Here is a 72,089-nt window from a genome sequence, read left to right as displayed (position 1 = left end):
TATTTGAAATTTAAAAAAAAGTAGGAACCACAACTGACTAAATATTTAGATGAATTTTTCATAGTTAGTTTCAAAATGTAAAACAAACCTTAAATACTCAGTATTTTAAATTTTTTAGTAAAAATTGTTCTGTTTGTAATAATTTTTACTTTATGATTTAATAGAAGTAACTACCAAGAATATTTAAGAGAGCATATAATAATAGATATTTCAGAGAAAATATTGTGAAGCCTGAATTATAATATTATCATTATGATGCATAATCAAAGCAACCAATCTTTTTTGCTCATTGAATAAGTTTGCCACTGTTTGACACAAAAAAAACCTGAGTGACCTCTAACAGTTTTTTTTAATTTACTTTTCAAAATCAATAAAAATCATTCACTTCCACAAAAATGGTTTTAAAACAATGAAGCTAAGTCTCATTCAAAATCTAGAAAAAAACTGGTCTGAGATTTTCTGAAATCTTAAAGCTATCCTAAACATATTACAAAAAAAAAACTAGCTTGAGTCACCCTGAGTTTTTTTAAATTAAAAATTTTTTTTTTAGTTACTACCCTTTTTTGGTAGATATACACACAATAAAAAAATCTAACCATATTCAGATGGACTTAAACATTTCTGGTCTTCATAAAAGTCAGTAGCTTTTACTTCAAGTGGCGATGAAGTATACTCATTAGATAAGTTGTTTGTATTGTTTTCCATGTTTATCTTATTAACCTGTTTAAATTTTTTTGAATTATATCTTGTTTAAATATAACAAACCAAACTATTATTTTTAACATATATTTAGTTGTACCAACTTTGTATCACTAACTCTAATTAAACTGATTGCATTATCTTAATGTTAGTACTCAAGAAAAAGTCTTAAAAAAATTTCGAGACTAGCAGCAAAGCTAAATACAAAGTTTTCTGATTTTGTACAGGATTTTTAAAGTACTAGTTTTCCTACCCATTGAAAAAAATATCAAAAAAAATGTTATTGACAGTTTTTAAAAAGAAACAATAAATTATTGTTTCAAATGTGTCTTATTCTATTAAAATGGAACTGCTCTCCACTATGTACTTTTTAGCTAAAAATATAATTATTTATAAAGAAAAAAAAATTGTGGTGTAATCTTACAACTAGGATCTTGATTTAATTACTATAAATTACCAGTTTTTTGTTATTGATCACATTCTTTGCTTGAATGGTTTTTTTACTGTAAATGTTTTAGACAACTTAAAAACTTTTTCTATAAAGTGCTGCCTGCAAGCAACTTTTCTTATAAAATTGGCTTACTACTTAAAAAAGGCCACCATCTTCTGTTCTATGGAAATTTTTTTAAGTTGTTGTTATATAGATATTTGTCTTAAATAAAAATATTGTTCAATTTACTAAAGTCTAAAGAGCTTATTTAAACATTAATATTAGTGAAAATTGAATATTTTATTTACTACAAGGTTTTGGTGAGAAAAAAATCCCACTTAGTCAAGTATAATAAAATTATTAACTGCAACATTAACTTAGTATTATTATTTTAAGGACTTGTTAGATAACTTTTTGAAGATTTTTTAAATTTAATAGTAAAATATAAACTATTATGGTGGACATTTGTTTTTTGTAAATTTCTTCTAGGATTGTTAATGTAAAAGTTTTCTTCTCCCTTTTTAGTTAAAAAAGTTTAAATCAATTTTAATTGCACAAAATAACTAAAAAGATACTATAATGCTATTTGTAATGTTTTTTTTAACATATAATAGAATAAAATATAAATTACTCATTGTGTATATTGGTTATTTCTTATCTAAGCTAAACTTCAATTTTTTACCTTGAAAAAATGACAAAATTTTAGGTTTTTTCTGATACTTTATGTTTATTGAATGACAAAAACAAGCCCTCATAATAGTTAGTCAAAAACCTAGTGTACAAAGAAACCATTTAGCAGGGTTGCCAATCTTTGAGTCAAAAAAATGTATTGAGTCATCTCAAGTTGTGTAAAATCTTTGAAAATTATATTTTTCTTTTTAGAAATAACAAAAATTAAGTCTTAAAACAAATTTGATATAAAATATCAAAACATTGCAACAAAGCTCATGCAAATTCTGTAAAAACTGATCTGGTATTTTTTAAAATCTTGAAACTATCTTGAATTTTTAATAAAAAAACAAAATTATCCTGACTCAGTCTGACTTAAAAAAATCAAAATTTACATCAACAATTGCTTGTGTATGCTTAAATATTAGATGCTTACTAAACTTATGTAAAAAACTGTTTTCAAAAATTCTATGTCAAAAGGTAAACTTGTTGAACTATTAGCCCCACCATAGTATGAAGTGATTGCATTATTTTTGCACTTAAAGAGTCTTTCTTTCAACTTAAGTTTTTTTGATACACTGTGAGACTTCAATGCTCTGATACTTATGATTTATAATGCAATTGCTGTATTACCACCAAACCTTTAAATTTTTCTTTATCAACATCCTCTAGTAACCAATCCTTAAAATCTTTATGGTGCAGCCAACTTAAAAAAAAAAAATTTTCAATTGTTTTTTATTCATAATTTAGAGGTTTTAAACTAAATCTACAAAAAAAAAACTGTAAAATAAACTTAAATATTCAAACTAAAATTATAGCTACTTTTGTATTTAATTAAAAATAAATAATTTAACCTCTAATGTAAAAGTAAGACAACACTAATCTATATTTTTGATTGTTTTTACTGAAAACAAGTAGTTGTAAACAAATAACTTTATTTAAAATATAGGACTTACAGTAGAACATAGTTTTATTAAACTACATAAGTAACTAAAAATATAAAGTTTATTAAAACCTTTAAATGCATAGTAAACTGTTATTGTTTAACTTTAGTCATGATAAATATAAATTTAAAACTAAAAAAAAAACAATGTTAATTTTAAGAATACTGAAGAATTAGCCACAAGGCTAAAAAATTTCTAAATAATCACTTAAATATAAATAAAATTAATTTTTTTGAACAAAATATTGAATCTGGATTAACTATATCTCATTCTAGATCTAGAAAAAAATTCCCTGAGATTTTTAAAAAAATCTTAAAACTTCCCTGATTTTCTGTGAGTTGAAAAAAAATCAAATTACCAGAGTTTCCATGAGGTTTTATATAATTTGAAAATTCCCTGAGTGTTTGGCAACCTTATATAATTAGCTACTAATTTTTATTTCATTTGAAAACCTGATGTTGTAGGAGTGCTAATGACAGCTTTAAAAACTCTGAGTTCAACATTACAAGGCTGGACCCAGTGTTCAACATAATTACAAAAGAACAATATAGGCAGAAACTAACAATTAAGTTAACAGTAGTACTTATTTTTTTTTGTGCCCAGTAGTGTGATAAACACATAGTCTAGGAATAAAGCTAAACAGTCAAAGTGTCTTTTTAGTTGGTATATATTTTTTAAGTAACTTAAAGCTTTTCATTAAAAATAAATATTTTTGTTTCTATCTATTTCTGAATAATTTAACTGCAAGACATAGTTTACAGTCAAAAACTTATAAGTATTGATTTTTCTTTACTCAAAAATACAATTATTATATTTCCATAAGCTGTTTTCTTATTCTTAGTTCTTATTAAGTGCTATTTATATATATATATAATGTATTATATATGCTATGTAACTATTCAAAATATAAATTTAATTGTTTATAATTTGTTATTATTATATGATATGTATATATTTAAAGATGAGATATATGTTTTCATTTTCACAGTATTTTTACCACTTCTCCCTTTTTATGTCATTATAGAGCTTTATATTGCATTTTACGTTGTTGTTCTTGCAAAGTAGCAACAAGAATAATGTGAACTTACATATTTGTAAAAATTGAAATCTAAGGAAGGAGACGGTGTGGTGCCCATGGTAGACTATGGTTTCTATAGTCAATATTGGCAGAAATGGGTATTAAAAATGGTGCACATCTATTTTTTTCTTTAAATTTTATTTTTTTGGTAATTTAAAAAATAATATTAAAAAAAACTACTAATTAATAATAATATCAATTTTTCACTGACCTTATTTTAAAATTCTTTTTTATTGTTTAAATTAAAACTGCTCAAAATATGTTATAAAACAAATAGTATGAGGCTCGATAACCAAAAGATCTTTCTCCACACTAATCTATTGACCATAGTTGTGAGCGTTCACATTTTTTTTTTTTCTAATATATAGTATACAGAAACCACAATTTAATTATTATAGTAGTTATTTGTATGAAACAGTAAAACACTTGATAATATACAGGGTTCCCATTATTGTAATATTGAGTCAAAAAATCTTCCCTGAGTAACCTTAAACTTTCCTGAGTTTTTTTCAAATCCTTAAATTTTTTTTTGCACAAATTACTAATACCTCATGCTCAATTTTCTTCTTTAATAATAAAAGTAAGGTTGTATGTGTATGCTTCTGTGTTAGATGCTTACTAATAATAATAATGTTTTCAAAAATTTAATGTTAAAAGGTAAAATAAATTGAGATTAAAAAACAGAATTTGTGCACAATTTTGTGTAAACATGTTAGTTAACTTTATAGTGAAATATTTTAATTTTATTTTGACTTTTTATTATTTTTTTACTGAAAACAAGTAGTTTTATTAAACTACATAATAAGTGACTAAAAATATAAAGTTTATTAGAACTTTTCAATGCATAGTTAAGCACAACTTTTATACCTCTAATGTTTGTTTTTGTTTAACTTTAGTCATGATAAATATAAATTTAAACCTTAAAAAAAAACAATGTTAATTCTAAGAATATTGAAGAACTAGACGCAAGGCTAAAAGATTTCTAAATAAGCACTTAAAAATAAATAAAACTTTTATTTTGAACAAAATGTTGAAGTTGGATTAACTAAATCTCATTCTAGATCTAGAAAAAATTTTCAATAAGATTTTTTTCTATTTTATCAAAACTGCCCTATGGATCTCATATCAAGAAATAGTTGACCATAAATTTCCTTGAGTTTAAAAAAATAATCAAAATTCCTTGAGTTTCCCTGATATTTTTTATAATTTGAAAATTTCCTGAGTTTCCCTGAGAATGTGGCAACCCTGATTTGAGTACTTACAACTTTTGGAAAGTTTAAAACCCTTATCTTAATGCAAGCTTTGAAAATATAATGATGTTGTTGTAACTATTCATACTCATACAGTTACGGTCATACTTTCTAAATTACAAGAGTTAATTTGGCTCATATAGGATTTTTTGTAATTTATATTATAACCAAGCTTAAAAACCTATTATTTTTAAATTTGTTGATTTTGACTTAGAATTTTTTTATTTATTCTAAAAAACATTCTTCTGCTTTGCTATTAACAACAATTACCATCAAATGGGGGTTTGACTTTTGTAGTGAGTGGGGTCCCTTTATAAATTTAACATTTTTTTGCAATTTTTTACTTTGCCAATTTTTTCTTTAAAAATAATACTTTTTATTAATAAACTTATTCAAATAATTTTTATGCCAACATTTTTTTTTTCAACTAAGTATTTTTTTAATGAGATATGCCCAAATCAAGTTTTGAAAAGAATACAAAGTTTACATGGTTTTTTTCCTGGTTTTACTGCAAAAATAAAACACTTTTAGAATTATATTTTCTTTTTTTCTTTTAATATACATATTTAACTAATTAAAATGACAAAAATATATTTCTTTCTTATTTATAATTATTTTTTTAAATATCTGACCCATCCAAGTATCAAATAAAATCATAGCACTTGAGCAAGAAATCCCTCTAACAACTTAAACAAAAAAAATATTAGCTTAGGGAATTTCCCATTGAAAACTGGATCAAATGCTTAGATCAGAGTATAAAAAAATCTTTATACTATCCGACTTCTAAGGTGAATTCTGAACCTACTAAGTTATATCCAATCCAAAATAAAACATTCTATCACTGTTTGCACAATGACTAAAACTATTTTAAAAACTTTTTACAACCTTGATAAAGAAACTATTAATAATAGTAATAGTGTCAAAATAAACTATTTCAGTAATAGCAACAGACCAAAGTATCAAAAGACTGCAAGATTTCAGATGGCTTGATGATGATGTTATGAAGTTATATTTCCAGTTAATGGCAGATAGTAGGGGTTAAAATTTTTTGTTAATTCTTTAAATTATCAGATTTTTAAAGGTAAACACATTTAAACCAGTTTTGTAGTCTAAAACGAAGCAAAGTATCGTTTGAAGGAATAGAATTTTCTTTTTTTGCCATACACTCTTAAAAAAAAAAAGACCACTGGGCCATATGTTAAGGATAGAGTAAAAAAAAAAACTAAGACTCTATCAAAACTTTGGTCTTAATCTTAATGGTCATTGTGTTTGTGATGATGTTAGATCAACAAAATTACGTCAATTAAATTAACTAAATACAGTTCTTCGTATTCAGTAGTGAGAGGGAGAGCTATCAATACTAGCAAAAAAGTTAAAAGATAGATGCTGCATTTAGCATAATACTACATTTACCTTGAAAAAAAAAAGTCAATAATACAAAAAATTTAATTGTTTTTATTTTTTGGGTTTAAATTACATCACTAAAGAACTTAGTTTCATTATTTAACTTTGCCAATTGCAGTAGTACTGTTCTTATTTTATTGGCTAAGTCTTTACTTATGTTTTTTAAAAGTTTAACTAATTTTTCAGTCTTATTTAATTGATCAAAAGTACTATTAGATGGGCTAAATGTTTAGGTAAGTCAGGTAGAACGTTACGTTTTAAATTTTAAATTTTGGAGAATAGGAGTTAGGAATTCAAATATTTTTACGGAATTGTTACTGTTACTCGTTTGCATAAATAAAATTAATGAAAAAGTTCTTACACAATACTACTTTAGTCTAGTCTAAGGGTGGGCAACGTACGGCCCGCAGAGTGAAAATGACCGGTCCCCAACCTTTTTTAAACTTTAATTGGATCCGGCCCGCAAGCGAAGTGACAGGCCCGCGAAGAGTCTATATTACAAAGTCTTTATAAAACTTTGCATAATATTTTTACAAACCAAAACTGTAAGAATTTGACTTTTAAAACATGCTAAAAAATGACTTTGTAAATTAATGTGTACTAAAAAATATACCATTTTGTCTTAATATTTTGTGTTGTTCTAACTTAGTTGGAATATCGTTTTGTCAAATTACCCCAAGCAAAGTGTTTTTCAAATACGATATTTTACTTATGTCAATTACAATGTCAATTATATTTATAGACATTGTTTTAACATCTGACATGTCTCAATATATATCTTAAGTTGTCAGACTTAAGAAAGATTTGTGAATTTTAAGGATTCAAAAAAGTGATTCACTGTGTTAATATAACTAGATTCCGGCTGAATCCAAAACTTATATTTTAATTAGAATCCGATCGGATCCGGATCTCGACTTAAAATTAGTCGAGATTAGTCTAAAATTAGTCGAATTACTTTAAATCCAGTCGAATTCGGATCAAAAAAGTCATTATTCGACTAGATCCTGACACTGCATCCGGTAAATAACTAATTCAAAATGCTCCGGCCCGCAAAAGACTAAATATTTCCGGATCCGGCCCGATGATTGAAAAACGTTGCCCACCCCTAGTCTAGTCGAACACATTAAAAATATTTTAACAGAATTGTAATCAAAAAATCTTTTTATATCAAAAAGCAATAACCTAGATTTTAATAATTTCAATGAAAAAAATATATCTTATGCATCTTTATTCATTAAAAGTATTAATTTTTGCTGAAATTTTTAACAATAAGATATTTACCAATAAGTAAATTTATAGAAACAAAAAGTGTTTAAAAAATAGTATAAGTAGTTTAAGATAAATGTGTTTCTAGAGCGAAAAACATGTATTATATCAAATATCAATTGTTTAGTAACATGATATAAATTTTTTTTTTTTCATTTACTTTATTAGAAGATTACTAAAATGCTTTAAAAAAAAACAGCTTATTATTTTGGTTATCTGAAAGTTCGAACTCGGACAATTTAAATTCCGTAAACTCAAATTATTTAGAAATATTTAAGATATCATATCTCAAAAAGTAATATATACTTGAACAAAACTAGAAAATACGTGTTTAGGTATTAAAAGTTCAAAGTTTTAAAATAATCGATTCTTAACAAATATCCTAGCGAAACACGCTTACCAAAGTATATATTAAAATTAAATTTTAACTGTTCTCTTTCTAAGTTAAGTTAACGTATTTTTTGTGTCAAGCGAGATAACACTGTTTAACGAAGTTCTGTAAAAGTATAAATAATCTAAGGAAACAGTAGAAGATAAAACAGTTGACTGTGTGTATTTATAAAACAGTTCATACTTATAGATTAACAGTTAGTACTAGTTAACATATGATTAATTAAAAAAAATTAAACTTTACCCACAAATGATTGCTCTAGTACTTTGTACTTAAGCTTGCTGGGTAAGACCTCAATAGTAGTTTCTCGCGACTATGCCTGCCTGATGAGTCCTAATAAGGACGAAACCGGTCGTAGGTTGTCTCGGATGTTGTAGTTCAGGGTTTCCCAACCAGTGGTGCTCGCAGCGCTAAGGGGTGCAAGATGGCTTTTAAATTTTATTTGATAGATAAGGACATTTTTCTTTAACTTGGGTGACTGTAAGCTAAAACTTCGTTCACTAAACACAACTATCAATTAAAGCTAATAAGCAATTCTATTCATTAAAAAACAAAGATAATTACGCCATTGTATGATTAAATAATTTTAACTTAAGCTTTCAAATTTAATACTAATTTAGTAATAAAGAATAACATTTATTTGTAATTTAATAATAAATAGGAAAAATGGTCATTAAATTTAAAGTGGAATATTTTTTAAATTCTAAATTTTTTCCGGAAATTCTAGCATAAATAAAAACTTAATTTTCCGTTAAATACGTTGTGAGTATTTGCCAAACAACGTGTCAATAGGAGTTTAGTTTTATTGAAGAAATAGGGTTAGTTTTTTGTTTTTATTTTCGTTAGTTGAAAATAAAAGTTTTTTTTTTTGTTTTGAAACATAGATTCATTTTTATTTCGTTTGATTAAAAGTTAGTTGGTTTTTAACTTATTTAAAGATAGGGCAGGTAGAATAACGAGTGATGAGCTTAAAACTTACTTGCTTGACCTTCAGAAAACGTTTATCGTTGCAGAAGGATTGTGAGTACCTTAGAAAAAAAGCTTATGCAGTTTTTCGTACTTTTAATATCCATATATTTATTTCTTGTTAATGTAGACCACTTTGAAAAATTGATAAAAAAATCTTTATCGTTTTCTATAAAATTGTTCTTAAATAAATCATTACATGTACTTCAAGGGGTGCGAGAGCAAATAAAAATATTTTAGGGGTGCGGAGCATCGAAAAGTTTGGAAACCACTGTTTTAGTTGTTGTTCTGTGGTGAAGTTCATTATTTATAGTTAATATTAGGTATAACATATGTTATTTAATCCGACTGCTATAAATTAATAAAAAAGAAGTAAAACAACAACATTTATTTAGTGTAGTTTTATGGTATCATAAAATTTATATCGTTTTAGATATTTTAAACTACTATAAGTTTACAAATATTTAGCATTTCGTAGTAATTTAATTCAAATATATTAATTAGCTTCGTAAATTCGTTAAATAATGTTAGTTGTTTTACTTCTTACTTAATAATTTATAACAGTCGGATTTAATACCACAAATTTTAAATACTTATCTATAATTATGACTTTTTTAGTAAATACACACATTTATCTATTTTGTCTTTTACTCTTTCCTTAAATTATTTAATTTTTTACAGAAGTCTGTTGAAGAGTGTTAACTCGCTTTACACACAAAATCATATGTTAATTAAGTTAAGAAAAATTAGCATGAAAATTTGTTTTTGTTACATGTAGGTCATATTGATATCTGCAAGCCACTTAATTTTTTCCAAAATTTTTCAGATCTAAAAAAAACTACTATACTTTAAAACTTATTTAAGCTATATCTCAAAAAATGTTTAAAGCTATGTAAAAAAATGGTTTACCCATATTAATAAGACCTAAATAGTACATAATTATTACTTTTTAAATCTAAAATTTAGGGGGCCATGAGTAGTAAATGAGCCACAGGGGGCCATAAGGTCATAAATTGAAACTACACTAGATATTCTTAAATTGATGATGAAGAGCAAAAATAAATCCAAAGGTGGTTTTAATGGTAGTTTTCTGAGAATTTGTTTTTGAAATAACTTCCTGTCTAACCGATGTAAGTTTCATCTTTATTTTTATCATCACTAAAACTACGTTTAACACGCACCTTAAACACAACATTTTTAATTAAGCATTTACCTTGTAACGGACAACTTACTTTATTCGACTTACGACAGCTCCTATTTTTATTTTCATTGTTCTTTGTTTTAAAACCAGGTTTAATTACTTTAATGTTATTGCTATTATTCTTATGAATAATATTATTGTTATTATTATTAAACCGTTACAAGGAAGCTGCTAATTAAAAATTTTGTGTTTAAGGTGCGTGTTAAATGTAGTTTCAGTGCTGATAACGATAAAAATATTAATAAAAATAATAAAGATAAAACTTACGTCGATTCGACAGGAGGTCATTTCAAAGATAGGTATACTGGACATAAGTATACTTTTAAGCAATTTAAAAGAACAACCGGGATTGTCAGATTTCGTTTGGCAGTATTTTGAAGGGTATGGTACCAAACCAGAAATGGAATGGAGCATCTTTTACCCGTCAACAACAACATCGGTGGCGCGAGTAAGATCTGCTAAATGTACAACTTTGAACAAATGGCAACTGTAGCAGAAGATAGTAAACAATTACTTTACAAAAGACGTGATTTTCAAAACAATTGTGTACACAACCGACGGTCCTTCTTCAAATAATATCCTAGCTCTTTCTCATTCATCACTTTTCTTTCACTTAAACACACTCACTTTATATATATTAATACAATTGTATATCCTCAGTTAATGCATATTTTTTTTTATAAATTTATTTTTACATATTTAATTTTTTATTCTCAAACATGACTTTGTCTTTTACTCAACTGTATGTTTTTGTTTTCCTTTATGTGTTAAGTTCCAAGTTTAATTTGAAGCCCGTATCCAATATAAGTTAAACCGTGCTTTTTTTTACCTACTATGCCCATTAAATAGGTAAGATGATTTTCTACTGCAGTTTTATACTTAGCCCATAAGTATCTTGTTATTTTAATTTTTTTTTTGTTCTTACTTATCATATATCCGTAATTACTTATATATTTAAAACATTTGTATAATATCTATTTAATTTTAATACCCGACTGCTCTTTTCTAAAGTAATAATTAATTACCTTACTTAATATCTAATGTATATGCAGTTGAAGTTGTGGTGTTTTTATGTACGGTGCTCCAAGTTTAAGTTATAGTGCTTTATGTACACATTTCGTAGCACTTTAATCTAAATTCATTAATTAATGTTTTACTTCATTTTATTTACAAGAGATTACTTATTTAAAATAATTGTTAAAAAAATATAATTTAAGTACCTGACTGCTTTTTTCCGAACATAAAGAATATCTTATCTATCTTGCAAGGTTTTCGTGCACCAGGACCAAATACTTTAAGCGTCTTTTTTATCTTTCAATAAACTATAATTACAGTATTTACTTTTTACAGAACTCCGTACAGTGTGTTAACTTATTAGCACACAGAAAAATGTGTTAGTTTAATAAAGAGTGTAGTTTAAATTTATTATTATGAAATAAAAGTATATTAATTAAACTTCAATAAACACAAATATTTGTTAAATTTTTAGAAATTGGAAAGACTTCGCTTACATGTTAAAGCAAAAAAATTAATCATTAGAATAAAACTTATCAGAAATATTTTTTTGTACTAAGCAATTGATTACATAGTGTTTAAGTTTAACTAACTTATACTTTGAGCTTAATCAAGAAATTCCATATTTCGTAAGTCTAGACTCTAGAGCAGGGTTTCCAAAACTTTTTAAAATAGGTCACCTTTAACGATATTAAAAAAGCTATGGCCCCCTTCGACAAGATTTCTTAAAAAACTACTATTATAACTGTCGAAACCCTTTTTTTTTGCTCTTCATCATCAACTCCAGAATATCTAATGTAAATTTCAAATTATGGCCTTGCGGCTTCCCCTTTACGTTTTGTGAACACTAAACGTTTTTCCATAATATATAGATAAGTTTCAAAACTACCATTAAAAACTTTTTGCTCTTTATCATCAACACCAGAATATCTAGTGTAAGTTTCAAATTATGACCTCATGGCCCCCTAAATTAGCCCAGTTTGGGAAACTCTATAGCTTGTAAATGTTAAAACTCAGTTTTTAATTTCATTATTTGTCTAGTTTTGACGAATTAGTAGCAAAAACATAAGTTTTAAAATCGTTAGTAAGAATTGAGATGGTGACATACATTTAGGGTGTCCTACTACATTTAGGGTGTGGTTCCAATTAATTGAAAACAGAAATATTTTTTAAACCCTTCAGCTCTTATCTATTAATGTCTTATCTATAAACAACTACATACAAACACCGATCTTTAATGTATAATTTCTAACCCAAACCGCTGTGTCAAGATAATGTGTGTAAAATGAACCGTGTTATTTAGCATATTATTAATGGACTTTATCAAAGTTTACACGATTTTTGTCTCTAACTTTTATTTGTGTTATTTTCTTAAGTTTTCTTGTTCTTAACGAGTTTAAATTAATTATTGGTGTTTGAAAATGTAATAAAAACATATTAAGATTAGTGTTTTTTTAAAACGTATATGCTCCATAAAGTTAATTGAAGATACTTTTTTCTTGAGATAAATTATGAAGTTTTTCAAAACCTAAATGATTTATATAAATTTTTATTGTGAAACACAAATTAACTGTTCATAGTACATATTTTGAGTATAGATTACCAGCATAAAAAAAATTACTTTTTACTAACAAAAAATTAGAGACATCTGTCATAGAAAACCAAATAGTACAACAGAACATAAACGCAAAGTTAAAGTTTTACAAAATACAAACTTATACTTTATCACCAAGAAGAAAAAACTTTAAAAGGACTCAACGAAGAAAAATTATAGTTTTTAGACTACTAAGATATTTAAAATAAGTTTTTGTAAAACACTATTTTGCTTATTACAAAGTTCATACTTGTCACATTTAAAATAAAAATTTTCTACAACACAAAAAATACAATATCAGCACAAAAAATAATCATAAACTTCATTATCATTTACAAAGTTGTAATTAAGGCAAAAAATTAAGGTTTATTTAAAAAATTTAAATATCCATATACTTTAAATGTATAGAAGCATATACAAATATTAATATGAACTACAAGTTATAAATTTATACTAAATCTTTATATATTTTTCACCTTTAACAATAAATTTATTCTTTAATTACATTTATTAGTAATAAAATAGCATTTAATATTATAAAAGGCTATAACAAAATTGAATAAATATTTGACTGCAAACCGGTAGCTTATAAACACTAGTATAACTAGAAGACAGATGCATCAACATGCAACATAAAAAGATTTATTACTAAATCCTCCAACTTGAGAAAACCAAATCACAATCCCCTAGCTTTAAATATCCCCAGCACAATTTTCTACATAGAAAACAGTTTTTATTTGGTAGCATCAAGAACGCTCATCAGATTGTGGTTGGTCATATTTCCTTCCTCGCCAATCCTCACCATTTTTTCCATGATTATGTTGGATATACGCTCACACTCGGTGTTTCTATCCTTCACATGCTTGTTCACTTGCGGGAAGTCGTTGAGTATGAGGAGAGTCTTCAATTCGGAAATGAGCTTCATCAGAGACTCGCCAGCTCGCACAATGTTGGCTGCACGCACCTGTGTTGTTGCGCTTGAACAAATTGGAACTTTAATTATTGTTTTTTTTGTACGTTGAATGTATTAATTAAATCAAAAAGTCGTAAATGGGTACAGAACTATGGTAATATGGCTTAGGGTATATTCATACTTTAACTTATAGCAAAACTTTGCTAATAGTTCACTAAAAACCAAGTCCATTGTATATCTAGAGTAGATTTTACTACTAACAAAATGATGCCGGAATATACAGGGAGTTCGTAAATGAACTTAAATTATGAGCTTGTTAAAGAAACATAATACAATTTAAAAAAAGCCGACCCACAGTTTAAAAATATGAAATTAATCCCTTGTTTTACATAGTTCTTACAGTGACTATAAAAATTCACAGGCCTTTCATATAAGGGTTAAAAAATCTAAGTTTGAAAAAGGTTCTAATACTATAATCTAGTTCCGACTTTTAATTGTTTAGTTCACCACTCAAGTTAACAATTTTAGTTGGGCTATGTAACATAAAAAAAAATTTTGCATCAAAAAGATTATTTTTCGTAGCAATTTAAAGCATTCACAAGTAACTTATTGAAAGAAAATCTTATTAAAAATAATTAAATAATTACTTTTTATTCAACTAACTTGCATCTCAAGTTTTCAATTTAAACTTATAAATCAAACTTTATCTTTTTAAAGCTATTCAGAAAATGTGATTAATAATGGTTGCTATATATAAGGTCAAAAAAAAAACATAACAAGTAAATATTTTGTGATTTTTATAAAATATTATTAATTTTTATTATTTTTCAGTTTTATGTAGAAATATTGTGTAAGGAATTTAAGTGTAGCAAAGATCATTTTTGTCGTATTTACTCAGAATAAATAACTATAACTAACTAACTGAGTATTTTAAATTAAGAAAAAAAAATAACTTAATTTTTAGAAATATGTGAATACACTAAAAAGGTATTTATTTATAGTTTAGTTGAGTTGACAATTTTCTTATCAAAATAAATGTTATACTAAATCTTATACATAGCTTTGCATTTAAACTTTTGGTATCTTTGATGATTTAATAAATTTTTAATAAAAAAATTGTCAACAAAACTAATCTAGAAACTTAAATGATGTCAAAAGTTTAAATTCAAACATACTTATAAGATTTAATAAAGAAACTTATAACTAAATTATTCAGGTTATTACAGGTATATATGTCTTTGAACTTTTGTTGGAAACAAACGTTTCTCTTTAAAAAGTATAAAAATATGATAACCTGGCTAAAGTTATAACCATAAATCTAAGCAATTAGATATTATAAAACAACGTTAAATAAAACTGTGGAGATAATGTAGACTACCTTTTTTTGTTAATAGTTTTATCTTAAACAGTTTTTGTTAGAATTTATTTAGTAAATAATTGAAAAAAGTTCACAGATTGACAAAAATCATAATTAAAAACTTGTAAGTAGTTATAAACTTAACTAATAAGAATTAAACCAAGTTATATGATTATTGACACTTATGGATAAAAAAACAGACAATACAAGTTTTACTAAAACTGCAACTACTAGAAAACACATTAAAATTTTGATAAAATCTTAAAAAATATTAAGTTAAAAAACGTTACGCAAAAATAAAAAATATCAGTTTTAAAGAATTTAGTTTTTTCAACAAAAACATATGTCACACAAGTATTAAAAACACTAACTTATCTTATATACTAAACTTACTTAAGTAAAATTCTTAACAACTTAGATTTTACTGACTATGTGGCAACAATTTACAAGACTTTAAGTTATGGTAATATTAGTAAAAATATAAATTAATAAATCTAAAAAACTTAAAAAACAAACTGTCATTTGGTAGTTGTCAATATGATGTGCAGATGAAGCACTAATTTTGCTATAACTTTTTATCTCAGAATCTTTGATAATGTTAGAGAAGTTTACTTGCATATCAGTTACATTTTCCTGCAGCTGTCTGTACAAAGTTAATAAAGATAAAATTTTAAATATTAGATTATTTGCTTAAAAAACTTGAGTATGAGAATAAATTATAACAAATTTTAGGAAAAATATTACTAACGCAAACACCTTTACTAACTAGTACAAAAAACTAGCTAAGAAATTTAAAACCGAAAAAAATTATTATTACCTATTGAATGACTGTAAAAGCTGTTTTGTATTTTCAGAAAGTTGATGTTGTTGAGCCTTTTTGTTTTGACTCATCACTCACTTTCATAAAGTTAAGATTTAAAAAAAAATTATCTCTGGAAAAATATAAATACTTATAACAGCAATAAAAATATTTCAAGGTTTAAAGAATATAAAACACAGCAAACCTATAGATATAGTTTTCAAATTTATATAAGGTACTAGGATAGAAATATACTCACTATTATCTGGAATTAAAATATAATTAAATTTTTATGTGTTATTATGAACACTAATATTTAGAAAAATTAATATTAAATAATATTTTAACAAGTTAGATAAAATAACTTTACCGAGAAAACAATAAAAAAAAAAGACCGTTTGAGTTTGTTAGTTGTAAGTTTTATTTACTTTTGTAAACTATAAAAGCATAAGTCTTAAAATGTTGTATCTTAACAACTTTATACTAAAAACCTTTTGATAAAGCACCATATATTTACTTAGTAAGTTAGATAAACTAAACTTTTATCTATGGAGTAATTTTGTAGACATTTTAGTCAATATTTTATTCCTCTAGTTTTTAAGTACATGTTATATAACATACACCTTACCGTTGATATATACTTGTTGATTCTTAACACCTTATATATGGAATAAATTGTTGTATGGCTTGATAAAAAGGAATAACTAGTTGTTAGCCTGTGTTACAATTTCATGTTCTATTAAAAACTTTTTTTTCTGTTAAGAGTTTAGTGATTATAAAGTAACTTGACACATAACTTTACACGTGCATAACTTTACACGTGCATAACTTTACACGTGCATAACTTTGCACTACTTTAAATATCTTGGATTTAAGGGCATAGGGGGGTAAAACACTTTTTTCACAATTTAGTCTTATTTTATTGAGTTTTAATTAAGCTACATGTTGCTTTTTACAGATTTTAAAAATTCAAAATAGTTCATGAGATATAGCAGGTCAAAGTCAGAGACTACAATAGATTCCTTATTGGGAGCGCAAACTAAAATGACAAATAACTAGAAATCACTAAAAATCTACCTTCTCCTACGTTTTTTGAGATAACTATCTCAAATTTTCAGGAAGCGTTTCTTGCAATATTTAGAAAAATTCTCATTAACAAAATTTACAAAATTAAAAGATAAAAAAAAATATGACCAAAAAAAAAAATTTTTTTTGTTAAATTTCTTTATAAAATTTTTATTTTTTAATTTTTGTTCCAAAAGAATTTTCTTTATATTGCAAGGAACATTTCCTGCAAGTTTAAGGTAGTTATATCAAAAAACGTAGAAGGTAGATTTTTAGTGAAACAGTTTTTTTTGCCGTTTTTAGTTTGCTCCCCCCATAAGGAACCTATTGTTGCCTCAGACTTTGACCTGCTATATCTCAAAAACTATTTTGAACTTTTAAAATCTGTAAAAGGCATCTTGTAGCTTAGTTAGTTATTTTTTAGACCTTCTACAGTTCTTTGCACCTGTTGTATAGTATATCTTCACACTTTCGACTTATGATAAAACAAACTTCATAAGCAGGTTTTATAGTGAACACCAGGGTTCCCTAAACTTATCTTTATATAAAATTGTTTTTATATAAAGATAAGATATATTTTAACTCTTTGAATCAAAAAAGTGTCCTGAGTGACCTTAAACTTTCCTTAATCATCATTAGTTTTCAAATCATTATTTTTTTAACTTTTTAAATTTAGTAAAAATCAAGTTTGCCTACAAAATTGGTTGTTAAATAACAAAATTTACAACTAGTTTAACTAAATCACATTCAAAATCTATAAAAAAGCTTTTTAAAGATTTTAAAAATATACAACTATTCCGAGTTTTTTATTAAAATAATAAATTTATCCTGATACAGTCTGAGTTTAAATAAAAACCAAAATATCCTTAGCTATTCTGAGCTGTCCTGCGTCATCCTGAGATTTTCAAAAAACTTAAAATATTCTGTGTTATCCTGAATGTGTGGCCACCTTTATTATTTCTTTGTTTATCTAAAGCCAACTACTTTATTGTATACTTCAAAATATTGAGAAAATAAATTATATAAAGAAGAAATAATTATAATTAAAAAAAATATATGTTTAATGGTTATAAAAACTAACCCAAATTTAGTAAAACATCCAAACTTTCTTGCGTTTTGAAAACAATTTAAAAAACCTGAGTGCCTGTGTTTTCCTAAACATCTCTAAAAACATTAAAATAACCTTAGTGTGTGGCAACCCTCAAAAAGCTTTACAAGAATTTAGGTAAAACTTGTATGGGTTATATATTTAAAAAACAATAATTAATTGGGAAAAAAATATAATTAAATCATGAAACTTAACTATACAAGTCTGTTAAAAATAAAAATTATTAAAAAAAAATTATGTTTGCATAAAATTCTGTAAACCTAAAATTCAAAAATTGTGCAATATTGGAATTTTTCTGAAACATTTATTTAGGCTTATGGTAAAAAAAAAATTGAAAAAAAAATAATTACAAGTTAAACTTAGTTTATAAGTATGTCAAAAAAAAAAATTGTTAATAAAATTATTTTTTTTGGAGAAAAACTTAAAAAATTAAAAAAAAAAAAATAACTCTTTTAAAGGGGTCCCACTACAAAATTCAAATCCCAATTTGACAAAAATTATTATGAAAAGAAAAGCAAAAGAACGTTCTTTAGAATAAAAAAAAAAGTTCCAAGTTAGCATTAAAGAATTTGAAAATAATTGGTTTTAAAGTTTGGTTAAAAAACTATTACAAAAAAAGCCATTCAAGCCAAGTTCACTCTCTGCTACAATAGCTTAAACATAGCTTGACAGCGTTTTTTAGGAATTTTATAAAAATGTCCAAACTTTAGACCCAATTATTTACCTTATCTTAATAGCTAATTGAATTTTTTTTATTCTAGAGAACGGTCCTTTGTCTTTAATTAGAAAAAAATCCATTGGATTGGGTTTGACTTTTTGAGTGGGACCCCTTTAAATTTTTTTTATTTTTACAAGCTTTTCACCAAGAATAACATTTTTTTTTCAATTTTCTTTATTTAAAAACACTTATTGAAATGAGTTTAATGACGTTGTAATTTTTTTTTTTAATTTTTTTTTATATACTATAAGCCTAAATAAATTTTTCAGAACAATTCTAATTTGGCATGATTTTTGTTTATTAGATATACATCTTTTTATGCAAAATAAAATATGATTTAATAATTTTAATTTTTAAAAGACTTGTTCAGTTATGTTTTATGTTGTGATATTTTTTTGCAGTTTGTTAATGTTTTTAAAATATATGACCCATACAAGTTTTACATAAACTCTTAGCAAAGCTATTTGAGGGATTTCTTACTCAAGTGCTAAGAGTTTAGGTAAATGTATGAGTTATATATTTTAAAAACAATAATAAACTTAGAAAAAATGTCACAACATAATAAAACATAACTATACAATTCTATAAAAATATTATACTTTTGCATAAAAATCTGTATCTCAAAAAAACAAAAATTGTTCAGATTGGAATTTTTCTGAAAAATTTATTTAGGCTTATGGTATAAAAAAAAAATTAAAAAAAAAATTAAAAATAGAATTTAGAACATCATTAAACTCATTTCAATAAGTATATTTAAATAAAAAAAATTGAAAAAAAATTATTATTTTTGGAGAAAAGCTTGTATAAATAAAAAAAATAAAAATACTCAAAATTTTCTATGGGGTCCCACTCAAAAAGTCAAGCCGAACCCAATGGATTTTTTTTTAATTAAAGACAAAGGACCGTTCTCTACAATAGAAAATAAAAATTAGCTATTAAGATAAGGAAAATAATTGGGTCTAAAGTTTGGACATTTTTATAAAATTCCTAAAAAAGCTGTCAAGTTAAGTTCATACTTTTTGTGTTACATACATATAAAATCTTTCATATGCTTCTGTGGAATTCCCTAACTTAAAAACTTATTATACATCTCTGAATCTGATAGTAAAAACAACGAGCATAAAGTTAATTTTATAGGCAAATTTATTAATTTTTCAAAAAACATAAAAATTTAATGTCAATTATTTTCCTTATCTTAAAAGCTATCTAAAATTTTTATTTTTTATTTTAGAGAACGCACCTTTGTCTTAAATTAAAAAAAAATTTTTTGGTTTGGGGTTTGAATAATTTCATGGGGTCCCTCCAAAAATAAAGGTTTTTTTTTGGTTTTTTTAATTATTATTGTTTAGAACCAAAAATAAATATTTTTTTTTTATTTATTTTTTTTTTCTCTTATTTTGCATGTTATTTAAACTCTTTAATGTTTGTTTTATAAATAATGTTAATATCTTTTACGATTTGGCCCCAAATAAAAATGATGTATATTACACTATCATTTGCCTTGGCCATTTCCTAGATAAAAAATTGATAAAAGGAAAAAAACAAATTAATAATAATGTGAATTACAACAAACTTAATTAAACTAAAGTAATTTAATTAAATTCGTTGTAATGCACATTCTTATTATTTTGCAAAGATCAAAGAAGAAAAAATACTTTGCATATACGTAAACAACTATTATTAAAAAACTTTTAAATATGTTTAAAACTAAGTTGAAGTTATTCTGTAAACAAAAAAGTAGGAAAAATCTAAAACTTTATTTAATCAAATGCATTATAAGAAAAAAGCAATATAATAGGTATATTTGCTACTAGCTACGTTCTCTCATTTAGTTACGCCTTTTTTCTGTGAACACAATGTGCGTAGATTCGTGAGAGGTGGTGTACTTAATTTAATTAATGCTGTCTAGTGTAAAGATTAGTAAAAATATTAAGTGTTACATAATAGAGATTCGAGAAGTTTTAAATTTGTTTTTATAGTTAACAACTATATTTTTACTACAAAATATTTTCTGTTCAATCATCGTTAATATCCATGCTTATAATTTTCAAAAATGCTTTCAAATAAATGTTTGCTTGTAAAATAAAACATCAAAGTGTTATTCTAATATTAATTGTTTAATAAATTCCTTACTTCAAGCTTTAATCTTTTTTTCGTCAACTGAACTACTATTTATTGAATTAATAGTTTTACTTTTTAGAACTCTAACAGTACTATTGACAATGTGTATACTGTATACTACAAATTTTTTAAGCTGTGTCAGTTATAAACCAAAGTCCACACTGGTGTCGCAACTTTAAAACTTGAGAATTATAAATTTTCTAAACAATAGTTTTCACATGTTACATATAGAGTAAATAATTTTCGAAAAGCTACATTATACTTTTTTCAAATTTTGTTAGCCTTTGCTAATAATGTGTACTGGCATGCTTAAACTTTCTAAAATTTAGCACATAAAGTTTTTGTCAGTAAGTTTAATTGCTTTAAAGTATATTAATTTATACATATACACCAACCAACCGTAAAAATGAGAATAAAAGTTTTCTAAAAAATTATAGATATTTTACTTATCGGCCTGAATTAATAACAGTTAAAATATTAAAAATATAGCTTTTTATGTTATATATTTAATTTAAGCTTTTAATACTTTCAAGTTAATAGTCTCGCAAAGGTGACCATATCGCCTTTTTAGGGATAATTTTGGCTATCAAAGACGTTAGAAATTAAGGTGAGCAAAACTAATTTTGTAATTAACTAGTAAAGGGCGATATCTATAAAATAGAAGCAATTTTTTCATTAAATTTCCGTCAAAGGGACGTTTATGAAAATAAGTTTGGGATATCTAATACAAGGTAGTAGTTTAATTTTTGTGTGATGAAAACATAGGCATACTGTTGAGTTATTGTTTTTCTGAAGTACAATATAAAAATAAAATCATAAATTTTTCCGAAATTTAATACACTTAACCAATATAGTGTTTATAATAATAAATTTAAATTTCGAAGCTTAACGTTTTAACAGCTTATTTTTTAAAATAGTGTGCATAAAATAGTTCGGTTAGCTTTTTTAACTCTGTTTTTCTAGTCGGTCCTAATAAACTTCAAAACCTTTTTAAGTAGTAAAACTGTTTCAAATTTTTTTAGTACTAAGATAATGTTAATTACTACTAACATTAATAACGAAAACTGTACAAGACATAGTTGAACTTCAAACATTCATCTAAAAAATATTTAATCAAGGGGCGATTTTTATCTTAAAAGTTGACGATAAGTCAATGAATTTAAGAAACCTTGATCTAAATTTTTTGAAACACTTTTTGAAACTTAGTTTTGATATAATGAACTTCTTATTGTTTGATATCAACTAACAAGACATGTACCTAAGTTTCATACGCGGCCTAGTATTTTTCGTCTTGTTATTTTAAAAGATTAAGCCGTAAATTTCTAATTCCTTGTGATTTTTAGGTCTGATGTTATTTAAAACTATTTCATAAAACACTTTATGCTCTTTTAACAAATAAAATTTGGTTCATAGAAATATACGATTTGACAACTTATGACTACAAGTTATACTTACTTTTTATTGTAAACAATAATTGTTTCGCATTCATAAAAAAATAGTTTTTTGAATTTTGTTTAACACTTAACATATTTTGACTATAACAATCTTAAAGTGCATATGCAGTTGCTAATACTTGTACCTAAGCTTCAAATATTCTTTCAAATAAAACCTAAAAAAAATCAGTTTCAATATTCATATGCATGTCAAAGTTATGTAACTCTAATTATCTAGGTAAGCTAAGCTCGTCGGAAAATTCATTAAACTAGTTTTGTACGCAAGTAATTCATTTAACTAAAGGCGTCTCACTTAGACTACCCTGTATAGTTTGTTTATGTTTAATTTATTTATTAAATAATACTTTACGTGTCGTTTTTAAAGTTTTAGCATAATACTATTATTTTAAGGCTAAACATAATGTTTTTGAAGTTAATTAAATATGCAAATTATTTATTTTTTAAACCTCAGAAAAAGAATACTTATCTTGATCTTAAACTTAAGTTAATACATGCAAACTTTTTTATCAATGTATTATATATTGTAAATTTATGAACTGTATTATGATAAAATTGGTTAGCAACAAACTAATCTATTTCCTTTATTTGAATATTTTTGTTTATTTTGTGGGTATCAAAGTACTTTTAAACAAATTTAGCGTATATTCTAAATTAAATATAAAAGTATAAAAGATAGTTTTTTAAATATTTTTTTAATTAAATTAAGATGCATTTAAGCTTTAAAGATTTTTAGCTTAAAGGCTTGCCTATTTCTTCCTTATTCCTTGAGTTTTATTTTGATGTTTAAAATTAGGAAGTTTTTAACTTGACAACGTCAATCTGCAGCACCGCCTAACAAAAAGACCACGCGACGCAACTGTTAAAGTTTAAAACCTTATAAACTTAAAAAATCGTTTTTTTATCGAAAATAGCTTAAAGTAGATATACTTAAATGTTTGTAAATTACTGTTATTTATATTTAGTTTTTACTTTAGCGAATCGAATTCAGACACATTGTTACAACCTTTTTATTTATTTTTTTATATTTCTGTAGACCTTTTTAACTAATATGTACATACTGTACATGAATTTTCTATACTAGCTATTTTCAAAATTCGTTAAAAACTTACAGACTCCGTAGAACTGTTAATACTTTATTGGCAGCGAAACTTTTTTTGTTAAAAACAAAAACTAATTGTACTTTAAAAATAAACAAAGAGATGTTTTTTTTTACATCAATTACAAATATACTAAAAAAATATTTCCACTAATTCAAAGTTGTCAAAACCTGCGGTAAAATGGACAGTACATTAGTATTCGTATAAGTAAATTTAATGATTAAAAGTTGTCAAAAACATTTGAATTTAAATAAAAACTTTCTTTTTAAACACTATTTTTAAAACAAATCGGTTCTAAACTTAACTTTTTTTTTTGGAAAATAATGTCTAGTAAAAATAAAATCAATTTTAAAACAATATGTCACCTTCTTTTTTTAATTTAAATTAAAATTATTAATTGAGACATTGGTACTAAAAGTGTTATGAGCGTAGTTGTGGATGATACAAATAATTAAGTAAGTCAAATATCTCTTTACAATTTACTCTAGATAATGTGGGAACGGGTCTAAATTGCACAAAGATAAAATTGCACGAAGCCAAATTTGCACGAGGGAACAAAATTACACGAAGATGATTTTGCACGAGCGTAAAAAAATACAGGAAAAACAATGTATAAACAGAAAAAAAAAAAAGAAAAAAAAAAGTTACTAACCTAGGGTAAGGGTTAGGGGTAACAGTGATAGTAAAAATAAAATAAAAAATAAAAAATATATTATTATTTTTTCTTTAAATTAATTAAAAAGCTATCCACCGAGAGTAAGGGTTAGGGGTAACAATGATAGTGAAAAAAAATAAAAAAATAAAAATTAAAAGAAATAAAGCTAAAAATGTATATAAAAAAATAAAATAACTTACCGACCGAGGGTAAGGATTAGGGGTAACAGTAAAAAAGAAATAATTAATAAAAAAAAAAATATTTAACCGTGCAAAATTGTCTCCGTGCAAAAGTGTCTTCGTGCAAAATTACCCTGTGTGCAAAAGTATTTTCGTGCAATTTTGTGCAATCGTGCAGTTTTGTCTCCTCGTGCAATTTTCAAACTAAACTTATTCAGCTTCTAACCTGACAAAACTATTTAAAATATGCATACGTCCTAAGCTTGAATACAACACTTAAATTTGGTCACCCTTTTTAGAAATAACTTTAATAAAATTGAGTCTGTGGAAAGAAATTTCATCCGTTTATACGTAGTTGTTGTAACATATCCAATACCTCATATAATGATAGATTAGTTAAATTTTGATTGAAATCTTTAGAATATAGAAAATGGGAATTTGATTTAATTACTCTTTATAAAATTAGTAATGGCAAATATTTTCATTTAACTATTCAGTTTTTCCCATAATAAATATCAGTCAAAAGGAAATAATAGAATAATAAAATGCATACATAATTTTAACAACAGTCAGTGGCAAGGTTAATTTTTTGACAAAGCAAAGACTATGTGGATCAGGTTACCACAAGATGTGGTATCGTGTTAGGTTAGAGGGTGGAAAATTTTCGATTAAAACTAAAAAGATTTTATTTAACTACTATAAATATCAGTAAAATCTAGTAATTTTCCATAAAAAAACAATAGAAAAAAAATTATAGGTAAAATCATTTAAATTAAGTACTGATTTATATATTTTACTATTTGTAATATTAATTGTTTTATTTTCCTACGCCTCCCCCCTAACAGACTATTACTTTACTTTTATTATTTTTGTACAATCATTTATTTATTTGGTCATACTTTCTTATGGATGTGTATTTAGTATTTCTTTTTTTGTATGTACTAAGTTATCGTCTTTTAAATTTATCAAATAAGTTTAAACTTATTTATAAGTTTTATATAATTTCAACTTTTATGTTTATTTTAATTTTTTGTTGAATATAAGTCTGTCCTGTTTAAGTGGCTCATGTTTTGATGCCTGAGTCCAATATTGCACAATAAACAACATGATAATATAATATAATTTTTATGAAGGAAATCAATGAAAACTTCTGAACACAACACCTATCATCACCAAAAACTTGCCTAATGAATACTAATAAATATGTCTAATATAAACGTGTGTCTTTGTTTTAATATATAGTACAAAAATTTTACATAGAAGTTTAATACAATAATCTTTTTTTTATAAAATTTTTCAAAACAATAAAAAAGTGTATTTAAACTTTGAAAATTGTCTTATTAAATAGAAAACATTAGAAAAAAGAAAATACTTTTTGTTGGATGTACTTACAGATTCATTATTTATATCCAGATTTTGTTTAATAAAAAAAATACTGTGAACATATATTTTATTAGGTTTATAACTTAATTTTATATTTACTCGATCTTTTTATGTAAAGTGTTTGTTAGTTTGTATTAAGTGATCTTCTTTGCTCTCAAATATTGCAACTTTTATTTGATAGTTGATTTGTTTTTATATCAAGCCTCTTACTGATACTTTTATACTATAGTTTTTATTCTGCTTGTTGTGAATAGCTTGTGGTATTTTGTTTAGAAATTTGTAGAAATTAAGTAATGAATTATGTAACAAATTACTTTAGAATTTACGATAATATGCAAGTGTTTTATGATTTTCTTTATAGCTTTTTTTTTTTTTGTGTGTGTTTTGTCTGGCTGGTGAAGGCTAATTAAACTCTCTGAGTTAAAAGTTGCAAGATCTAAATCCAATGGTCGAAACAGACACAAAAAAAAATATCAAGTTAATTAAAAACTATTTACTTTAACAACATAAACATTTCATTTCACAATTCGCTTAGTTATTGAAACGCAAATAACCAAAATATATAATTTTGTTTTTGTGACATAGTTGATTTTAAGTTCGGCAAATTTTAAATCGAATACTTTCGTTGACAAATTAGATTTACTTTCAGTTTTATTTTGAATTTTGTGGCGGGGCAATAAATTTTTTGAAGATCATAATGACTTATGCTAGATAGTAATTTATTATTTCAATAGCACTTTGGCAGATTTTAATTCCATATTATATTTCTATATATGATAAAAGTATAATTTTGTTAGATAAAGCTGTAAACTTCCTGAAATAAGTCTTATTTACGTTAACTTAGCATTATTTGTTTTATTTTTAAAGTCAACAGTTCAAAAATTCTTGCTTAAATTCGGCTTGTATATTTGAAGCTGAAGTTGGTCATGAGCTTTAAAAAAATAGCTTTTTTTATCATTTGATTTTCTAAACTACTATTTGTTAATACAATTAGTTATGATATTGTAAATTGATAAAAAGACATTGACAAACGTCTAATTAATTTTTTTATGAATGTTGGTGATTAAAAGTATATACTTATGCTAAATATTTTTCTTACCTAAATAAATTTATGCTTCTTTGTGTTGAACTTATTTTTATGCTTATGAAGTAAAGCAGTAAAGGAAAATAAAACTTCAAAACCTAGAAAAAGTTTGATATAGACTTTAATTCCAGAATTTAGTTTAATAAGTTATTAGTCATTCTTAGAAGCTAGTTCTTTGATAGTTTGAGCTAATACTTTGAATTTAAAGCAGGACATGAATTTATTTCTAGTTTAGTGATTTCTAGTCACAGCTTCTTTCAATAATTTCATACTAACTTTTGAAAATTTCAAAGCTTATTTTGCATAATTTAAAATTTTTGATTTTTAATGTTTAGCTTATTGCTAAGTATTATAAAACTATGTTTTTAACTAATATTTTTTATACAAACTTTATACAAACTATTTTTTTCAGCTGTAAAAATGTATGTCACAATACTTGTTATTAGTTTAAAAAAATTAAAAATTAGTTATAGACATTAATACATTTTTGATTTAAAAATATATAGTTTGTCAAAAATTCCAAACAAAAAAATAAAGTAACTAATTAAACTAAGATTGATAAAAATCAAAAACAGATTTAAACTACGAAAATCTCAGTTAAAATTTACATGCTTTTTAGTAAAAAACATATTGATTATTGTCAATATCTTGAGGCTTAAAAACTATTGCTATACAAAATATAAACAAAACTATTGAAAAAAATACCGTCAAAAACTACATTTATGTCATTAGAAAAGTTTATAAACAAACTTTATGCATATAAAAGAACATCACTTATTGTTCTATTCAACACAGTCGATGAATAATTCAAAAAAATATTTTTCCCTAAAGTTTAGTATTTGTAAAGAAAAACTAAAACAGACAAATTAGTTATCTTTCTTTTTGTTTATGTTCTGTAATCACGGTGATTTAGGGATAATAAATCAATACGCAGCCATAAAACCATTAGATAATGATTAGTTAAAAATTAAACTGTTTTTTCTTGGTATAAGTTGTAAGCACAAAGTTACTTTAAGTTAGGTTTAAAAATTTGATGTAAACAAAATGTACGAGTAGGTAACTTTAAAATAAAAAGTTAAAAATTAATACTTGTGTCAAGTTGTTGTTTGTTTTAGTTTTAAACAGTTTTAATTTATTTAATGTTTTGTAAATGCATTATATTTTTTTTGTATATAAATTTACTAAGGATAAAAGAAATATCATAACTTTAAAACAACTAAAATAAATTTAACTACTAAATGTGAAAAACTTTGTAAGAAAGGTCGAATTTATTACTACTTCGTACCTTATTTTTTAACTAATAAACTTGTTTATAGCAAGGAAATTTAAAGTTTTTTTATTCTTAATGTTTCGATTATAAAAACAATTTGTACAGTAATCTTCCTTTATTGTACCAACATATGTTTCTGTGTGTTAACGAATCAACACACTTCAACTGGGTTCTGTAAAAAAACAATTACTGTAATGAAAGGATACAAGCTTAGAATAAAGTAGGTGTATAAATGTTTTCATTAAAATAAAATATTTTTTACAGATAACAGTTAATAATAGGTAAAATACTTAATATTAAATCCGACTGTTATAAAACTATATAATATTTATGACTATTAAGTCTAAAATAAGTAAAGTAAACTAAAACACAAAAAAAAAACAACAAATCATAATATCAACAAACAACTAACTTTAAAGGAAAGAATAACTGATTCAAACTTTACTGTTGTTAACGAAAGAACAAAATACATTTATTACTTCTAATAATTACGTCAGAATATAAATGAGGTTATTTCAACTATTTAATTTCTATTGCAAAATTTGTTAATTTAGTTTTTATATTTGCAATCTATTTTGAACAAAAATAAAACATTAACCATTAGTTAGTGTATCAATAAAATTTAATAAAACTTAACAACGGTGAAGACAATAAAAGTCACAGAAACTCGATGTAACATGTATATTATATATTAATGTTTCAATTTTATAAGTTAAAGTGTTTAAATTAAACACATTTTTAAATTAAAAAAGAACTGCTAATTGTTACTATTTCACAACTAAAACGTAAGCCATAAAAAACTTTGTTGAAAATATCTAAAAACAGATTTTATAAGAAATTATGAAAAAATAATTACTTAAGTTTTTTAAGTGTTATAAATTATAGTTTTTAAGTTTAATCTATATTAATATACTGTATTAGTTTCAAAGTTACAAACATAACTAATTATTTTTCATGAATAAAAATTCAGGTTAATTCCGTGTGATGATAAAAAGCAACATTGAAAGATAGTTGATGGAAAATTTTACTTATATTTGCATTTTAAGCTACTTAATTAAGATTGCCTTTTTAATTATTCATGGTTGGAACAAAAATCAAAGTTTAAAGATTTAATACCGACAAGTAAAACAATGGAGAAAATTGTTTTAACCCAATAACGACGTCAGGCTTTTGGTCCCAAAATAGTTTACGTATAAGCCGAATATTTTTGGCTGCCAGGTTGATTATATAAAATAATGAGTTTAAAAAGTCAAAAGTTTGTTCACTTTTTAATGCAATTTTACTTTAAGTTCAGGTACATTTTCTTTAAAGATATAATAAGACTGATCAAAAACGTTTTAAGACAAGTTAAGGCATGTTTTTTTTTTTTTAAGTTAAATTTAAATCGTTTTTATTTGTTAAATATTCAGTTTCACTAAGAGGGCATTTAAAACCGAAATAGATTAAAAAACAAGGGAAGTTCTAACATCAAAAAGAGTACTCTATACATTTAAAATTTAAATTTAATATAAAAAGTGTAAGCTATCTAACATTTATTATTAAAATAAACGAAAAAGAAGTTTTCGGTACATTTCAGTAACTTACCCTAAAAATTTTTATTGACGTAGAGAGATAAATCAGTTTTTTCATAATAACCCCTATGATGGAATCTTAAACAAATTAAAGCACTTTTACATGACTTATGGTATAAAAACATATGTCATTTGCTTATAAATTAAGTTACTTATGTTTTAAGCATTAATTGATCATACACGAACGTATTATTGCGTAAGAAGCATATGTTTATTACAAAATTAGACATTTTTTACACAACATAAATCTTTTGAAATAAGTGATGACACACTATAAACATTATACGTAAAGTTGTAGCCAACTTTGTGTCTAGTCAACTCTGAGTTGGAAAACTGATTTAAAATTTACAATGTCGAATTTTAATGACACTGGGTTTTGCTAAAACTTCTTTAACAAATCGATGAACATTATTGTTGGAGATCATACTGTTTTATATCAGTTTATAAAGTTTATAAAAACTTTCATAGTATAATTATGATTATTATTTAGTTTTTAAACAAAAACAATCGTTTAAGAAATTAATATCGTTTAGATTTTGCACAAGATAAAAGTAGTTTGCTTAGGAAGTACTCTTTTTTGATCATACAAAAACTGCATAATGAAAATATTGTTTTTAAATAATGTATAAATTGTTATACTAAGCTTTAAAATAAATTGTGTAATATTTCGTCAACAGTAAATCTAAGGATGTAAAATATAAAATGATCAAAAATCTGTTAAAAATACTAATTACGTTTTAATGGTTTATTTTGAAAACTTATCGTAAATATTTCAAATAATAACAATGTTATCTAATTTTTAAAGCGTATATATTGAATTGTTTATAGTTCACTTCACTTTTAAATTAGATGTCAATGACTGTAATTACATCATTAAAGTTGATCAAAAAAACAACACTAGTTATGTATTTGATAAAAACTAAACTAACAACATCAAACGGTATCAAAATATTAAAAAATAAAACAACAAAAAAAAAGAGAAAAGATAGATAAGTTTAAAAAACTAACTATTAAATATAAAGTAAAGAAATACTAATCCACAAAATGAAAGTATATTTATGATTTGAAAAGCTAGTTTTAAATAGTATGTAATTCACTACTGCAGTACATTCAAACTACATTACTATATCATAACAAACAAATAGTATACAAAGTTTATTTATAAAGTTGAAATTCTTTTTGCTCATTATTATTTTTAAACTACATGATGAAAATAAAGAAGTATGTTGAAAAATCTAATTACGATTTTTTTTTTGGTTTTGGATTATCTTTTGATGATCTTAATTATGTGCAAAATTACTTAAGAACCAAACATAATTATTATTTTACGTAGTAAAATTTTACTGGAATTAAGTAGTTGACAAAAGACTGAAGCAAAAAAGCTGTAGACAGCTTTAGAAATAATTTTAAAATCTAAAAAATTTTTAATTAAAACTTTCATACTATTCAAACCAACAAAAAATGTTATCGACATCTATAGCTTTTTTAAATACGAAATTTCGACACTATAGAAAAACCGTTAAAAAATTCTATTTGAGTTGTTAAGATTTTTCGATATTTTTTTCATGTAATTATTTAGAATATAAAATGAACTAAGAAAGTTATAAAATTTAAAAAATAACTTTAGTTCTAACTTATTGAACTTATTGAATTTATCAAGTTAATATTAATCTAAGTGCATTAATTTAAGTAGTAAACTAAACTAAATAGTTCTATATATAGGTAGTGTTTTTGTTTAAATAGAATTGGTCAGATACTAAGCTTTGTAAATTTGTTTTGAAAAATAATAAGTTTTGAACATTTAAATAAAAGTTTTTGCATTATTGGACACTTCTATTGAACTTTATTATTTTTAGTAGTTTTTAAACTAGTTTGACCTTAACTTAATTTAAAAAAAGACAATGTTATAATACATTAGTTGTTTATTAATAAAGTAGAAAAAATCTTATTTTATTAACATTATATTAACCTGCTTTATAAGAGAATGATTTGTGTTTTGATAGATGAATGGAAAAATTAGATATGTAATTTGTTATTTTAAATTTAGGAGAGAATTTTCAAATTTAAATTAGAAAAAGAAACATATACGAGTTACGTGGAATTTTTTTTTCGACGCGACACTGTTGTATATATTCAGTGGTTAGAGGACATATTTACTAATAGCCTAGACGTTGTACTAAAAATATTATCCTTAAAATATTAAAAGTATAAAAACAGACAAACCTTTTTTGTGTTTTACTAAAACACTAGTTTGAGAGTTTCAGCTCTTTAAATAATATAACTTTTAGAACTTATTTAAAAACGAGAAAAATATTTATATATAGATAAGTTTATAGTTGAGTGTTTAAAGTATCAGATTTATGCTTAACAAAAAAAAAGTTAGAAAAATATTAAAACAGATTTTGATTTTTTAATAATACTTAAGAGATTTGACTTTTATCTTAAAGTTTTACATATAAGTTAAAGTTTACTTTTGAAAAATGGTGTAACTAAAAAAAAATAAATAATTTAAAACTACTAAATGAAAACAAATTTTAAATAAGTTACATTTTTACATAAATCAAATGGTTTTACGTAAAATATATTTTAATCTAATTAAATTAAATATACTTGTATTTTACAGACGTAAGATATTTACAGGTATGCGTTCTTAAATGTTAAATAAGTTTTGAAAATCTCACTTTATATATACGGTTCATTTTTATATTATAGTTTTATAAATTCTCACAACATTTCAAAAAAATTAAATCAATGTTTACTTGCATTTAAAAACTGTTCTATAATTGAAATTTACAAGTTAAAAAAGTTCTAAGAAAAGGAAAACACTATGCGTAAAAACGCTAGAATAAAAACTCAAAACGATAGCTTAGTAAATCTTGTTGTTATAATCAGAACTACATTTTATAATCGTTAAGTTTTATTATAACTACTAATTTTTGATTTAAGTAAAGAAAAACTAACTATGAAGTTATTTTTTTACTCATTTAATCATAAAATATTACTATTTATTGCACTCAATAAGATAAAAAATACATTTGAATGATAACTTTTTATTTAGTACAAATAAAAATATTCGTTAAAAAAATATTCTTAAAGTTTTTTCATTAAATGATTTATTGTAAAATACAGAAGTTTCTAAGCAAAACCAGCTTAAAAAAACAAAAAAAAACTTCTGAGTTCATATGAACTTTCATTTTAATAAGACAATTTTTTTTTTTATTTAGCTTATTTACGAAGTGAGTGGTTTTATTATAGTATATACTGAAAAGTCTTGTTTTTTTTAACAAAAATACTTAAGATCAAGTTTAAACAAGTTATACATAAATTTGTTTTATTTATAAAAAGATTGGTACGACAGGTTTTTATAAGTTTAATAGTGTTTTTTTTATTTATTTAAAGTAATATTGTGCAGAAATATAGTACTCGTTGTTTAGTCTACAAATATTTTCAAAACAAAGTTACAAAAAATACTTTTGTCGTGCTTTGTTTTGGATTAAAACATTGTTCATAAAACAAAGAAACAAAAGCTGTAATATATAAAAACTTTTTCAGATAGTGAAAAACTTCTAATTGATAAAAATATAAAGATGTTTAGTGTACAACTAAAAAATTATTTTTTCACACCAATGACTCTTAAAAAGTATATGCAATAATTTTGTTTACCCCCTAATGTCTAACATTTCAGAGTAGATATTCGTGCGTAAGAATGTTATCATTTTTTGTAAAACATACAAGTTATTCAGCATTAGTCTTGCTTACAAATGAATTAAACTGGTACAAAGTATAAGAAAATAAAAATATTTAAAGATTGTTCTTTAGATGTGAAACAGTTTTTTATTTCAAAAAACAAGATGCATGTTTTAAGAAAAAATAAGTATGTAAATAGTGTTTTTTTTTTCTAGTTTTTCAGAGTAGTCAGTCATAAGGTGCAGTTTTCTTCATTATAATATAGATGAAAACTTGGCAACTCTTTTGTCTGTAACATTTCTGTTTAGTTAGTTTTTAATCCTAGACAGTAATTAAATAGACATGTCGATGATAACTAATACACAGACAATATAAATTACATTGTTGAGTTATGATCTAAATTTATTTGTACAGTTATTTTTAGAAACTACTTTTAGATTTTTCTAAATATTCTTTTTTACTTAGTAATACTGAAGTCACACCATAAAGTTTTAGACTAATCTTTACTCTTTTAGAACTGACTTTTGTTTTTCTGTCATAACTTCAGACTACTAAAGAAATAGATTGCTTGATAGTTACTACAAAATATATTTTTCAAAGTGTAGTTTTACAGTTTATATTATAAAATGTTTACTGATTTAAAAATTCTATAATAAAAATAAACTTATCTCTTTGAGCTTTAATGGGCTTTATTGAAACAATGCGTTTTAAAAAACTTAGTGTTTTATAATTACTAAATAGGTTTTTTTAAGTTTTAACAAATTATTAAAAGTTAAAGTGTTTAACTTACAACAAATTTAGAAATATCCATACATTAACTTATATGTGTTTTTTTTTCATACGTAAAAACATCTAAACTCATCATACAAAAATGAAATTAAATATATGTATTTAGACGGAACGGGTCAAAATGTATGAGCGCTACTTTTGCATGAGCTTTAAATGTTATAATCAAGAACTTTATAATTTAAAACTGTTTTCTTTAGAATGTCGTTTTCTTAAAAGAAAGTAATTTTTATTTTAAATTGAACTTTTTTGATTAAACTAAAATTTAAATGTGTCAGTTTGTGCAAAATTGACGCACGTGAAATTCTGACACCTTCTAACATTAATCTCGTGTATGTATTTACACTAGTTAAAATAATAAGTATAAACAATTAATAAACATTTAATTTATAAATACTTTGATTTTTTTTTTTGATCGTTTAGTTAGCCTTTAAACATATTCTTAGCACTTATAACTTCATCGACTAAATCTACATTATGAACTTCGGTTTTGTCTCGTGTATTGTTATAGGATACCTCTTTTCACTAACGGATTCTTATCCCGTAGACCAAAAAGATAAATTGAATGCACCAAACTTTAAGTTAGTAATGACAACAAATAAAAAACTATATATATTACATATGCATACACTTTATAAAGAAAATTCTGTTACCTTAGGATCTGTTCGAAATTAGTTCTACTTACCAAACTAGCCAATAGTTTTTAAGCTATCCTCATAATCAATTATTTTTTTTTTATGTTGACTACTACTGTATTCAATTTAATAGTTCTTTTTAAGACCTTAACATGTGATTTTTTCAAGATAAAAATGGCTAATATAAGTTTAAATTTGGCATAATTAAATAGTATAGTATTAAGTTAATTTCAGTTTTAATAGTTTTTACACCTGTGTATACTACAAATAATGTTAAGCTATTGACCTTTACTTAATTTTAAGTTTAAGCTGGTTAGTACTACCATTAAGCACAAAATAAAAAACTTTAATAAGTTAACTAACTAACCAAAACAGAGAAATTATATAACTGTAAGGTTAAAAAAAATTGTTACTTTTTTCAGTATTACTAAAAATATACAAAAAAATTAACATATTAATTTATGATATAAATTATAATAAAAATTAGAAGAAGTTTCACTAGCTACTAAATCAAGAATTAAAAACTAGGCTTTAGTATAGTTTAATATTTAAAAAAACTATCATTATTATATTCAGTGATTATGACGAGAAAGAGGAACAAATAGGAAATTTGCTGCAAATGGTTTTTGAGAACATGGCTGAAAGTGAGCAACAAGAGCAACACATACAAACAAGAAGTTATCCTGAAGACACGATCCATAAGATAAAGATTGACCATTATCAAAACATTGTACTTGCAAACATGCTTTATAATTTAAGCAAGCCAAGGTTTCAATTAGTATTTATTTTAGTTCATATAACTTAGAATTTTAAAGTTATAGCTTTGTTTTATAGCATGTTTTCGAATAAAAATAAGATTAGTAGTTTAAGCACATTAAAGTAAAGTTAAGAAACTTAACTGAGTTAAACGTGAATGAAAAAAAAAACGTGTAACACCTTAAATAGTAATAAAATAAAACAATAAAAATTATGTAAATAACAAATTTGGCCTATATATTAAATAAAATTATCTATAGGAAGTGGAATAGCCGTGTAAGAAGGAGTGTTGAAAGTGAAAGTACTGCCAACAATGATTTAATTTGTGGGACATTTGTTCCAGAAGGGGCTGAATTTCAGTTTTTCTTAGAAACTTTAGTTAAGCAGCAGAATTTAAACTTAGATTTAGCTTCAATTCGTAATGATGAAAATTTGAGCTTTCCTGTTTACAATTGCTTTTCAAAAAATAAAATCACCAACCCAATAGTTTAAAAAGAACTTAGTGAAATGTAATTTATCTTGAATAAAAAACTGTTTTTATTTTATTGTTTTAGATGTATTGTTGTGTCCATGTTTCAACTTTTGTCGTTAAATAAAAAGGCATTTACAAAATATTTTTTTTCTTATGCTTTAGTTTATAAACAGCTTGTATATCTATATCATTTTATCTTAATGGTGAACTAATTACAAAGTTTAGGTTATCAGGCTTAACTTTAACAATGACTTAACAAGTTTCTAACTAGTTTAGCTTTTTTCTAGTTAAAAAGATATAAATTTATAAACTTATTTATATATATGATTTTTAACCTATTAATAAGCTTCTAGACTAGTTTTCACATTATTTAGCTTATTAAAAGTATTGTAAAAAAGCAGAGAGCATACTAACTTTTTTAATAGTTTTATAACAAACTTTCACGTATTAAAATTGTGAATTGTAAAATTTGTTTTTCTGTTTATAGCAGGAACTCAAAATTAAATTAAGAACTATACACCTACTGTTTTTTTTTTGTTTATATTCCGGTCAAAATAAAATTTTTTAATTACAACGAATTCAATTGGAGCTTTTCTGACTTTTAGTATAGTTGGTTTTCAAATTTAAAGAAGCAGAATGAGCTAATGAGGCAAAAATTAAGTTTTTAGAAAAGTTTTAAAACTATATCAAAAAAGTAAAAACTTGTTGTTGATTTTTTTATTCGTACAAAAACGTATTTTATTTGTTAGCTTAAGAATCACAAAATGTGGAAATATGACTTTCAACAGAAAAAATAGTATTGTGTAAAAAAATATATCAATTTTAATGAACTTATTGATTCTACTGTGCTAAACTTCAACTAAGTACCATACCATTGATTGGTATAACTAATTACGAGTAGTTTAACCTAGAGTCTGTGTTTTATTCAAGTTGTAATTAATAGTTTTGTATATGTTTTTTAACAAAGTTGAAAACCAACTTCTTTTATGTTTAGGTTATACATATACAAGAAAAAATTGTGAAAACTTAAATCCATACTTTTTATAAAAGTGCAAACAACATTAAAATCATAATTAAAAGTTCTTAATTCAAGTTTATTATATCGCTATACTAAACAACAAAGTTTATAAATTTTTTGTAAAAAAACATCTCAAAAGAAAGAGATTATATACATAATTTGAAAATTGTAGATGCAATGCTTTAGATTTAACGTATATAGCTTGATCAATACAATTAATGACCTTTTTTAAATACAAAACATGATAATCTAAAAAAAATTATTGTTTTAAAGGTATTTATCGTTAAAAATTTTGTTTCTACACCAGCATAGCAAATAATATATTACTTATTTTAAATTTATTTGAATGAATATATAACAGAAATTTTTGATTTAATTATGACTGAACTAAGCATATTTGATGTTGAAAAAGATAAAAGGCTAAATACTGAAAAACTAGAAGCAACGGTAGAAAGCAAGCAGAATAGCACAAATTTGAAGTTTTCATTACTTACAACTTTGATTCTACTTATCCTCTTCTTAACTTCAATTTTTTGTAAACTTCATGATAAAAGTAGGTAGCTTACCTTTAGGAAAAATGAAAGTTTTGCTAAAATTAAAATTTTAAGTATTATTTCTCATATGGTTAGCATGTGTGAAAAAATTATTTTGACGATTTAATAATACCTATAATTTTTTTTTTTTTAATAAATAAATTGTTTCCTTACTTATTTAGTTATACAACAAAAATAACGTACATGTAGTTTATAACCGAGTAGCGTTAACATAACATTCTTATTTTACCAAAGTAATAACACAGAGATAAAGTTCTAAATTAATTCTTTGTATTAGAGTTTTAAATGTTGACTAGACATTACTTTTTTTTTTATAACTGTTTAATATGTCGAAAAAAAAACCTACCGTGTTTCTAAATCTAAATAAATTACGTTTGCTGTGCAAGAATGTTAGTATTTAGTCAAAAAGTGTATACATCTTCAGTTAGAATTTTTCAAAAATATATTTAAACAAAAATTTTTGGGTTCATAGCTGTATTAAAATATTTATCAGTACCTACTTCTTGTTAGATAAATAGTTGTAAATATTTTTCAACTAAGGCTTTTCAATACAATATGTTAGTAAGAGTTAACTGATATTCAAACAGTTAACATTAAAAACATTTAAAAATTATTCCTAAATGCTTTAGTAAAAGTATTTTTCTAATTAAAGTTATTTGAATGTGCCTTATTTTCATAAGAAAAAAATTAATATCTTAAAAAATTCAAACTTTACTTTTAATATCAGATAAAGGTTCAATAACAGTTATTAATGTCGAAGTTGAAAAGCCTCAAAAAATTCAAACTTCTTTTAATACAACTCATCAACAAGGTTTGCTTATATCTTACTTTTTTATTGATTGTAAGTAGTTAGTTTACCAAACTGATATATAAGAGTTATTAACAGTGTACTGCAAAAAAAAAAACATTGATTAAATTAACATAAAAATAGATGAAGTAGAAGTTAACAACAAAACTAAAACTATTTGGTGTAATAAAAGAGTAATAATAGACTATATGACGGCTTTAAAAAACGGTTTATTATATTTATTTCAAACTTTTTAAACACAATATAACTTTTTTAGTTTATACGTATATTTTGTATATAAGTTAGCTTAAGTAAAATTAAGTTTTTCTTAATTTAACAAGCAGAATAAAAAATAAATCAAAAATTTATGTTTTGCATTACTTATAGGCATTTAAAAATACAAACTTATTAGAACTGTTATATACTTTTTGCTTATTTTTCACTGAAAAAGATAGCAAAGATTAAAACCTGATAAATTTATAATATATCCCTGTTTCCTCAAAAAAGTTATTTATTACAAATTCAAACTTTATTAATACCAAGTTCATAAAAGTTTTAGATACCTTGTAAAAAAAACTATTTAGTATTTAACTAAAATATTTTTTTAAATTTTAGAATTATAGCTTTAACCTCTTTCACTTAGTATTTGATAATTTGTCACTCAAAGATATTTATTTCAGTATACAATTGAATCGAAAAGAAAAGTTTTCACAAACTATTTTTGTTTACAACAGAAGTAAAGAGTATAAAAAAGAGATCGATTAATGAAAAAAATAGTTTAGTATCGAATTGTGGTTTTCCAAATCAATCTGGAAGATCAGTTGGCGGTGGAGATGAAGTTAACATCAAACACATGGAGAGTATCCATGAAAACCAAAAAAACTTACATAAAAAAGAAATTAATGTAAAAAACCCAAAACCCAGAAACATGCAAATGAGTAAAAACAATAAAGAAAAAGTATGCAACAATTTTAACTTTGCTATCAAACTTTTAAAACCCATACACAACGCTTAAAAATTACTTTGAAATAAAATACACCTTATTTTAAAGTTAATAATCAGAAAAAAAATTCATTATTGTTTTATACAGTTTAAAAAACAATTAAACTTCGGAGTTAAACGAGAACTATAAACTAACTCTAAAACTTATACTCACTATACCAATGTATGTGTTTCCTTTCAAAATGTCAAAGATACTATATGGAGAAAATGTGCACCTTAATAAAACGCTGAGATCGGAATCATTATTCTTTGATCTACATAAAAATAAAAACACCGCCAAATACTAACTGATAAAATTTTCAAAGGACCAAATTAATCAAATGGAAGACCTGTTGTATATTTTGTTTCTAACATTTTTTATTAAGCCTAAACTACGCTTTTACATTAAATGAAAAACTTATGAAAGTAAATTGAGAAAAATAAAGTTTAGTTTAATTAAAATACGTCAAAAACAAATAATCTTTAATAAACAATGTTTTTAATAACAGTTAGAATAATTTTTTAAACATTTTTTTTTTCAAAGCTTTTGTTCAAAGAAAAAAAAAACATTGTTTTTCTTTAATTTAGTTTTAAAGAAATAACTTGTTTAAGAACTTATTAGCCAAATTTGTAACTTCTTTCTGCAAACTTGTACTAAAAGTACTAAAAAATATAGGCTTTGAAAAAACTCAACTGTTAGGAGTACAGTTATTTAAAGTATGGCTATCTTAAAACATATACTTTAAATCAAATAGTTTTACGTGAAGAATAGTTGAAGTCTTCTATAACATCAATAAACATTTTTTGTTAATACTTTTGAAATTATTGTCAAAATGGTGTTAATTAAAAAGATTTTACCAGCTTATACCTTTTTTTGTGTAAAATTAACCAGTATTTAATAATAAATAAAGAACGAAAATCATGATCTTGAGAATCATGAAACTGAGCATGAAAATAGTCTTAATGAAGAACACGAGCACACTCCAGCAGAAGAACATGAACACAATTCACCACAAACTTCAGCAATCAACGAAAACGAACATACTAAACATACTACAATTCATCAAGGTAAATAGTTTTTATAAATAAAATCAATTGATAGTTTTATTTTGTTGACCTAAAAATATAAAATAAATAATAAACCTTAGTGTTACTTAACGATAAGCGTTATTGGCGTAATAAACTAACTTACACTTTAAACTGAAATTTATTAGCTGTCGTGTACTTTTATTTTAAGGTTAATATAAATTTTAATCAGTAGTAATGTCAAGTGAGAAAATAAAACTTAAAAAAAAACCAAATAATAAATAATTAAAATAATTAAATTTGGTTCATTGTATTTTTTATTGTAAAGCGGGTTTTGTAAACATTTGTGTAGATAAGAAATTATTTTTTTTAATATAAATTGTGCTATACTTTATTAAGCAAACACTTTAAATGTAATTAATTTTCTACATGTATACTTTCCTACACGGTTTACGATAGTTACAAAACAAACTAGTTGTGATACATTCCTTGTTAGTTAAAATACGAAAGTGTCCACGTGTTAAAAAAATATACATTATAAAAAAGGGTTTACTATAATTTCTAACTCGCTATCATTTCTAACCTGATCATTTCTAATCCGATCACTTCTAACCCGATCATTTCTTACCCGATCACTTCCAACCCGATCATTTCTAACCCGATCATTTAACCCGATCACTTCTAACCCGGTCACTTCTAACTCGATCATTTCTAACCGTATCATTTCTAACCCGATCACTTCTAACCCGATCACTTCTAACACGATCACTTCTAAACCGATCACTTTTAACCCGATATAACCCGACAATTATTCGCCAGATCTGTATTAATATGTTAATTTATAATTGTTTTAAAGTAAGAATTTGTTTTAACGACAAGCTAATCTCAACAAAATAAATTGTTTCTAATGAAGTTTAGTTTATTTTGTTCAAAACAAAACTTAAAGTTCAGATAGCTTTTGATAAAATTAAATTTTTGATATTTATTGCTTTTGGAAGTTTGTTGTCCTACGCTATACCCAGGCATTAAAATCTGGACCACTTAAACTAAATGACACACAACGAAGAGACGAAAATTTATATAGCTTAAAATCAAAAACTACAGTATTGTCTAGCTTTTGTAGATTAACAGCAAAATAATTCAACTTTTTATTATGATACTAATTAACTTATTTATGATTTGAAGGAGAAGGTTTTTAACAAATTTGGTTTTAAGTTCATATTTACCAACTTTAACATCAACTTTTTCAACGACCAGTGAATTTCAATAAAACCAAACACAGCTACAGAACTTTTCATTTTAGAATTAACTTTTAATTTCTTTTCAACTAAAAAAACCTTCTCTGCAAAATTCAGAAACAAATATTGAGACGATTTAGTAAATTATTTCAATGATTCTAGTGCAGCAATCAGCAAAATAGTCTGAATCACGTACTTCTACATTAAAATAAGGTTCAGGGAACTTTTATAAAATTTATTTAGAACATACTGGAATGTCAGAATTCAAACAAACTACAAAAATTCATGAATAAATTTTCTTCTTGTTCAAACATAAACCGGATATACACATCCTGACTTTTAAAGTTAGGTTCTGTATATTTGTGCAACCGTTTGGTATTTCGTTCTCTTTTTTATGAACTATTTTTGTCGCATTGCTAAAGCATAATCGATACAATTAAAATAAAAATTATTGGTATTAAGGTACAGAAAATTGTAAAAAAAAATAATTTAATTGCATTGACTAACCCCTAAATTTAAAACCTAAAGTCCAAAGCACATTAAGAACACAGGTCAAATAAATATCTATCGAAAATACTGAAAAGTGGTGTATTATTTATAAAGAAAAGGCGCTGCTAATTAAATCAAACTATAGAATGAACAAAATCCTAAATATTAAATCAATGGTTTAAAGGTTTAAAATTTGTTAAATTACTGATAGTTTCTAAAATAAAGTATCTTATCTTAATCAAGTAAACTTGATTCAAAGTTGTTTAATTTTGATGCAAAGATTAGTTTTGTTTGAAAGCTAACTCAAATTTTAAACTGAAAGATAGTTATAACTGCATGCATTTTTCAATTTATTTTCGTGGTAATAAATTATTTTAATAAGGTTCAAAAATTAATTTTAAACTAACTGTAGTTATTTAGTTTTAAAAACCTTTAGGAAAAGTATAAGCCTTCTTTATTTTAAAGATTAAATATTAAGTTTTGATAGTCGTCAATGTAAGAAATATAATGAGTATTGCGGCGGTTAAAGACTATTCTGTACTTTTTCTTTGAAGAGATTCTATATGGTTAGTATATGTTTTTTAAGTATGGAGACCAGATTGGCAAGTTGCATTCAAATTTAGGGCGAATTTATACAAAATACAACTTTTTAAGAATACTAACATCAGTATATAGGAAACTTATAATAATACAGTTATTAAAACTTAGTAGTCGTAATTAATATGATGGTTTCATTTATAATTATTATCATTAAATTTTAAGTTCTTAAAACGAAAGGGTATACTGTTCAATACAAAGTCAAAAGTAGAGGTAGACGTTTTTTTTTCAATATTTAGAACCTGTCATTTACTAAAACTTAAATTTAATTTTCTTTCTTTTAGCCAATGGTAAATTATATCTAAAGATTAAATAACAAATACTATATAATAAACTTAACTATAAAAATAAAGGGTCGAAAACTTATTATTTTGCTTTTTTTCTTTTAAAACATGACGTATATAGAGCAAAATAAATTTACATTTTTCTTAAAAATTTAAAAGTTTTCAAAACTTTAAATTGCAAAAAGAATTTCTCACGATTAATAGTAGAAACTTCTTTATTAATTTTCTTGATATCTTTTAAAAGTTATTGTTTCTTTAGATTATTTAGCTATCATTAAATATGAAATGTAAGTATAAGTTATTATATCAATATATATAAGTTAAAGACTTATAATAAAATAATAAAAATTCTATGTACTGTTATTGTGTAACCATTATATAAATTCAAATTTCTAATAAAGAAAAAACACATGACATTTATAGAAATTTAGAGGTGCAAAAAAACACCGAGAATAATGTCAATAGACTTCAAGCTGGCTTTACTGTTATGAATAAAAAGTAAATATGTTGCGAGTAATAATCGCCTTTAAAATTAGTTGATTAAAGGAAACAAAGAACTTGATGGAGTTTTTATAAACTTCTGCTCTTATTTATACTTAATTTAATATAATAAATTTGTTATTCTAACTCAAAGTGTTTTTTTAGTACTTATTTCGTTTTTACTTACGTCATTTCAACTGTTCATAATAAAGTAAATTTTAAAGAAGTGTTAGTCAACTTAACTACTAATTTAAGTCCTAATTAAAACATTTCGTATATTATATAAATTCAAGTGAAAGTTTTGAGGAAGATAACCTAGGCGAGATTTAATTACCCTCTGACTTGTTATACAAATAAACACGTCTGTTTAATTATTAGTGACTTTTTTTTGCTTTAGGACTAAGTAGGAACTTATTAATTATGTGAAATCAAGACGGTCAATCGACGTAACATACTTTTGCGGTTTGTTATATGACATAACTGTTTTAATAGCTAGGTTATATATAAAAATATTCTTTTCCACACGATATAACAAAAGTATTTAGTTTCTCCTAATGTTTGTTTGAATTCCATTATCTTAATAGGCCTATGCAAGTTGTAGAAAAATTTGTATAAGTAATTAAGATAAAACTTAAAACTAACCTACTATAAAACGTTAATACGATAGTCAGCAATAGTACAATATTTACGTCAGACTTCTAGCTTTTAGACTGTAATTTAAAGGTTTTTGTATCTGAATATTACAATTGTAAAGGTCTAAATTTTAGTATGCTTATGTTGAAATTATTATAGTCGCGTAAATTACAATAAGGTTTAACTTAAATATAGCTATGACTGCTTACTTTAAAATCCTACAAAGAAGAATTCAAAATATTGTAAAGTAAACGATTTAGTAAACTATATGTAATTAAAGAAAAACGTTTGTTAAAGTAGATTGAAAAAACAAAAAAATAAATTATGAAAAAAAATTGAAAATATGTGTAGGATGAAAAATAAAAAAATTGTGGTAATAAAAATAAATTACAATTATATTAAGTTAATACTAAAATTAAAATTTATATTTAAAAAATTTTTTACTTAACACATTGAAATCATTATGTTTTAAAGTAACTGAAAATTTAAGTTTTTTATTTTATTTCAATAACTTTAATAACTTTTTAAGACTAGTTTGTTTCTGCATGAAATCCAGATGAAAAAATAAAAATTAAATAGACAAGTAAAATGGGTTAGAAACAATCAGGCTAGAAGTGATCGGGTTAGAAGTGATCGAGTTAGAAGTAATCGGGTTAGAAATGATAGGGTTAGAAATGATCGGGTTCGAAGTGACCGGGTTAAAAGTTATCGGGTTAGAAATGATCGGGTTAGAAGTGATCGTTTTTTTTTTAAATTCATGTTTTCTCAAAGTACTACGTTTCTAACAGAAAAAAGTAATAACAGTTAGCTGTTATAACTACAAATTAAATTTAATTTAATTGACCATAATAATTATTTTTTGTGTAGCTGTAAAACCAAAGAACTCGCAATACCATAATTAATCTTTTACTCATTATGTAATATAGATGTTAGTTATTTGCTTGTGCTAAAAGATCGTTTAAGAAGATGTTTTTCACGATTATACTCAAGAATTTTTGGATTTTTTATAATTAATATACATTATCTTTTTAGCTTAACATAAAAGATTTTTAAATCTATAAATAGATTCTTGAAAACCATCAAACAATACAGTAAATATTGTAATAAATTTGTTCATTTTTTTTATACTAGAGAATAATCTCCTTAATCCTTTTTGAGTGCGGCTTATTTATAAACTAACTGAGTTTGGTATAAATTTGACAACAAATTTCAGTATAACAAAGTCAAGCTGTACTACTTCTGAAGCAAAATACTTAGTCAATTAACATTAATGTTGTAGAACTTTACCAGTGTGAAAATAAGTAAATATCAAAACAAAAAAAAACTTTAAAACTTTTTTCCATAAAAGAACAAAACAAACACGATATTTAAGGTCAGCTGAAAAAGTAGTTACGAAACGATGAACATTTACAAGTTACTAATGTTTTTAGAATAGAAAAATGTTTTAGGTGACGTTTGTGGAATAGTTGGAGAAAAACATAGGGGTAAACGAGACATTCACGATAGTCAACCGGTAAAGTATTTCAACTCAAAGCCACCTGCTAATGATGACAGGATAAGTGGTAACCATAAAGTTCACGGAAGAATATACAACGGGGTCAAGGTTGAAATAGAAAAGTACCCCTGGCAGGTTATAAAGTTAAAGTTTTACACCGCCTTTAAAAGTTATAAAGAATAAAACATGAACTTTGGTCTGTTTAATAAAATGTAACTTTGATAACAAAAAAACTTTTCTTACTTGTATAAACTTTGAAATCATTACTATATCAACATTTTAATTATGAGTTTTAAAACAACAAGTAAAAGCAATGTTTTGTTTTTTAATAAAGCTCAATGTTTATTGTAATTACTAAAATATCCACCTAAATTAAAAAAAAAGTCTATTGATTTACATTTTTAATTATTAGGTCCATGTTAGCATAAAATAATTTTTTCATAAGCTATAATTCTAACAATTTAGCTAGGTATACACTCGCTAGTTAGAAAGTCATAAAAACTTTTCTTTTTCAACATAAATTAAGTTATACACAAGCAACTTATGACTTAAAATTTTTTGTAACAACTTTTTATATTGAATTTTTGATAAAATAAATAATAAAAGCTTATTTTTTGTTCACTTATAATGATTTTTATGATTCTTAATTTCCTTCTATTTATTAGTTAGACTAAAAATAGTCGGAAGAGAAATTAATACTGTGTGTTTTGTTGTATAATCTAAACATTTTAGTTCAACAAGAAGTACTTTTTCTAGGCTTTTTGAACATTTGCCAATATTTTTTACTTTAAATAAATTGAGTTTGTAAAATACTTATACAGGTAAGTTTGTTCTTCAACAATTTTCTCACGTGTGGAGGATCAATTATCAATAAAAATTGGATTCTAACAGCTGCTCATTGTACAGCAAAGTAATATTTGAAGTCTTACAAGTTTATTAAGTGTTTCCGAAAACTATATATTTTAAAATAAAGTATTTAAATAGTTATGATAACAATGAGTCAGAATAGTTCTTATTTTTTGTTTTTTTTAGTTAAAAAGTATAAAATATTTTTAAGTATTTTTTAAATCTGTTTAAAACTCTACCGTTCTTTTATTTTAAAATACAACTTATTTCTGTTTAGTGTCCTAGACAAGACTTTAAAAGGTATCCCTTGTGTGCGACTCGAGTACCAAAAGGTTATTTGTGGACCAGGTCCTAGGATCAAATATTTTGAGCGTCTTTTTTTTTTCGTTCAATAAACTATGATAGTTTTTCAAAAAATATATGTTTACAAAAACTATTAAACTTAACCTTTATTTCTTAATTTTTTAAGGAAAAAAAAGTTATCAATACTTTTTCGAACAACAGTTTGTCTTGTCAGATGTTTCTTCTTTGAAAACACAAAACTAATCTTTATTTTTCTTGCTTAAATATGCAGACGGCAAATGACTAACTTGTGGGAGGCTTTTACTGGTGCGTCTGATTTGAAATACAGAGGCATTGGAAAATCACAGAAGCGAAAAGTAAAGTCTATGTTTCAACACCCGGATTACGTTGACGACAAAACTTACAAAAATGATATAACATTGATGAGGGTAATTTTTTATTTTTTAACTTTTTATTTGTTTTAAATCTTCAAATAACCTTTTTTTTAAACGTTCTTTCAAACAAAATAACTTTTAACATCTTTTAGGAGAAACAGTTTTTATCAGAGTAGTAATTGATTGCACTCTCCAAATAAATAGTACAACAATTTTTATCAAAATTCTACGATCTAGTATATCATGAAAAAAAAGGTATAGGTACTAAAAGAATAAAATTTAGTATTATAAAAGTTTAAAAAAATTTCAGTTTGATGCCCCCTTGGTATATTCAGATGTTGCTCAACCAATTTGCCTACCTGAAGATGAGGAGGTGTTTCAAAATGGAAGAGAGTGTTATGTCAGTGGGTGGGGAAAACTTAAATCCAATTGTAAGTATTTTAGACCTTGATAACTTGATAAAAGGTTAACAAAAACAGTTCTCAAATATATTTCGACACCGCTTATTTAGTCAAAAACAAGGATTGAATCAGTATCTTTTTTAAATTTGTTATTTTTTATAAAGCAATCATTTTTTTCCTAAAAACCTGATAAGAAACTCGAAGAAGACTAAATCTAAAAAAAAAATCGATTTAATAATTTTTTTAACTCCGCGTTAAAAAATACTGGCAGTAATTTAAAAAAAAATCATATTTAACAAATAGTAGCTAGAAAATATCGAAACAAAGTATTATTTTGAAAAAAAAATTCATTGTAGAAAAAAAATGTGTTGCAATTAATACCGCAACACAAATGCGCATTTGAAATTAGTGTGATCAGAGCTTAACATACAACAGCAAATAACGTCATGTTCCCAACGACACTGAACCACGTGCAGGTTGACGTGATAGGACGCGACATCTGCACAAAACCTGATTGGTTAGGAAGCAGAGTCAACGATCAAATGATATGCGCGGGGAAAATAGCTGGAGACAAAGACGCCTGCCAGGTACTTCACAAGTACAAGAATACTAAAAAAATTACTTAATACGCAACCTTACTATTATATTATGCATGTCACTTACAAGCTTAAAATATGCAAAGGGTGATTCCGGAGGGCCACTCTCATGCTATGACAAAAACGAACAAGTGTGGAAGTTGGCGGGAATTGTCAGCTGGGGAATTGGGTGTGGACTCGCTAAAAAGCCTGGAGTTTACACTAACGTTGCCTATTATTTGCCTTGGATACGCGAAACTATACAAGATGAGTTAGTTACAACTTAAAAAAAAAAGTAGTTCTACTGATACCAAAGCTTGTTTTTTTTTCAAGACATTATTTTTACTTTAGAACACTAAGTTTCGAAGATATTAATTTAAATAAGTTAGTGTTTTTGAAAAAAAATAAAATGTTTAACGTTTTTCTAGAGAAAACAGGTTGCTTAAAAAACAAAAGACTAAAAAGAAAAAAGAAAAGCTTAAAAAAGCTAGAAAAAACATAAGTAGAAGGAAAGGTCTTGGTCGTGGAAGAACCTCATACGAGATGTATTTGAAGTTTTTGCAATCAATGAAGAACAGAAAAAGGAGACAGAAAAAATAATTGTAGTTTTCTATATTTTACGGTAGTAAATTTATTGCTTACTTTTTATAAAACTGTTGTAGTGAGCTCTAAAAAAAATGTTTTGATATGTTTGAGTCATTATAGATTTTGTTTTCAAAGATGTAACAATGCTTTATAGAAAAATATTTAAGTTTTTTTTGCAATTTCAAAACAGTTTTTTGTTAGAATACTAATAGAAACTAATTTAGTGCAATTTATGTTAGTAATTAATTTTTTGTTTTTGAAAAATAAACAGATCGGTTTTAAGTTCACAATGCTTACAATTCTATATACTTAGAGCTTATTACATTTTTAATAAAAGTAACAATTTTTTACAAGTGTTCAAGGAAGTATTTATTTATAAAAGAAATGAACATTTTTTTAGGTTTTTAAAATACATTTACCATATTTTAAATAAAAACTTTTTTATTTACCTAATTCTCAAAATAATTATTCTGATGATATATTCCTATTTATAATTTAAAAAAAGTTTTTGATAGATTAAAAAACTACATTTTAGTTTATCAAAATGCAAAAGCTAATTTAAGGTCAAAGTAAAACGTTTTTTTTTTTAATTAATTTAAATTTTCTGTTTATAACAACCTGTTAAACTTTTAAAAATAAGATATTGTGAAACATAATATCTGCTATAGAAGTATGTAAAGTCTAAAGAGACCATAAATGGACATATTGTTTAGACTTGTACTAAAAATATCAACGCAGGCCGAGTAGCAATTTTATTTAGATAAATTGGGTCAAATATGCACGAAGACACTCTTGCATTAAGATATATTTTTGCATGAAGACAATTTTGTACAAAGCGTCACTTTTTCACGAGGGGTCACTTTTGAACGAAGAAATTTTAGCACGAAGAGTCAATTAACAAACTTTTTCTTTTTGATAGGCTTTACAATAGGCTCTAACTTACAATATTTTCTTCAGCAACTGTTTACATATACAAAAGTAAGGAATTTGGTAGATAACATTTACTCATATCAATGTTAATAAGCTACAAAGAAACGTATTCTTGTTTTTCCAACTTGTTATGAAGAAGTAAAAGTTTTTGGAAGCAATAGATTCCACTTTTGTTCGTACAAGTTACCAGCTTCTGAAAGTAACCTTTCAGGATAAACAGAAGATGGTGGTGCCGAAAGATACCTTTTTGCAAACCTAGCAAGAGGTGTGTATTTTTTCTTGTTTGAGTTTCTCTAAGACAAGACTAGAGCTTCTTGAACTTCTTCAGCAGATAATTTTTTTAAGCCGAAAAAGACTTAATTTTTGTCTCAATTTCCTGATCAACTGAATTTTGCTACTCACTTTCGTTAGTGTTAGCACATCTTTCCAATTTAAATGTAGAATAGAACGACAAAATATTTTAAAAAATATCATTTGTAGGTATTTAAGCATTAAGTTTATTAGGCGGTACTAGAGGAACTTGACCACTTCTACCAGTCTCACAAAAACTATGATTTTTTACTTGTGATTTCAGTAGCTTTACAACCATCTGCTTGAGATTAACAGGGAAAAAGTCAAGTCGATACCGTGGATCAACAACTGTTGGAGTAAAAACAAGTCGTTATCGTGAAGGTTTATTCGTGTGCTGTTATTAGAAGTATAAACCTTCTTTCGAAAGCCTCTTCTATACTTTCTGCCAAGGTTGTAGAACTACTTTGATCTAGAACTGGTGGACTATTAGTTTTATGATTAAAAACCTTTTTTAGTATTGATGCATGCGGGATTACACTTGACAGCAATGCGTTGTTTTTACTACACTTCGGCGTTACTATATGAAAAGGTTAGAGCAGTTCATAAAGGAGGCTAACAAGTTTACATTTATCAGCTGTAAGAATGTTTTAGGGTTTAAATTTGTTGTTATGGACACTTTTTTTTAATTTTTCTAATCTTTTCAGCATTAGGTAGTTTGAGTTCCACCTTATTTCAGCATCTTGCATAAGTAACAAGGCTTTTTGCATTGACACTGATGAACCTAAAGTGACCTGGATTTTTTTAGTTTCTCAAACGCTGTAGAAGAATAGTTAAAGTGGCTAATAGTTTGACGGGCCTTGGCGATTAACACACTTGTATTACTTTCTGAAAATAGTGCATCTTTAATTATGAGTTAAAGCGTGTTAATGGAACAGGGTGCTGAAGAGGATTCTAAAGTCAACATACTAGCCTTCATGCTAAATGCATTGTCGCGCAGAAAAACGTGAATGCAATTCATATTAATACCCCAATTTTCAAGCATCTGCTTTATGTTTTCACAAATATTAAAGCCAGTGTGAGAACACTCTGTTTCCTTACAGTGCAAAGCTCGGTGTTTGTACTCAAAGCTTTCATTTAAGCGATGTGCTGTTAAAGAGTTAAAGAATGATGTGATGTCTTTGTCTACGAATTTGCTCATTTGTCACTTGTAAATTCATAAGTCTGAGGAAAAATTGTACCAGTTTAGTACTTAGTGCTCACAATCAACTAACCTGGCTTTAAAGCAGCCAACAGGTCTATGAAACCTTGATCGCTAGTAATTGAAAATGGTTGGTTGTCCATAGCAATCATGTTCATAGTTTTTTATGAATTTTGATTGTTTAAAGATCGTTTATTTTCCATTGTTGAACAGGGCGATAACTCTTAATACTAGCTTGGTTCATTGCTGTTAGTTTGCTTTGTTTTAAAGTTTGGGACGAATTATCGCTGACTGCTTTATTGGATGATGATGATGATTATTTTCAAGCCTCCGAAATTTAACTTTGATGTTTTGAGTTCGAATGCTTTAGTAAAGAAGAAGTGCTGTACGAATTAGCATTACCTCTTTTAATTAGTTTATTGCAAAGTCTTCAAAATGCATAACAAGGGTCTTCCGCACTTACGTTGAAAAATTTCTGTGCAGTTAACATTTTTTATTAAGAAAAAATTAACTATGAAACTGATATAAATTAATTATTCAATATTTTTTTTAACAGTTTATTACTAACAAAACAATGTTTCACTCCTATACTTGCATACAGGAGATCCTCAGTTGTTGTAAATAGGTGTTATTCAAATAGAGTAATAGATTCTATTTGAATAAGACCTATTTACAACAACTGAGGATCTCCTGTATGCAAGTATAGGAGTGAAACCTTGTTTTGTTAGTAGTAAACTGTTAAAATAAATATTGGATAAAAATCTCCTTAAAGAAATTTAAGTCGAGAACTTTAAATCGTTTAATTTAAAACAAAATACAACAAATTAATTATATTAAAGCTAATATGATACCTATTAGTCTTGTATTTCTACATGGTTGCCACTCTTTTTGCCAACAAAACTGTACTGAGTCATCTGGAGTTTTATCAAATGCTTTAAAATGTTTTTTTAGCTTTTCAAAGTTTTTACCAAAAAACATAATAATAACAAATTTTATTATAACAACCTGTATTCAACTAAACCTTTTTTAATTTAAAATCTAGAATATATGTTTTCTGAAAATTTAAAAATTACTAGATTTACAAAACTATCCTGATTTATCCTGACCGTGTGTAAACCCTGTTTCTATTTACTTATTTAAAAGGAGAACCAAATCGTATCTCCCTAATTTTTTTATAATGGAACTAAAAATATATTTTTACTCCAAAAGTTTTTCAAATTTGAATCAAAAATATTTTAAAAAATGGTCATAATTAAGATGAGAAACTTAATAAATTTTAATAAATTAATGTATGTTTCGAATTTTTATAACAAATGATTGATTAACTAAAGCTTAATTAGTCTGTTTCGCTTGACTAATTTTATATATATATTGAATATATTCGAACCACAACAATCTATGTAAATAAAACTAAAAGAAGCTGATCGCGGAACATAAAGTTTTTCCAAACTAACTGGATCCGGATCCGACCAAATTTCAGCTAGGATCCGGATCTTTTTTTAATTCTAGGATCCGGCAGAATCTGGTTCCGGATCTTTTTTTAAATTAAGACCAGTAACCGGTTCCAAGCAAAAGATAACCAGTTCCGGTTTGGGATACGGTATATAACTAGTGAGAACCCAGTTTAAAACAAGATTGCTTACGAAAGCCTAAAGTTAGTTAACCAATATAAAGAATATTTTTTTTAACTGCTTTTTCATTAAAAATAATTATACCATCATTTTGTTCTCTCTTATAAGTGTGAAAAAATCTAGCCTTATGAAAATTCTTAATTAGTTTTTTGTTAAATTGTAGAATTTAAATACAGTGCTTATTCACTTGTCCGGACACGCGGAGCAAAATTTTTATGTAAACATGTCCGGATAACCGAAATTCTGTATAAGTACGAAAATCAATATTATATAATAAAATAAATGCTGCATACAATGCATAATATAAGTGTTATGGTAAAAACAAACACATAGTAATTGTCAGTAATATATATTAAAATTATAAATAATAAAAGCTAAATTTTAGGTTAATTATTTTTTTAAGGTAGAAAAACATCCGACTTACTAACTTTCTGCAACGATATACGTTTTTTAAGGGTCAAGCAAGTAAAGTTTATCATTTGTGATTCCCCCTGCCCTTACTATTAATTAAAAAAAAAAAAGATAAGTTTTTGTTTAAGAGGATTATAAACTTAATTTATCTTTAAAAACAAAACAATGTCAACCTAAATCTCTAAGTGAAAAATATCTTTTTAAACAAAAAAAAAACAGACATAACGAAAAACTTTGACTAAATATAAAAGTCAATTTAACGGAAACATATCACATATAACAAACAAGTTTTTATTGTACGTTTTGCTAAAATAAGAAAGTATAGACGTATGTTTAATAGTTCTTTCACGTTTTTCAGCAGAAAACTTACGGAATTAAAAATCACTTAAAACTTTTATACAGATGAAAGTTTAAATAATTGTATCATACAAAATGTTAGTGTTTAATGTTGAAATTTTTTTGAATTTTCTTCTGAACGAAACTGTCCGGATAAGTGAATAAGCACTGTTCTGAGAAAACCATTGTATTTTAGTACTTTTTCAAACCTCCTATATATTACTTAAAAATTATAAAAATCTTAAGCAATGAATGTATATTAAACTAACTGTTTTCATTTTTTTAAACTTGTACAACAATAAAACCTAAATACATTTCCGTTTCAATGACTTAAGACCATAAATACTTACACCTTATAATTCAAAAGCTTATAAAACAGAGTAGCTTTGTTGAACATCGACGTGAAAATTTTATTATTTTCGCTTCGATAGTCCAAAAATCGAGTTTATAAGTAATTTCATATTTAAATCCTTTTCTTTTACTACTAATTTTTAAAATGATTAAAACACTTTGGTTTTTAAAAACATTGTTTCTAAAAATAATAACAACCGCTAGTTGACGCATTTTTGCCATGTAGAATTAACTACCGATCACACCGGGTTTCATGCTTTAATCAGCATGTTACATCATGCAACCATGTCTTGACCAGGCGATTGTTATATAAGAAAGACGTATATAAACAGCAGAGCAAACGAGAAAGCAGATCATTTAGATTTCGACGTTAACAAGAAGCACCACTACGCCAGTTTCCAGTCCGAAGCGTAAGCCGCCATCTTGGAAAAATAGCTGAACTCATGGAAAACTTTCTCTTGGCGTTGTGAGTGTAAGTCGCCATCTTGGAAAATCTAGATGATTTCTGGTGAAACATTCTTACTCAAGTATTTGTTTGTTTGTCTGAAACATTTACTTTGTACTTAACTTCATAACTTCGTAGTTTTTATATCTTGTTCTATATACATTTTGTATAACTACTTTAGCAACGTCGACGGGGCGTACAACTTGATTTAAGTTGTTAACGTGCCATACTCATAAGCCTACGCATACTGCAGCAGACAAGCAGCAACAACTTCCAGTTTGGATCATTTTGAACATTGAACTCGACCCATAAGCCCACGCATTCGGTGGCATAAACTTATTACTTTATTTATAATTTTCTTTATTTGAATATTATATCTTTTTATCTTGCGCGCTCTACATCCAGTGTCAACGAGGAAGTATAAGTCCTTACTTTCTGAACCAGTAAACTGTACGAGCAACCATTTGTTACAGCTCAACTAGAATTGTGAACTGCAAGAAGCCTTCTCATATAATAACTTTTATTATCGTTCTTTGATTGTATTGTATAATAAAGCATGTAGATACTTGTTAGTCTATATTTAAACTTAAACTATAAGTAGAATGAGAAGGGTATTAGCTCTTAAACACTCTTGCACTCGGTCGCAGACCGAGGTAGCAACTAAAGATAAAGATGGCCCTGAAGCTACTGCTAATCTGGCTCCTGTCGAAACTGCCGAACCTGTTACAGAGGCGGTTTCCCACAAAGCTAGAGACCGCAGTAGTTCGGAGTACATCAGCTTTGGTTACTTAACTTTGAACTACAAAACGTTAACAAAAAGATTAAAAAGTTTTTATGCATTTAGCTCGTGTTAGTTGTACAAAGTTGAATTTCTTTCTATTTTTAAATACTTAAAATTTTATAATGCACTGTAAACTAATAAAATTTTACGGAAACTGCAATAACTTAAAAAGAATTACTTGCTGCCATTGTTACTTTTTTATAATGTAAAGTCTTGAAAATGATGCAATCTAGTTAAAAAAACTGTTTTAGCTTTTTCTATATTACTGTGTGGTGCATTTATTTATGACAATCTCGTTATTAATGCAATTTTTTAATTGAACGACTTTTACAGCAGGAACTATAAACTTGTTATGCAAATAAAATACTTTAAAATTAACTATTAAATATGTACGAAACTTAGATTAAGGTTAAAATATTATCTAGTTACCATTTTAACTTCATTCATTTTTAATTGGAACAGCGTATAATACAAATAATAGGACCTTTTAGTATATTTTGTTCGTTCTTATGATTTCAAATTATTTTATTAGGCTAAACTAATTAGGCTAATTTACAGAGTTTGAGTTGTCAAAATCTAATTATTATGTAGCCAATACAGAAATATTTAACATTATAACTTTAGAAGTGCTAGCTCACTTGATTACTAACTTGACTTGTACATTGACATATTAATTTAAAGTAGACCAATTTTTATTATGAAAAGTTTATAATAAAATAAATTTAGAAAGTCACTACTTCAAGTTTTGTAAGACTATTTACAATAGGATTTCTTTTATTTTGGTTTATAAATTTGATATTTTTAGAATCTCAGAAACTTTCAAGCACTTGTATAAATAAACCCTGTCAACTTGATAAGATAGCCTTACTTTTAATTTGTTTTTTTAACTTCTTGTAGAAATTCACATTTAAAATGATGTTGACTAAAATTTGGAAAACGTTGTCAAAAGAATTATTTAGCCTGGCGAGTATAAACCCTGAATTTATAGTTCCAACAGATAACTATACAATAACTGTAGCAAACTTTCGCTACTATACTTGATTATTACATGGGAGACAACTGGTGTAGTAAAACATAGAAAATCATAATAAAACCAGTTTTTGATAAAAATGTTGAGACTTTTTTGTAGTCGTAAGTCATATAATAAATTAATTTAAGAGTGTACTTAATAAATAAAATTTAACTAAATTTGAAAACGACGTAAAACTACAAATAAAAACTTATAAATAAAAGCTTTTAAATTTAGTTTTTTTACTAGTGGTGTTTTATTTTTTGATCTTATTCTAATTAAAAAATACAATTTAACTTGGTAAGATTTTTAAGAATCAACAATATAGTTTACACCAGGTTATCATTAAAAATTTACTACAAGTAAATTCAATACATGTTTTTATATTATTTTATTAACTTTTTATTGTACAATCTTTCAGCAAACTGTGAAAAAAAAATTCGAAAATTTAAGACTTTAATATATATGTTTTAGACTAGAACTAGAAAGTTTACTAAAAACAAAAATTAATCAATCTTTAACATAAATAAACATTTTAATTTTTTAGAAGAATAAAATAAAGTATTGCAAAAAAAGTATTTTATTGACTTAGATAAGAGAGACTTTCCCATAACTTCAAGTACATAAAAATTTAAAATATACATTATACTATTAGCACAAATTGTATCTAATTTATTTTATAAGTTTAAAAAATGTAAGTATTAAAAAAATAAGAAAATTGTACTTTTACTTTTGGATATAAAATAAAATATTAAAAAACCTTAAACTAAAACTATAGTTTAAACAATAAAAACAAATAACAAAAAATAAACTAATAAATAATTTAAACATTTTTTTTTCGTATGTAACAACTTACGAAATGTAGCTTATTAATACTAACTTATAAACTAGGCTAACTAATTATTTGAAAACTTTTTAAAGAAATAGTTTTTTCAAGTAGTAAAAAATAGTACTTAATAAGATTCTTTCAAAAATACTTAAAACATGTAAGTAACAATTTAAAACAGAATAAACCTTTTAAATAATAACCATATTAAAACAATTTTACTCTCAAACCAATATTTGACTAGTCATAAAACTTACTATTGTAAACAGTTGAGTAAGAGCTACCAATTTAAGCAGATCAAAAATTAATTAGAAATTTTCAAAGCAATTTTTCTTACCACGATCAGATATCATTAGAATCAGACTGCTTATAAGCATAAACTTAAAGAAAATCCCACCTTGGCTCTACTTAGTATTATTGTTTTACCTATGAAGTGTATATTTAGACGTTTATTCTTATCAGTTGTATGCCAGAGTTTGTATCTGGGTTTGTATCTATAGGTTGTTTTATAGAAGACTTTAAACTTTTCCTCTTTCTTTTAACTGCCTCAATGTCCATACTTTCTAATGTCAATTTAATTTCATCCATTGAAAGTGTTTCATACTTCAGTAACGCTTCTGCAAGAAGCTTATGCTGTGAGCTATGTTTGTTTAAAAGATCTTTTGCTCTAGAATATGATTCTCCCAAAAATTTCTTAACTTCTTGGTCGACAAGATGCTTTGTTTCTTCACTTATTGTGTCTAAGTCATAAGTCATTAAACCAAGTTTTTTTGACATTCCAAGATGACAAACTAATTGATAAGCACTGCTAGTAGCCATTTGAATATCACTAGAAGCTCCAGTACTAACCTTTTCTTCTCCGTAGAGCAGCTCTTCTGCTACACGACCACCCATTGCAACATCAACTTGAGCCATAATTTGTTCTTTAGTCATATTTTGGTCATCCCTGTATTGAAAACTCACATGACCTAAAGCACTGCCTCTTTGCAAAATTGTTGCTTTGTAGATTTTATGTGCTGCTGGATTAAAGTATGCAATCAAAGCATGGCCGGCCTCATGAAAAGCAGTATTTTCTACATCTTCCTTTGACCTAACTTTACTTTTATTTTCTGGACCCATTTTAATTTTATCAAGTGCAAACTCCAAATCATCTTGACCTAAAAATGTTTTTTCTAGTTTTGCTGCTTGTAAAGCTGCTTGATTCACAAGATTACTAATGTCAGCTCCACTCATTCCCATTGTTAATGTTGCAAGTTTTTCTATGTCTATTTCATCCTTTAAGCAAGTTACTTTGTTCAAGTACATTTCAATCAAATCAGTCCGACCCTTAATGTCAGGAATTTGAACTTGAACTTTAGTGTCAAATCTTCCAGGACGAGTAAGAGCTTTATCCAAGGCATCACCAGTATTTGTAGCACCTAGAACAATGACTGGTTCAGTTGTTTCCTGAAAACCATCCATTTCTTGTAACAACTGATTAATTGTTTGTCTTGCATATGGGTGCATTGGATTTTTTGACCGTTGACCTCCACAAGCATCAATTTCATCTATAAATATTATAGCAGGGGCTTGAGCTCTTGCACTTTCGAAAAGCTGACGAATTCTTGATGCTCCAACTCCAACAAAAGCTTCATCAAACTCAGAACCTGCAGCATAAAAGAACGGAACTCCAGCTTCACCAGCAACTGCTTTAGCTAAAAGTGTCTTTCCTGTACCAGGTGGGCCTACTAGCAATATTCCTTTAGGAAGTCTTGCTCCCAACTGTGTAAACTTCTGAGGATCTTTTAAGAAATGAACAACATCTGTCAACTCTTCTTTTGCCTCATCTACCCCACCCACATCTTCAAATCTAACATCACTAATAGTTCCAGTTTCATCAGTAGACTTAAACTTATCTGACTCAAAGAGACTTTTTAGTTTTGAGTTTTTAAAAAAACCAGAAGTTACAATGTAAATACCAATAAAAGCATAAATTAAAAACCTCATAACTTTAGGGAAATTTTCATTTACATTAGAAACTTTTTTTTTGTAAAGGTAGCCTTCCAAAATTCCAAGTCTCACTAACCATGCTTGATCAGCACTTATTTTATTAGAGCTAATAACTTTCTGGGTAATCGCATCTACATTTGCAGAGGAAACTTCTTTTAATGATTCACCTACTTTAAGATCCTCTTTGTGCTGCTGCTTGAAACCCCGCAGAAAAAAATTGTTAAAAATTAATGGCTTAGGAAACTTATCTTGCTTTGATACATTATTCCATGAAAGTACAGAACTGTTCCCATTTTGAATTTTTCTAAAACAAGCTATTGATCTCTTAGAAATAGAACACAGATATTTTGTGGACAATTGACTATTTTGCATTGTCTGTAGTTTACTTCCTATGTTTTTTAAAAGAATCATGGTTTGTATTTTAAAAAACCTGAAAATTCAAAAGTATTTAAGTAGTTAGCACACTTAAAAAGTGCATTTGTTCTATAATTGCTTAATGTTTACATAAACTAAAATTTTGTTATAACTCAACTAGTTTTTTTTTACTTTAGACTCTATCTATAAAATGTATAGATTTTTATCACAATTTTTAAAATGAAATAAAGCTTACTTAGTTTTTTTTTTCTTTACAAAAGTAAAAACAGCCATTCAAAAAAAAAAAAAAATTAAAAATTGTGTAATAGTTATAGGTATAGTTTATAAAATGTTCTACAACTTTATACAGAGTACTTAAGTTGTTTAAAACATATTGATTCTTAAAGAGAAAAGTAAGTTTATGATTAAGTTAATGCTAGCATACTTGATTTGAAGAGAACTATTTTTTTTGTGTATAATAAGTTTTTAAAGTTAGAAAAAATATATTTCTTTAACTGGACTTTACCATAAATAAAATGTTTTGTTTGAAACTTATTTACATTTATAGCAGCATAACCAGCAATTCAAGCATTTTAAAAAACTATTCAAACTAATTCATTGTAATATCTTACAAGACTTTCATATTTTCTTAACTACTTTTAGTTTGGTTACATGACCAGTCTAGTTCTTAAAAAATGTTTTAAGTTCCTCAACTCAAAAAGTAATATATTTCAAAAATAGTCTAAATAATAAAAATATGATGGTTAAAAAAAATCAAATAAAGAATTTATAAAAAATAAAATAAATATTTACTCTAATACAAAACATTTTTAAATTTTAGTATGTTTTAAACTTATATTGGCCATATCTAGAAAAAAATTAAAACAATTTTAGAAAACAAAAAAAAAAACTTATGTAGGTCTACTTGATAAGATTATAATTAAAACAGTTTTTTTTATAATGTCTATTAAACAATATAATTAATAGAAAATTAAGAATTAAAAAATTTTGAATTGTCAAAATTTAAATAGTCGTGAACCTTACTAATGTTATGGAATAGTCAATATAAAATGAAATTAATTCTAGCCTTTAAGCAACATTAACCTAACAATTATTACAACACTAAATTAAAAGTCAAATAAAGCATTTGAAAACTAAGTGTAACAACTTTTTTAGTTTATTTAAGTTTCTATTCACAATTGCGCACACAAATAAACTTTTAGAAAATATTTGTGATTTTTTTTACCTTGAAGACTTTATTTTTTATTTCTTTGATTATTTTCTGTTAACATACATCAATAATTCTTTAAGATATATAACAGAATACATTGCATTTTTATTAAATTTATTTTAGTACTTTTGTAGTAAAGCTCATCAGAAATAGTTTCTTACTGAATTGGAATGTATAAATTGAAATTAAATCATACTGAAATTTAAAGTTTTAAGATATAAAATGATGTAAAAATCTAATGTTAAAAATTAAATAAGTGTTTATACCAAATTTATTTAGCATAAACACTTATTTAATTTTTAACATTCGATTATTACATCATTTTGTATCTTAAAACTTTAAACTTCAGTATGATTAATTTCAATTTGTATTCATTCCAATTCAGTAAGAAACTATTTCTGATAAGCCTTACTACAAAAGTACTAAAATAAATTCAAAGAAAATGAAATGTATTCTGTTATACATCTTAAATAAGCTATGCACCTGAAAAAAGCTGATCAATAATTCTCAAATACTTAGTTAAATTTTCAATGTTTTTAAAATGTCATACAACTTGTTTTATTAGTTTTGTTGCTATCAACAACTTTAAAGTACATAAGACTAACAGAAGCTAAAATATTGTTATCAATACAGACATTGTTATTTTAACTTCTTTTTTAGTAGTAAAGCTATTTTTAAACATCTTGTTTTTTACAAGTTGATCTTATTTTAAAAAGCTTAATCTTAGCTATCAGATTTTTGTTACTGATTAACAAAATTTTGAGTAACTTTTGAAACATAGAGAGTCAAAGTAGGTAAAAGTTCTACTGGAGTTTAGTTAAAGGTGCAAACCAAAAAGGGGAAAAATACTGCTCTAAAATTTTATATTCTTCATACTTAATGAATTCTTATTAAACTTTATAAACAACAGTGAGTTTGTGACTAATATTTTTAAATATGCCTTTTAAAAAATTTTTAACCAATTATTACTTGTTTTGTATTTAAAAGTTTTCTTTTTTAATATTTAAAAGTTCTAACTTGACATGTATTCTTAACTATTTAGAGAAAGTTTTTAGTAATTTGATTTATCTAGCTCATAAAACTAAAAAGTAGATAGAAATTTTAGTGAACTTTCAAATTTACAACAAAAATATTGCTACTCATACCTGGGTGCCACTCTTTAAGTCAAATAATCCAGCCTGTGTTAGCTTGAGTTTATTATACAATACATTAGTTGAATACTGGAAAAATTTACTGTTAATCACATCCAAATATCTAAAACTGTAAAATAAACAAAAAAACCTTAATAAAAAATAATTTAATTAAATTTATTTTTCAAGTAAAAAGATAGCTTGAGATATAAAAAATATAAAACTAGACTGAATTGAAAAAAAAAACGAATTTGTGGTTTTTGTATAAGTTAAAACTAAACTTTTTTTTTTTTAATTTAAAATTATTCAGAGCTATGATAAATTTGCTTGTATATTTGAAAAATACTTTTTTTACTAAAGACTCTTAATTTACAGGAAACAACAGGGTTGTTACTTTTTGAAGCATAAAAGTCAAACTGAAAGACTAAAAACTAGCCTGAGTCTATAAGAAAAATTAAAGTAAAAGAGGTAGGTTACAGAAATGCACAAGCATCACTTTTTCTATTTAGTTAAACCAAAAAAGTACAATTTTATAATAAGCAAACAATAAATTGTATTAGAAAAAATACTTATGAGACTTTAAATTAAAAAAGTTCGTAATTAGTTCACTTTAAGGTTGTGCAAAAGTGATTCTGTGAATTTGTGACTTTTTTTCAAATATAAGTAGTATGAGCCAAAATCTGAAAAAAATACTGTTAGTCAAGTTTCAATACATCAAACACCAAAATAGTAACAAAATAATTTATTACAAACAAAATTGTTAAGAAAAAGAAGATCAAAAGTTTGAAAAACCAGCCTAAAAATTAGGAAAGTATACAAATAAGCCTGAAATTATCAAAAAAGATCAAACTAGCTTCAGTTATCAGGAGTAGTCTAAGTTTGTGAAACATTAAGATAGTAAGAATTAAACTTGTTTATGATAAATTAAAATATTTAATTGACTTTAATTTACAATATCGTAATCAATATAAATTATTATACTGATATAATTGCTTTATATTGTCAAATAAAAACAATTAAATATTTAAGTTTTATTAGTTTATGATAAATAAGTTAAGTTTTATTTATGTATTTATAAAATACAAATTTTTAGCCAAAAAATATGATTAAAAATGACATTGAATATAATATATTTTCAGTTTGATTTTGGTGGACATCATCCTACCTAGGTAATTACCAAAAACCTTCCTATAGTAGTACATATAAACTGATAATAAAATATTTGTTAAGCTGTTAACAATTATTACTTTCTGACAAACATATTCCTTGAAATAAAATTCTAAAATTTTATAATTAAAGTTTAATGTCATTAATACTTCATATGAAGTATAAGTTTTTTATTATTGCTAGTATTGAAGTAACTTGACAATATACTGTATTTAGAATTATACAATGTTCAACATGTGAAATGTAATGTTGTTGAGTTGAATAGAAATCAATCACAATTTAAAAACAGGGGTTAGCGTAGGGATGGGCAACGTTTTTCAATCAACGGGCCTGATCCGGAAATATTTAGTCTCAGCGGACCGGAGCATTTTAAATTAGTTATTTACCGGATCCAGTGTCCGGATCCAGTCGGATAATGACTTTTTAGATCCGAATCCGACTAGATGCTAAATTTATATTGAGATCCGGATCCGGTCGGATTCTAATTAAAATATAAGCTTCTGATCCGGCCGGAATCTAGTTATATTGATACAGTGGATCACTTTTTTGAATCTTTAAAGTCCACAAATCTTTCTCAAGTCTGACAACTTAAGATATATATTAAGACATGTCAGATGTTAAAACTATGTCTATAAATATAATTGACATTGTAATTGACAAAGGTACGTATGTAAAACATCGTACTTAAAAAACACTTTGCTTGGGGTATTTTGACAAAACGATATTCCAACTAAGTTAGAACAACACAAAATTTTAGGACAAAATGGTAAATTTATTAGAACACATTATTTTACAAAGTCATTTTTTAGCATGTTTTTGAAGTCAAATTCTTACAGTTTTGATTTGTAAAAATTGATGCAATGTTTTATAAAAACTTTGTAATATTGACCCTTCGCTGGTCTATCACTTCGCTTGCGGGCCGGATCCCATTAAAGTTTAAAAAACGGTTGGGGGCCGGTCATTTTCACTCTGCGGGCCGGATCCGACCCACGGGCCGTACGTTGCCCACCCCTAGGTTAGCAGATTAAAATATATTGAAATGGTCAACGTTTTTGAGGACAATAACATTATGAAAATAGTAAACTTATATATTTAATTACTATTGAAACGGACTAGATTTATTAAACTTTTAAATAATTGTGCAATGCTTAACAAACAAATTAATTAAAATTATTTTGATAGCTTTTAAAAGACTTAAGTAGGTGACCACAGGACTGAGTTACCAGAACTCAAAAAAAAAAAAGAGCTGTGAATACAGAATAAACTTCTTTTTGTTTAACTAAAAATCTAATGCTTGAGTACCTGTACTGTATAGCTACTTTCTGACAAAAATCTGGCAACTATGCCATAGGTTTTTTATCAGATAGTTTCTATTCTAAACAACTAAACAGTTTATTTTTTTCTAAATTAAAACTGCAACTACTGTTATTCAAATTCAATTTGTTAAGAAAAATAACATTACTTTTTAGACTAACTTAAAAAAAACAAAATAAAGTTGTGCTAATGTTAATAAATAGGAAAAAAAATATTACAAAAAGTTATTTGAATAGTTATAAATAGTGAAAAGAAGTTCTTCAGTACCTATAATTTGGTACAATGTTCTATTGTTTTACTGATTTGTGCAAAGAGTAATAAACTACAGATGTGTTCAATTACTATTTGTAGTACCTTATTTGCGACTATAATACTTAATTTTTATTTTTAAAAGCCTTGTATAAATAAAAAGTAGTTTCAAAGAGATGTTAAACTTCCTTATGAAATAAAGAAATTGTACGATCTTATTAAAAATAAAAAATTATAAGTATTGAATTTATTAAATTTGAGCTTTAAACCAACCTTAGTTTTTTTTTTACATAATTCTAAAGGAAAATTTTTACTTTTTTAAGAAACTATGACCACAAGTTACAAAGAAAATAACCTTTAACAACTAATTGCTCCTTTAGGACCTAAATCACGTTCAAATAGAAATAAAAACTTGAACTGTGTAAAATAATGTTTGTTAATTTTCCGAAAAAAAAATTATTTAGCCTTATAGTTTTATGTAAAGATGTATTGAAAAAAAAACCTTTCAGAAAAAAAGTTTCTAATCTTGATTTGTCAACAATTTATGTTAATATAATTATTTGAGTTTTTTTTTATAACTTTGTTGAGAGGTAACTTAAAGTTGTCAATAGTTTTTTGTGTTATAACAGTTTACAAAATAATTTATAAGTTTTTATCTTAAAAAACACGTTTTACACAGCTTATTAAAATAAATTATATGGCTTCAACTAAACAAAAAAACTAGAATAAGTAAAAAATAAATATAATGGACCAGTGTCTGTTGATTAATTAGTTTTTACAAGATTTTACTATATTTAACGTTTTTATTGATATAAACCTTATAAGCTCCATAAGAGAGACTCAATAATTTGAAGTCAATAACTTAAAAGTTGAAGAAAATATATTTTTCGTAAATATTCAAGTTTCCGAGTGAATGGAACGTTAAAAATATGTGGTCTTTACGTTTGTATCGGAAACTTTTTACAAAAACTATTATATCTCAAAAGCAAATTATTTTTTTTGCGTTTTAAAAAAACTAACTCATAGTTTATACTTAAAACTTTTATATAATAGCCAATGCTATTTTTGTAAAAAAAAACTTTTATTATGCTCAACTTCATAGTTACCAATTAGAATTTATGATGTTCAACTCACCTTATCATTTGAAATAGAAAAACATCTACGTAAACTATTTAAGGATTCTTAAAAAAAATGTTCAGTATTCCAAAAGAGTATCAAATTCCAGGTTAATCGTTTAATTTTTAAATGCAACAAAACTAGCTTATCAGCCATAATTGACACCTAAGAGCAGTGGTCATCAAGGTGTACACTGGTGCACAAAATTTATTTTTGGGTGCATGAAATTTTTAGACTACAAAAAAAAATCTAGTTTTTATTATAATATTTATCTAGTTTAAGCGACATATTAATGTTAAATAAAACATTTTAGGTACTGTACTGGGAATTTTGTAGTGATTGCGGAGATGTGTTCAATTAATAAGTATGTAAGACAAAGCCATATAAATAAAATGTCATTGTGCAAACAAAGTAAACCAAATAGAAAGGTTCATTAAAAATAGGATCAAATGATAAATTTCATTTTTTTTTGTTAAAAGGTTTGCATGTAAATATAAACTGAGTTATTATTTTAAAGGAGAATTTCATTAGTAAAAGTGTTTACGTAGTAACACCACTAGCGGCACTTATTAAAATTAGATCTTGGGATGCACCGATTTTATTTTTGCATTTTGGTGTACACAAGTTTTGATTAGTTGGACGACCACTGGTTTAAACTATAATAATTTGTAGTTAGTAAATATATTTTTGGCTAGTTAAACTTAAATATACTTCATCATGTAACTTATTTGCTAGAATATTGTCCCGCAAAAATACATACTTAAAAACACTTATTGTATTTTTATTAGGAATGCGGTTAATTTGCAAAAATTCAAACATTTTTTTTTATAATTTTTACAACTAAATTAGTAACACAAAAATACTAGAGTTACAAATAACTATTTGTAAACAAACTTTATATTTAATAACAACAGTTTTAGAAGTTTTATAACATTTTAATTAGTTTTTTTATGTATTTAAAAGATAAAGTATCTGCGCCACCTAACGCGACGCTACTACTTATAGCTACTTATCATGTACGAATTATAAAATTTATTAAAAAGCTGTTGTGTTTCTTAACCTTAAAGCTATTAAGGTTTTGATAGCTCATAGGATTATGTCAACTGAAAAGTTCCAAGCATTGTTTTTTAATTAAGTTCATCTGTAATGCCGTCCGCTAGTCAGCTTTATTGAGTCTAATGTATTCTTGAGTATATTAACACAGAAATCATTGAAAAAAAACTTCGACAGGTGTGCGAACATATAGAAACAGTCTATTATATTCCTTAAAAATTAGTTTAACAGTTTTTGCTTTGTATACCGTGACTTGACTTTTTTATTTTGTGTTAGTTTTACACAGTCCTTTTTTAAAAAACAAACAAATCTGAAGTTTGTTATAAACAAATTTATAGTTTAATTTTGTAATAAATACTAAATTAATTTCAATATTAAAAAAGTTCAGTAATTTTTTTGTAAATAGTAAAAATTTGTTATCAATCTTAAGTTCTAAAAAGGCGTATAGCTTTGAAAATTCTCGTAAAAGCGTCCGATTAGCAAATAAGGCTACTACAAAAGGGCAATCGCTAAAGGCTTGTCGGTTATCTCACCGCTATTTTCTGCATCTTCGTAGATTTAAGCCGATGCGTTAGTTGCTACATATCTTTTATTTTTGGTAAATTAATCAACGATCTTCGTTTGCAATTTAGTTATTTTAAAACTATTTTTAAATTTCAATTAGAAAACAGTACCATACTTTAGTTAAGTTAAAATTTAAAAAAAAAACACATAACGTTAGCACGTTAACTAATGAATAAAAAAGTTGTAAATCTAACCCTAATGTTGAGTATGGTTTATGGAATTAAGTCGGACCTTCTATTATGGCTATCGATTATGAGTGATATCTGAGTATAGCAACTACGCTTAGCAGCGTCGTTAATATATTCACATCCAACTAGTTTTTCGTCGAGTCTAAATAAAATATTTACAATAATACAAAAAAATAATCTGCTGTTTCCTCCTAAGTATGATTAATTGGTTCAACACAAACAGACGTTGTTGGTTTCTTCCATTTTTGCTTTTACAAATTTTTACGACCTTTTGTCACGCCTTGGATAAAGGTCCACACCTCCCCATCGCAAATTGGCCGGAAAGCCACCGTTAACCTGGCCGCAAGTATGGGCATAGTTTTCCCAACCCATGTTTCAACTTCCTAGACAATTAAAGATTTATCCACAAGGTTGTGCTTTACCGATACGCTCGCGTATATTTTTCCATTTAGGGGACTTTTTGAGCTTTCAGCTGCACTGGCTGGTTCGTTTTTGTTGAGCCACAAGCTACACAAAGACAAGTTGAGATAAGTATAATTCATTGGCATTACACAACTACCTTCGATTCGTTTTCTAGTTGCGATTAAAAGTTTGTTTAAAAAAAGAATTCGTATTCTTGGTTAGTAAGTTACTAAATATTTTAAAGAAGAACTATCCAAGGGTATGTCAAGAAATATTTTTGCTTCAGCGTTCACTTTAACCGGAAGTGATTTTATGACGTCACAGACGTTTTCGAACCTGCTGTATTTGTACTTAGGCATTCTCCGTTCAAGATTGCTGATGAGCATAGAGTTGATATTTATGATGCCGCTTAAAATTTTTAAATCTTCTTCCGTGGTTTCATTAGCTTTTTTAATTTCTTCAAAGGGAGCTATATGAAAAAAAAGTTTTGAAACCTTAGTCCCTTGCCTTTGTTTTTACTTTTACTTTAGTTTTCGGGTTTAAACAAGAAAAAACATAATATTTTATGATTTTGGGTAGTTTTTTAAGTTTAAAAGTCTTACATTGTAATCAAACTATTCAAACGTAAGCTTCAATTTTTAAATTTTATATTTACATCATGTTATGTTTTTTCAATAACGTTTCTATATGGGTGTTAATATGTTTCATTCACTTTATACTCAGCTTGTTTGCTGAAAAATTATCTAAAAGTATTCAAATAGTATAATAAGTACAAACTAAAAACTTTTCCAACTTTTTTGAAATATATAAATTTTATATATATTATTAAGATAAAAACAAAAAAAAAAAACAAAGATTAATTGACATACCTAAGGACGGTTTGAAAGTTTTGAATATTATGTTGTTGTCACTAAATAAATAGTATCAAATTAATTTATGTACTTTATACTTTGAAGATGGCAATCAAAGTTCTCAACTTAAACAAAATGAGAATGATCAATTATAAATTATAAATTCTATAATTATTATTCTATTTGAATAAGATTTTAAACAACGGAAGATCTCGTTTGACTAGTTTCAAGCGAGTGAAGCATTGTATTGTTAATAAAATTTGAAATTTATAATTTATCAAATTAATTTACATTAATGAGTAACTATTGTTATTGATTAAAATGTTAAAATTTATCGTCTTTTTATATAAACCTTTTTATTTATACGGTTTCATAGATATCTAACTAAACCTTTTTAAATAATTAAGTTTACAATCATTTAGCATATATACTGTTAAGTTTTAAAGTATTTTAGTTGCATTTGTTTAGTTTAATCATAAAAATACAACATTTTTCTTCTCATTTAAAAAATTCTGTCAAAAGTTTACATGCAGCTTTTTACGACTGTTTTTTATTGCAAACGAATTTGTTAAGAAACAAAAGACCGAAGTATATTTATAAAAGTATAAAAGTTTTGTTTAGTCCATTTCCTTTGATTTTACTCTTACTGTAATTTTCGTGTTTAAAACAGAGACAACATAATATTCTATAATTTATAATAGTTTCAAAGTCTTACAACGTAAAGTAAACCAATTATTCAAATTTAAGCTTAAATTTTTGAATTTGTTTGTTAAGTCATGTTATATTTCGTTGTAACTTTTCTATATGAATGTAAATTTGTTTCATTTAGTTTATATTTAAGTTGTTTGCTAAAAAAGAATCTGAGAGTGACTTATTCATTGAATGAGTATAAAGTAAAAATTCTGTCAAAAGTTTACATACAGCTTTTTTTCGACTGTTGTTTATTACAAACAAATTTGTTAAGAAACAAAAGACCGAAGTACATTTATAAAACTTGCCATGCCGCATATACAACTGCTAGTTCTGAAAAAGAAATATTTGCTAGTTGTCATTCTAATAATATTTTGTATTCTCGCTTACCAGCAATCGCTGATACTGAAGCTCGAGTCTGCTCGCAAAGTCCATGAAAGACGTTTGAAGACAGAAAATAAAAGTTCACCAGTGGCTACTGGTACAATTAAAGCAATAGGCGAGGCATTAGGTATTTATTTGCTGTTTTTATTATTCAATGTTTTCATATGTTGTTATTTTCCAATCACAATAGTCTAAGATAATAAGGTTATAATAAAGAAATCACATAATGATAAAACCTGTGATAGCCGGTAAAATTTTAGTCTAAAATGAAATAATAAAGGATAAAAAAGTAGTAAAACAAAATAAGTTTAACTCATAGGAAAAAATAAATTTTATAGTACATTTCTAAAAAAATCTGTTGTCAATTATTCTTTGTCTTTTTTCATTTGTTACAAACTTTATTTGTTATAGGTGTTTATAAGTTAAGTAATGCTTTATTTCTAAGTAAATAGTGTTAGTATACATATATGATTTTGTAGAAGTTAACTAATTTATTTATACTTTAAAAAATAATAGTAGTTAATAGCATATAAACAAAATAAAATCTCCTAAAATGTCTTAATACTTTCAATATTTATAATTATAAATTTATAAGAAACGTTTATAAATAAGTTAGATTCAGCTTATTATTGTTAATGTCAAAAATATAATTCACCTAATTTTTAAGAATTTAAATTCTCACTTATTTATCAACTTGATGGTTGGAAGCTTTTTTTTGTGTTTAAACAACTAGGTTGAATTTTGTGTTTTTTAGAATAGGTCTTACAAAGGTTAGAAGATAAATGTTCATTTTTTGAAGTAAGTTTTAATTTTAAACTAAGTTTAAGTAAAATAGTCTCAATTTTAAGTATAAATTTGAACCTTGTGAGTCTTAAACGAAATATGTGCACCAAGAGGTTCGAAAAAAAAAAGAAAAGTATTTATGGTTAAAAAAGTATTGTAAACTTTGTTAGCTTAAAACCTCTACTTGCTTCATTTAATAGACCATAAAAGCTAAATATTTATCTTTACGTTTACACTTGCTCTGAAAATTTTACGTTTCAGTTTTAAATTTTTTGTTCCAAATAATAAATGACTAGAAACAAAAGATCAAAATTCGTAATTAATTATTTTAATGAGGCGACCAAAACTGCCGAGGAAGAAATACTTGCCTTTTACCTTCCTAACAATATTTCTAATTCTAGCCTACCAGCAGTCCCTTTTTCAAAAGCTCAAATCGAAAGTCCAAGAGGCAGCGGAAAAGAGGGAAAACCCCCCGAGTGAGAAAATTACCTCCGTGCTGCTCGTCTCGCAATGCCGATCGGGGTCTAGCGTCGTCGGGGAGCTGTTCAACCGGAGGAAGGGCGCCACCTACCTGTACGAGCCGTTGTACCCGCTGCGGACGGCCAACGGGGTGCAGGCGCCAGACGAGCTGATCCCTCGCAGCACCGAGCTGGTCAATGACATCGTTAACTGCAGGTTCCACCAGCTGCCGGAGATATACAGGCAGGCGATCGAGGCGACGAGGAACAAGGACCTCTACCGGTGCGAGCGAAACGGCATCTGATTCCGGGCTGCGGCTCCGGCAAGTGCGACGCGTTCATAAACAGGGAGGCTGAACACGTGGTGGTGGGCAAGAGCAAGGTGAACCTTCATTTATTAGGCAAGCACTGCCTTGACAGCGAGTTTTTTGCCGCCAAGCTCAACTACCTGCCGGGAGTCGACACGATCTCGCACCTTGTCAAAGACGAACAATTGAACTTGAAGATAATTTTTGCTGTCGCGCGAACCCAGGGCTATTATTCGGTCGTGGAACATCAACGTGAAGCCGGAGAACCGCAGGAACACCTTTCTGAGGACAGCTGAGCACTTTTGCAGGAGAGTGTATGAGGACGCTAGGTTCGTGGACATTATTTTGATTAAATTCCTAAACTCGACGCAGCACTACCTGCACGTGAGGCACGAGGACTTCGCCATGGACCCGATCGGCGTGACGAAGAAAAATTACGGGTTCATTGGTAAGGAGCCGGGCGAGGAGCTGTTTGAGTGGGTGCGGGGGTCGACGAATGCGTGCAAGGGGCACCAGGACGACCAGAGCACTTGCAGGGACTCGAGGAAGGTAGTGTCGGCGTGGTTGAAATTCAGAAGGTGTACAGAAGGGACGCGTTGAAGGCGAACAACTACGCGTTATACCACGACAAAGAGAGCTTGGAAAATTTGGAAAATCCGTCCTTTGTAACTTCTTAATTTTTAAGATTTTTTGTAATGATTTGCTAAATTTCTGCTCGTTACAAAAAACTAACACTCTTTAGTTCTAAAAGTTACTAACAAAACTAAGCATATATATTTGCGCAATTTTTTCTTCTAAATAAAAAATTGCTTCTTGAACTAATTTATTATTACCTTCCGTGGTAAAGCTGTAATAATTATCTTTACGTATTTATCTCAACTCTTGACTTATTTTGGAAAAAATAAAACTTTTCTAAATATTTTAATAAAGTATTATTTACAATAACTGAAACTGTTTGAGTTACAAA

The 72,089-nt window shown here is 25.8% G+C and overlaps 5 protein-coding genes across 5 annotated transcripts in view; 2 read left to right on the top strand and 3 right to left on the bottom strand.

Moving 5' to 3' along the window:
* The window catches only part of LOC145833183 (microprocessor complex subunit DGCR8-like), a 3,987-nt gene extending 3,271 nt beyond the window's left edge, over positions 1-716 (bottom strand). Inside the window, exon 1 of the mRNA XM_082940385.1 lies at positions 597-716. Coding sequence (XP_082796511.1) covers positions 597-705 — 109 coding nt within the window. The 5' untranslated portion in view covers positions 706-716. The remainder of the gene's footprint in view (positions 1-596) is intronic.
* A 12,476-nt stretch (positions 717-13,192) lies between these two features.
* On the bottom strand, positions 13,193-16,110 carry LOC145844104 (mediator of RNA polymerase II transcription subunit 22-like). The gene is made up of 3 exons (XM_082951456.1): positions 15,994-16,110; positions 15,693-15,819; positions 13,193-13,870 (listed from the first exon to the last, which is right to left on the bottom strand). Exons 1-3 carry the CDS (start codon positions 16,065-16,067, stop codon positions 13,640-13,642), a joined length of 432 nt encoding a protein of 143 aa, XP_082807582.1. The 5' UTR covers positions 16,068-16,110; the 3' UTR covers positions 13,193-13,639.
* A 21,296-nt stretch (positions 16,111-37,406) lies between these two features.
* On the top strand, positions 37,407-48,758 carry LOC145846481 (uncharacterized). The gene is made up of 11 exons (XM_082953241.1): positions 37,407-37,587; positions 38,316-38,399; positions 39,110-39,333; positions 40,268-40,424; positions 45,552-45,733; positions 46,420-46,508; positions 47,019-47,175; positions 47,432-47,552; positions 47,958-48,109; positions 48,205-48,368; positions 48,526-48,758. The coding sequence occupies exons 1-11, from the start codon at positions 37,413-37,415 to the stop codon at positions 48,695-48,697; spliced, it is 1,677 nt and encodes a 558-aa protein (XP_082809367.1). The 5' UTR covers positions 37,407-37,412; the 3' UTR covers positions 48,698-48,758.
* Positions 48,759-56,935: 8,177 nt separating this feature from the next.
* Positions 56,936-59,305, bottom strand: LOC145848865 (ATP-dependent zinc metalloprotease YME1L1-like). The gene has a single exon (XM_082954086.1). The coding sequence runs from the start codon at positions 59,289-59,291 to the stop codon at positions 57,333-57,335; it is 1,959 nt and encodes a 652-aa protein (XP_082810212.1). The 5' UTR covers positions 59,292-59,305; the 3' UTR covers positions 56,936-57,332.
* A 10,193-nt stretch (positions 59,306-69,498) lies between these two features.
* On the top strand, positions 69,499-71,722 carry LOC145838147 (carbohydrate sulfotransferase 1-like). Its single transcript, XM_082945698.1, has 4 exons — positions 69,499-69,700; positions 70,758-71,097; positions 71,163-71,285; positions 71,347-71,722. The coding sequence occupies exons 1-4, from the start codon at positions 69,499-69,501 to the stop codon at positions 71,720-71,722; spliced, it is 1,041 nt and encodes a 346-aa protein (XP_082801824.1).
* Positions 71,723-72,089: the final 367 nt, after the last annotated feature.

This window comes from Thalia democratica, chromosome 1 (genome assembly GCF_965202585.1).
Source record: "Thalia democratica chromosome 1, ktThaDemo2.hap1.1, whole genome shotgun sequence".
Lineage (NCBI taxonomy): Eukaryota > Metazoa > Chordata > Thaliacea > Salpida > Salpidae > Thalia > Thalia democratica.
This window is presented reverse-complemented; position numbering and strand designations above follow the sequence as displayed.

Excerpts from the sequence above, each read along its gene's own strand:
- LOC145838147 (XM_082945698.1), top strand. The coding sequence starts at position 69,499 with ATGCCGCATATACAACTGCTAGTTCTGAAAAAGAAATATTTGCTAGTT. Across the intron at positions 71,098-71,162 it reads AGGAACAAGGACCTCTACCG|GGAGGCTGAACACGTGGTGG; the intron begins GTGCGAGCGAAA and ends GTTCATAAACAG. Across the intron at positions 71,286-71,346 it reads CCGGGAGTCGACACGATCTC|GGCTATTATTCGGTCGTGGA; the intron begins GCACCTTGTCAA and ends GCGCGAACCCAG.
- LOC145844104 (XM_082951456.1), bottom strand. The coding sequence starts at position 16,067 with ATGAGTCAAAACAAAAAGGCTCAACAACATCAACTTTCTGAAAATACA. Across the intron at positions 15,820-15,993 it reads CTTTTACAGTCATTCAATAG|ACAGCTGCAGGAAAATGTAA; the intron begins GTAATAATAATT and ends AACTTTGTACAG. Across the intron at positions 13,871-15,692 it reads TTGACAACTACCAAATGACA|GTGCGTGCAGCCAACATTGT; the intron begins GTTTGTTTTTTA and ends GCAACAACACAG.
- LOC145846481 (XM_082953241.1), top strand. The coding sequence starts at position 37,413 with ATGACTGAACTAAGCATATTTGATGTTGAAAAAGATAAAAGGCTAAAT. Across the intron at positions 45,734-46,419 it reads TAGAAAAGTACCCCTGGCAG|GTAAGTTTGTTCTTCAACAA; the intron begins GTTATAAAGTTA and ends ATACTTATACAG. Across the intron at positions 48,110-48,204 it reads GAGACAAAGACGCCTGCCAG|GGTGATTCCGGAGGGCCACT; the intron begins GTACTTCACAAG and ends AAATATGCAAAG.
- LOC145848865 (XM_082954086.1), bottom strand. The coding sequence starts at position 59,291 with ATGATTCTTTTAAAAAACATAGGAAGTAAACTACAGACAATGCAAAAT.